Consider the following 72,089-nt stretch of genomic DNA (forward strand, 5'->3'; position numbering starts at 1 on the left):
AACAAAAAATTACTTTCAAATCTTCTTAAATCTATTCAATTAGTCTCTCTCAAATCCACTCAAGTAAAGAAGGTCGAAAAGTTTTGAAACTGATTAAGTAATTGTTTAAAGGTTTAAATCTTTTTTTGTCCATAAGTTATAAGTTGGTGTTGAGTTTAGTCCCCACTTTTAAAAATGTCAACCTTTGGTTTCTAAGTTATAAAAAATGTATCAAATTGGTCCCAGCCGTTAGCGAAATCAATGAAATATGTACCAAGTTAGCGACTGAGACTCATTTGATACATTTTTTATAACTTATGAACCAAAAGTTGACATTTTTAAAAGTAGAGACTAAACTAAACATTAGCTTATAATTTAGGAACCAAAAAGATTTAAACCTTATTTAAACGAAGTATCATTTAAGTAAACATGAGTGAGTTACGTGACAACATTTTGACGTGGAACAGATCAAGCTCTTTTGCAACCCAATTCAGAGATCAGAATCGGCAACCCAGTCAAAGAAAGAAATACAGTGCTGGATTTTAAATTTCTTCAATCAACTTTTATATTTCCTAAACTTTATGCCACGCCAAACCAACAAATTGCTTTTATTTTTCTTTCCTTATTATGCGACTAAACTCTCATTTTCAACAACGCCCACACTCACATTGGTTACAAATTGGGTCACCAAGGTTTTGCTGAAAGTGAAGTGATACACAACAATAACCTTTCGAAAAAAGTTTCTTTAATAAAATTTTAAACAATTTTTTTACAACACATACGTAGTACTTTATGATTTATCTGTTTCAAAAAAATTTTAAAATAAATTTACATATATCAATCAAATGGTGACATATGTTTTATTGTCAAAAATATTGTTAAAATATCATTTTCTAACTTTTCGACGAGTCCCGCGTCATGAGCCAAAAAAACGACACTTGGTGTCTTCGTTTCGTTCACGTAGTTTTGTGTCTATCTAATTCGTAGAATAAGTGTCTCGGTGGAAGACACCTAAACATACATTCACGCGGCTTCGCACAATCTTTCACGCAACGCAACTAAACCAACTTTTGGTCACATTTATGGGTCCTCTAATACTCTCTATCCGAGCCATATCTTTACCCATTATGAGTAGGCTGTTTTCATGTAACTGTCCATGTCTTAATCAAATTTATCAATATGAGCAACGTCAATAAAACTTCATTTCAGTGTCGAATACTCAACTAATCACCCTTATAAGCTTTTTATCCGCTCCAGATCACTAAATTCTCAACTATTATTATACTTGTTTAGATTAATTAAATGTTTAATTGATTTTAATTAATCATTGATTAATTTTTTTTATATATTTGGACGATTAGTTATGAGGTTGGTATTAGTATTTGACGATGGATACATGCTGCGTCACATGCATTGAAAAATTCGATGTCATGTTTTTGGTTACTTTATTTAGAAAAAAGAAGACAGAAGGATGGCATGGGTGCAAGTGAGATCTGGTATTGTGAAATCCCAGTGGATTTACGCGCGCAGCTCAAGTAGCTCACCAGTTCGCTGCTTGCTGTAATGCAAAAAATGTTAGCATTCAACCAAAAACAAAACAAAAATGCTTCAATTTCGGCTTAAAACATGTCATTCATTGTAATAAACTTACAAATTTATCTATTTTAAATAATCGTGTTCATGTTATTAAATATCCTTCTGAGTTATATAGGTTGACAACATTTCCAATTTGTATTCCTCGTCCACAATTATTTATATTAATTTTTCATTTAATATTTTAATTAAATAACTTAATTGTTAGATAAAATTCTTAAATTGAAGTAAGAGGAAACGTGGGTTGTCAATTTTTTTTTTCTATTATTTTACAATTTTGTTATGAAGTATATATTTGTGCATTTTATTATCATACTATTTTTAATTTTAAGTTTATTGAGAAAACATGGTTAGAATTAATTATTGACGTTATTATTATATACAAAATATTATATTTTGTCTTTAAAATGCATCTTAAAAAATTAAAAGAAAAAAGTGATCAATTGAGTTTTTTATCTCGATTGTTAAACGATCTGGATATATTAAAATATGTCATTCAATAGTAAATAAGTAAAACAAAAACTCGTCTTTGAATTTTCTTTTTTTATTTGTACATACACACCTCAAATCCATTGCAGAATATTGTGTAGTCTATAAAGAACAATACATTTTATCACTACCTCAATAAAATATTTAAAATATGTAAAAATAAGAATTAAACATACCAAAGCTAAGAAAAACATAACAAAATATGCGAAAAAAATATACTGATTAGATCCACAGGCATATAACAAAATTTAGAAACATCAACATAAAAAAGAGGAAGAAGCAGTCAAACATAAAAACAGATTTAGGTTTGGCTGGCGACCATTATAAACATGGGTCAAATCATGTGACTTGCGTTATCAACGAAGATCCAATCAATTATTTATTTTCAATGCTTAATTAATTTGATGCCTCAGGTACCATATTACAATATATATATATATATATATATATATATATATATATATATATATTTATTTATTTATTTATTTATTTATTTATTTATTTGTGGGGTTTCTTAACTTATGTGAGATATTTTTTTAATTGGTATATTTTAATAAAGTGTATTAAATTTTAGATTACAAAAATTTTCTGATTATATAAAAATTAACTTTAAATCCAAGGATATTTTAATAATTTTAAATTTTAATTTGAAATAAAATAAATAAAAGGTAATTATTTATTTTTTTCATTGATCCACGTAATTATTACTTTTTAGTTTATTTTTTATTTTAAAAAACAACTATTTTTAAAAAATATACAATAAAAAATAATAAGTTCTAATTACTTTTTTTTAAAATTAAATTTTAAAATTATTAAAATACTCTTTAATTTAAAGTTAAATTTTATTTTAATAGGAACTTTCTTATAATATATAAAATGTATCGACTAAAAAAACCTCTTACATAAATTAATAAAAAAAAAAACACACACACACATATATATATATATATATATATATATATATATATATATATATATATATATATATATATATATATATATATATATATATATATATATATATATATATATATATATATATATATAATAAAATTTAAAAAGAGTTAAGATTTCGGTTGTCAAATAAATAACATGTGGATGTGTCGGTGGTGTACACGAGTTTCTCTCTCCGTTATTGTTTTCTCTTAATATTATTATGTATGTGATTTCTCTGCTGATAAGTACTAATAATATATAATAAGTCAATGTTTAAGGATTCATGATTGATTACTGACGGGAAGTAAGATTTTAACTTCGATGAAAAGAAAAAAAAAATGCTTTTAAATATTTCAAATATTTTAACTTTTAGATCTCTAAATGTTTAAGTATATAAAACAAATGCATATTTCAACCTTTAATTTTTCTAGACAGATAACAGGTATCTGTAGCTTTATATTTTATTTCAGGTGTATATGTTGTACTTTTATCAATTAATAAATTAAAAAGCATGCTATGATAATAACTGATTATTAGGAACTGAAGTTAATGCAATTCCTGAGTAACAAATTATGTTTATTTTTTATCTTAAAAATGAAATTTAATTCTTCAACGTCAAAGAAAAAGTATGGAAATTAAAATAGTTTTACCTATGAGAAAATGATAAAACAAGAAAATATTTATAATTGTTGGAGATGTAAAGTAAAACGGATCTATATGTGCATTTTCAGTTGATGACTAATTTGTAGGGTCATATTAGAATCTTCTTGCTCGGGTAATTTAAATTTTGATGGTTGAAGATACAGAGTATATTATATTATTATCTATATTTTAAATCCATAGAATCCTTGGACAGAGGAAACATGTTTTTGTATATTTTTATCAAACAAACATTTTAATGATAGTATGAAAGTACTGCATTGATGAGAGATGAAATGCAGGAGGACAAACCGTGCATCTAGATCTCAAATCATTATTAAATTTATATTTAGCTAATTTAAAAAAAAAAATCCATTTCCTTTATTTATTTTCTCTTTTTGTTTTTATAGGAAGACAAAATACTTGTTTCTACACATGCCTTGTCTTTACATACATAATATAATACATTTTTCTTTTCTGACCATCCCATACATGTTTTTATATATTTTGTTGGTGAAATGTGAAAACATCGTCCATCTATCTTTTCTAAATGAATAAAAATAGTAGGACATTATGCTTTAAGAAAAATGTTAAGAATTTAAATATAAATCTAAACCTCGCATTTAGAAATGAAAAAATTTAGCATTATATAATTGGAAAGATTTATGAATTTATTGTTTTAAAGTTTTATGTAAAAAGATAACATTAATTCTTATATATTTGAATTTATATTTTATTGGTATTGTATCTTTTTAGTAAAAAAAAATTAACAAGTTAAAGTCACACTTTTAGTTAATACCTTATCTAACTATGATATAGAGCAATTATCTTTTGTGCTATAATTTTTTGGGTTAAATATGTTTTTAGTCCTTTAACTATCACACGATTTTAGTTTTAGTCCCTACTTGAAATTTTGATGGTTTTTAGTCCTCATAGTATTAAAATTGTTATAAATAATCCTTAAAAATAGACAGCGTAAACTTTTATTTGACGTGACTAATGGTCAGCTCACGTCTGATGCTAGTATGAGTTTATTATCTGTCACGTTTTCTTTTCTCCTTCCTTGAGCCGCCATTGTCAGCCACCACAAAAACCACCACACCACTACCTTCAACCATGGCAACCACCACACCGGAAACTTGCACGAAACCCAAATCGAGCAAATCGCGCCACCCTTGTCGTCGCGCCACAACCACCCGAGATCACCGAAAACTTGCAAAGAGACAAACCTAAAAAACGCACAACCACTCGTCGCAGCCACCCAGAAAATCAAAACCAGAGAAAACCTCAAACGCGAACTCAAATCATGCAAAATCAGTTCATCTCCTCGCCGCCACCACGTTCCCTACAATCACCGGACCTACAAATCCAATTTCTGCCATTAACGCACCTCTAAAAACTTGCAACCAGAAACAAAGAAGCAACAAAACCTAAATCGCGATGAACCCTAATTGCGTAAGCAAGCTTCACGCATCATCACAGAATCGCACTCAACCAATGTTCATCTTCAATCGCAAACCTGCGAAGGAGAAAAAGCTTTTGAACAAAACTTGGGGTCTAATTTTTTTTTCTATTGCTTACAGATAACTCCACTACCAGGTGCTTGGCCCCAGAAACCCGGTTCTACACCTTTCCGTTTCTTTGGAGTTCAGGTATTCTATGTTGACCTTATGTGTTCCTTTTGTAATTTAACTTTTTTCACTTCCATATTATAATTCCACTTGCCTTCATCACTAACTAATTTATTTGCAACTGTAGCCTGTCATAGTGGATGAGAATGGTGTTGAAATAGAAGGTGAGTGCAGTGGATATTTGTGTGTTAAAAATTCGTAGCCTAGAGCTTTCAGAATGTTGTTTGGTGACCATGAAAGATATGAAACAACATATTTCAAGCCATTTGCGGGGTACTATTTTAGTGGTGATGGTTGTAGCAGGTTAATGTTTTGGTAGCATTATATTCCAGTTTCCACGATTCTAGTCTAATAATTGCGTAAGCAAGCTTCACGCACCACCAACCACCACCAACCACAAAATCGCACTCAACCAACATTCACCTTTAATCGCAAACCTGCGAAGGAGAAAAAGCTTTATTCCCTCAACCAAATTTATGGAAAAAAAAATCGTGAGTTCTCCATTCAAGCCAGATAAAAAGAAAGAAAACATGACAAATAATAAACTTGTACCTGATATTAGATGTGGGTTAGCTGTTAGCCACGTCAAACAAAAGTTTACGCCGTACATTTTTAAGGATCATTTATAAGAGTTTCAGTACTATGAGGATTAAAAGTCATCAAAATTTTGAATAAGGACTAAAACCAAGATTGCGTGATAGTTAAGAGACTAAAAATATATTTAACCTCAGTTTATTTTAATAGACATACTTTTGTTTGAAAAATAAGGAAGCATTTATTTGTTATCCAGATTGGTTGAGCCGAATTTAATTTTGAGTGAACGGAAGAGAAATTGTTGCATTTTACAAAGACAAAAATTTCCATATAGAGTACTTCACTGAATAAAAAGTTTTTAACCATATTAAATGAAAGTTAGTTATAATAGTTACTCATAAATAAAAATATTGTTTAAATATATATCTTATGTACTCCAATTAATTAAATTTAAAAAGTGTTAATTATAAAATTAGGAACGGAACGTGCAGGATACACGAGAAGGAGAAGACAAAAAATTAGGATTAAATTATAAAACCTATTTGGTTATTCCTGTCATTTCCATATGTCATGGAGGTGCAGATCGAAATTTGGGGGTTCATAAAGAAATCTCCATTTTACTTTGTTAGTCTGATCCAAAGGCCGAGGACCAACAGATTATTTTGGTTTTCTTTAAAAAATAATAATAAATTAAAAAAAATCATATTATTAAATTTAAATCTAAAATTTAGGTATAACTATTTTTAAATAAATATAAATTATAAATACATGTGTTCTTAAAAATAATTTTATTTATTTATTTCAAATATTTTTTTTAATCCATATAGGAGTCAGACGGGGAAAAATTAATTTACTTTAGATTACAATTTTTTTTAGTCTGATCTAATTTGTTTAGAAAATCTTTAATTATTAGGATATTATTGCATGATTTAGTGGCAATTAAGAGAGTAATAGACACGTAGACACGTCTTTTTGGTTTTCATAAAATTAACACCATAAGGTTTTTTAGTTTTTCCACACAAATAAATAAAATAAAAAAAGTACAAATAAAAATGAAGAATGTTACAATTACTATAGAAAAAGATAAAATTATAATTTAAATTTGAAAAGCCAATACAGATATTTATTCTATTTTATGTCTTCATTTAATTACAAGCAGTATTATTTCTTAACCTAAGTCTTCCCACACAATAAAATTAAAGAAAATGTGAACGGATTAACGTATATTATCGCCTTATGTTAAACAAATATGCCAGTAAATATAAGTTGTTGGAAGAATATCTTAAAAATTTATAGAGAAGTAAATAGTGAATTGAAAAAAAAGTATTTAAATTTTTTATTATAGTTAACATATGTTTCTCTTTCAATATTTAATAAAGTGTCTTGTCCATTTTAATTTTTTGGTATATTTGTGGAGAGATAGAAAAATTCTACCTATACATAGAGATTGGGTTGTTTTACTAAATTGTTTGAATTTATTTGTTTTGAATTTACTATACAATGCAAAGTTTGCAATATGTCACATGCAAATAAAAATGGCAAAAAAAATATTTGCGTATGTAGATATCTGTGGATAAAATCTGCGACAGATAGTTGATATATGCAAATATTTACTATTTAAAACCTGTGGATAGTGGATATTTTAATACTCGTTTTTAAACAGGTTGGATACGGATATTATACTATCCATACTCACAAATATCTGCTACTCGCAAAAAATAAAAAATAAAAATTTAAGTTTTATTTTATTAAGTTAAATTTAATTAAAATTAATATTAATTTTATTTTACAAGGTTAAATTTAATTAAAATTGTACTATATGAAATATATCAATCAAAATTAATTGTCATTTATGGACAATTAACATGTATTAATAGTCAGATTACCTTATGCATGCTTTACAAAATATATGGTATTGATTATTGGGTTTCATTGCCTAAAAATATATTGCACTAATAGTTAATCAATGTATAAATATATGATTATCTGACTTAAGAGTCAGAGTGTCTTCTACATATCAACAATCCATCAGAGTGAATGACATTCTTAGGAAGGATTGAAGATCAAAAGAGAATAAAGCAAAGAAAAACATATTTGACTTGAGAGTTCGAGTGTCTTCTACGTGTCAACAACCCATCGGAGTGGATGACATTCTCATGAAGGATTGAAGATCGAAAGAGAACAAAGCAAAGAAAGACGACAGACCCTCAGACCAATTCAACTGAAACAAAAATTAAATTTTAATTTATATTTAATTTAATTTATATTATATTTTATATATTTTTTGTAATTCTATTTAAATTTTATTTTAATAATTTATAAAAATATATTTTTTTTTAAATATTTGCGAGTATCTACGAGTTTTAAAATATCTGCGGATGCTTTTTAAGTAGATATCCGTGCGCGTAACGGATTGAATAAAAAGGTGATTTTTTTTTTGTGAGACCAGGTTACGGGAGACATTATCCATATCCAAACCGACCCGTTCTCATTCCTATATGTAAACATGAATGCGAACTTTGCTGCATTAGGGGCATATAGTCATGGTAATTAACTTTGACATGGGAGAGAAAACAATGACTTAAAAGGAAGTCGGATGGGTAGTTTTAATAATACAACTTTCATAAACTATAAGTGTGATAATAATTTATTTCATAGTTTAATATTTTTATTTCTATATAAGCATAATTATATCTTTTTGTCTCCATTTTAATTAAAAAGTTATAAGTAGGTTTTTATTTTTATTTTTTTCTCAATTAAATCTCAAAATATTAACTCAATATAGTATTCTTATTTAGTATCTTAGAAATGTTAGGTGTAAGTTTATGGCTTTTTCTTTTTTGTTTTTTATTTTGTAATTTTGAAAAATTATATATTTTTTTGTCTATGTGTTAGATCTCGTGATATAACGTATACACTGATAACATTACGTATAATATTGATATCAAGTATCATTATTTTATATTTAATTTATATATTTTGTATATTTAATTTAGTCTTTAGAAGAATGAAATAATATTATCTTCTAAGACCGAATTTATTATTTGTATTATAATAATATTTTTTAAAATTATATTCTAACAATTTTGTTGTGTTATTATTTATTCTTTGTTTTAGGGACTCTTTGACACATTTGTTACATGGATAATTTTACAGACTTTTTTATAAGATTTTTGAGAAAAATAAACATTTTTTTAACTTATACATAATTTAAAAATATTTTTTTAACTAATAAATAATAGAATTATACATATTAACTTAATAAATTTATTTTTTATTTTATTTTTCTTTTTAAAATCATTTCAATAAGTTTTGTCCAAATATACATTTATTAATTTTTGTTTTCATGCATACGTATGATCACGATTATATTATTCCCAAGTCAGTAAAAAAACTAGTTTTTCTTCTAAAATATAATAATTAATTAGATATTTCTCTAACATTTATAATCACTTTGCATAAATATTAATGTTTATTATATTTCTTTGACACAATATACTTTTTTAACATCTAAAACTAATAATTGATATTGAAATATTAATGTTTTCAAAAAGAGAAGATTTATATATATATATATATATATATATATATATATATATATATATATATTTTAAACTTAATAATATAATTAATATTTAAAAATTATTTTTATGATATTTTATACATGTACATATTTATTAAAGTGTACTAGATAGGGGGGTTATTCCCTGTACCTCCCCAATTCTAACCCCCACCCCCCCATTCCATTTTTAAGATTTGTTTTATTAGTTTACTTTTTATATTAATTTTCAGATATTTTAATAATGGAATTTATATGTTTTGATGTATTATTTTTAAATATATTTTTAACGTATAAATGGGAGAGTGAGAGTTGCAGAGAGCGTTTGGAGGAGGAGCGTTTCAAAAGCTTTGGTGGGGGTGGGGGTGGGAATACGAAGGAGAGGAATTTGAGTCTGTGTGTTTTGACTGAGGCAGACTGTAAAAGAGTAGGTTAACTTTAGTAAATAGGTGTAAAACGGTAAAAATAAAAGAAACATAAAGATTAATTTTCTATTTAAAAAAAAATCTAAAAAAATTGGGGGGGTGGGGGTTGGAATTGGGGAGGTGCAGGGAGTAACTCCCACTAGATAGAATTCATGACGAGATCCAGTTTAAGGCCCAATGAGCCCATTTTCTATTCTTCTATCGATCATATATTCGGGCCCAAGTTCCAATTGGCTCTACGCTCTCTGAACAGATTATTTGGTCCAACTTTAACTTGTAGATATTATTATATTGTTAATAAAAAATATAAAAGTATATTACATAGTTTTTTTCCTTCTTTTTGGGTGATCTAACTTATTTAACTTTTCTAAGTTTTATCGTAAGTGCTTGCAAAAATCTTACATTCCTACCGTTGTAAATTCGAAATGCTTCTAAATTTTAAAATGGCATAATTAATTGTATTAAAATAAGATAGATAAGAATTTAACTCATCACCTAATATATTTTGTCACTTCTTACATGGCCATTAGCTTTTTAAATCAGTTATCTCATATATCAAATATTATCATTTCATTTCATAAAGATATAATAAATTTCACTTTTGTCTTCTTTTATTTATCACTACGTTTTTTATTCTATTTAACTATTCATTTTATAAAATTTAATTTTGTATTCCCTTCCTTATTTTCTACCAGAATTTCTTCTATATTTTATATGCATTTTTTTTTTAAATAAAAACATGTTTTGACAAGTTATTCAAAGATATTTTAGTAAAGAAAAATATGAAAGAAAAAATAAAAATGTACTTGAATATAATTTAGAATAATTTATGCATCAATTGAAAATAATTGTTTTAAAAATTATATGAAAGAATTTTTACATATAAAATAATTTTAATATAGGAAGGAATTAATTTTATATTTTTCTTTTTAAAAAATATTTGTAGATAACTTCATGCAAACAAACTTACTTCTATATTTTATATGTTACATTAATTTCTAATTAATTGTGTGAATAAAATAAAGTCTTACATTATAGATAGTGTTTTGAAAAAAAAAAAAACTCTGACTCCATCTATTACATATTGATTGCTTAATAAGTTACTTTGTAATATCCCAAAAATATAATTTTAAACTATATTTAAGAGTTCTTATGTTTATAATATAATAGAACAATTAAAAAAAATAAAGTTAATTTACAGTTATTCCAAAATAATCATAAATTTAAAATTTTAAAGAGAACCTATACAAATACAAATACAAGTACAAACCGAACAGTCATAAAACAATGTATTAAACCGAACAGTACTGCACTAATACAAGATGAATACAAGACTGGACAGTCTTATTCTAACATAAACACTCCTCTTCTTCCAACGCATGCTCCAGAATATCTTCACACTCTGTTCACACCCACAGGGTGATCATTGTAAGGACAAGGATGACTAAACAGAACAACATGACAAGACGGAAATAAGGGTAAGCTAGTGTATTTTAATTAACTATGCAAACATACAATTCAGATAAGCATATAATAAAATCATACATACAGAAATCAACCAAACATGTTATAACCGACCACTTTACATTGATTGTCCGGACTAGTATGAATATGAGTTATGGTCATTCGTGCACTCGTGGGTGGTAACCTAGAAAAACCATCAGTATTACCACAACATGGAAAAACCCTTGAGCTTGCCATACGAGGTTCCCGTTATACCTCACCTTAGGTCAAGGTAATACATACCGCCCAAGCTAGGGCCTCCTGGTATTCCCACCACATGCGCCACCATTCTCTACTTGAGACTCGGTGACTATTAAAATGTCAGGATGAACGCCAATACTAAGCTTCCCCTATTCATACTTTTTACCACAACACCACCAACCACCGAGACATTCCTCCTTGGAATTCTCTTTAATAAATATCACATCATACTTCCACATTTCATCAGAATTATCAAGCCACACTTCATTAACATCATACTTACTCATTCATAATATGTTTAAATAAAATCACACAACTAGTAAAACCACTCCCACCATTGAACAAGACCGAGAAGAAGAGATTACGTAATCTCGGTACAATACCGAAGGGGAGAACACTCCCTATATATGAATATGACTGAATGGTCATTTAAAAAGTAAGACTCATGCATAAGCACAAAACTAACAAGACCGAGAAGAAGAGATTACGTAATCTCGGTACAATACCGAAGGGGAGAACACTCCCTATATATGAATATGACTGAATGGTCATTTAAAAAGTAAGACTCATGCATAAGCACAAAACTAACAAGACCGAGAAGAAGAGATTACGTAATCTCGGTACAATACCGAAGGGGAGAACACTCCCTATATATGAATATGACTGAATGGTCATTTAAAAAGTAAGACTCATGCATAAGCACAGAACTTGAACCTTAGACCAAACACTTCTTGACTTAGATCGAACTCCATGGTTTGGGTCGAACACTATTGGTTTAGGCCAAATAATATTGGCTTAGGTGAACACTATTAGCTTAAACAAAACACTATTGGCTTAGGCCAAACACTCTCATGTCTTAGGTCGAACGCCATTAGAACTGAATACAATTACAAGACTAATTATTACGAAGGGACCGAGTGCTAATACAACACCGAGCACTACTGATACCGAGTGTTGGTCCATGACCGAGCACTTCTAAGGCTGAGTGTCAGTCCATGACCGAGCACTCCTAAGAATGAGTGCTAGTCCATGACCGAGCACTTTTAAGACCGAGTGCTAGTCCATGACCAAGCACTTCTAAGACCGAGTGTTAGTCCATGATCGAGCACTTCTAAGACCGAGTACTATCAAGACAATACATGACCGAGAACTATATTCAATTGAATAATGGAACAAGACCGATCGGTTATTAACTGAGATTCCATAATAGCAGAATTCAGTTAAGATTGAACACCCTAGAAGGCTGAACGATCAATGAAAGACCCTCAGCGAAAACGGCATAATTTTGTAGAATGACTGCAGAATTATGATTAACACCCTATCTTACCAATTTTAGTACATTCCTCAAACTTCCAATCCTCCAAACTTATATCATATACATTCCTACACATGGATTAAGAGAATCTAAGTCTTTCTAACATTATTAAGTGAGTTTCATTCACAGATTTGAGAGTCAATTCTGCAGAATCATGAACTCAACGACCGAGAACCAGATTTGCTAGTATTGGTACAATTCTAAATGTCTTAAGGCTTTTAACAAGTCTCTTAATAACAGACCAAGATTGCTTATACAGACCAACTAATACCGAATACAAATACCCAAATTTCACTATCACACTTCCTTTCAATTTCACTCGGCCACTAACCCAGAATCATGCAGAAACACAATTATCATAAACACAACATAAATATTTCACAGGAAGTACCAAACACCAAATCATTCAATTTCACATACATGTAACATTATCAAACAACGATTTCATACATCAACACCAAGTAATTAAATTAGCTAGCTTCCCTTACCTCTTTGACTGAACTGAACAACGTTTATCTTTTCCAGAAATTGCTTTAACACCAGAAAATCCTAGGAACACCTAAAGTTTTGGTGAAAAGAGTTCAACCAAAGGATTAGAAATGTGATCAGAATTGGGAAAAGAACACTGATGAACACATGCAACCAGAAACTTGGCTTGCATGTGTCTAAAAGTTCAAGAATCTAAGAAGACGAGACTTACCAACTCTAAACGAGATCTTGACCGGTGGAAATTGAAGATCTTAATTCCCAAATTACTTTAGACTGCGGCTGTTTGAGGAAGAGATGAAAGGAGAAGAAGATTTTCTAGAGAGAAGGAGAAGAAAAGAAACTTCAGAAGGTTGGAGAGAATGGAGCATGCAGGGAGAGTGGCTCAAAAATTGAAAACTGAACTTACATACTGCCACTGAAACCTCTCAGCATACACCTATCTCTGTATTTTGAGACATCTGTCGCCACCTTTACACATGTCATTTTCGGGGGTTGAAATACTTCAACCTGATGGGTCGAAAAAATTGTACTATTTAGCTTGATCCACTACGAGTTGGTGCATTACACATGATGGTTCATTTAATTACAAGTTTTTTTTTTCAATTCTAAAAAAATAACAATTTTTTTCTATCAAATCTAAATAAATTTCAATCCAAAATGATGTTAAACTTCATAGACAATTCAAAATAAATAAAAAAAATACAATGCAAAATCATTTTAAACTCCAAATACAATTTAAAAGCAAACATAAAATGCAAAACAAATAAGTATCTAACATTGATCATTTTTATGTCATTTAGTCTTGAATGAATAAACCCGCAATGTTTTTTTCTTTTAAAGCATCTTCTTTATCCATATTCACAATACAATAAAACAAAATGTTAATTATAATATTGAAAGATAAAATAATAATTAGGTGAGTTCGTAAGCCAACCTAACTCACCACATGTTCAACTCGAGTGAATCGAATTCTTAATAAGTTAAAGCTAAAAATTGGTCTATTTCAAAATTTTAACTTTTCTTTTTCAATCCATCCCGTGGATTCCAATCAGTTTTTGCAGTACTAAAAATGTGTAAGTTCTCTTGTAAATGTGAGTATCTAAACTATTTAATACATTATGGAAATACTAAATTATTTATATTTGTGGAAAGTTTTATCTTTTATTAGTTTGTATGCATGCATCTAATCTTTTATAAAATGTAAGAATCAGGTTAATTTCAATTTTCTTTAAAGAAGACATTCAAACAACCAATGGTATTCACCTATATTAACTTTCTGTAATATTAGTCAGTTTTCATCAAACTCGAACCAATTAAACTCATTCTCTCCAATGCTCACTTTTCAGATTCATATAAAGAAGGTATGTAACTAGTTGATGAATGTTTCACTGGAATTTTCCTGTTTGAAAAAAACCTTTAAAAAGTACACATGCTCTTTTGTTTTACTCAAACTATTTTCAACAGATGTTTAACTATGAGACAGTAACCATGCATGCATGTCTGAATCCAACTTTACCTAAAACTATTTTATGGAATACTATTTAGATTTGGTTCACATACAGAACAAGTTAAATAGTAAGCAATGCTGCAATTGAAGTCTCCTATTCATACAGGTAAAAATGACAGGTTATATACATTATTTTCACAGACTATAATTGATCAAAGATGTATCTTTTTAGTCAAATTTCGACTAAAATTAATAATACGTGAATTTGACAGATACTTCACCTTAATTTCACATGTGAAAAAAATCCTGCATAATTCAAACTTTAGTTGCGAAAGCTGAAAAAACAAAGGCAATGTTACAGTTGCGATGACTCTGGCATAGTATCGCTGACTAAGAAATGGCTTGTCAACACCAACTTTGCCTCCAATTCCAACACACTACTACCCATTAGGTTTCCCTTCTTCTTCATCTTCCATATGGATCCAAATTCTCCACCATTTGTTCCATAAAAGGGTGCTGTCACTGTATGATACCACAACGGGAACAACAACTTGCACAAAACCAGGAAAATAATGAACCGTGAGTTTGAAGATAAACGTCGCGTATTTGGGAGATAGGGTATATGTTCTACATTGCCGTTGATAATATAAGATATCTTACTGATAAGGCGAATTCATATCAGAGTATATAAATAAATGTGTTGAAATCAACTAAAAATAAAAGAACTTTATAATACACAAGCAAACGTAAGTCTTACATTAGAAATTGATTAAAATGAACAAACAAATCTAAAAAATTTAACTAAGCATTCAAATATCTTTTTAATCACCATTTGGATAATGATTTTGATTAGATTTTAAACACTCTTTTAACATGTTGTGTATTGGGATAAACTTAAATTTTAGGATAATGAATCTTATTTTATTAGTTTTAGGTCTGGTAATATTTAGTTTAATTTTGATAGATATAAGATAGAGATATGTAGTTTTGATTTTCCATTTATTTAAGAGCAGTATTAAGTATATTTTATTTTGAGTCTATTGATATTTTATTTTCGGTTTTTATTATTTGTATTTGATCCAAGATCCTATTTGCGCCTATTTAAAAGTTGTCAAGGTTTAAAAAAAATAACCACACAAAATTGAAGAGTCCAATTATTTGTGTGGGTCACGTTCTTTTAACAAAGTGATATCATACCTTTATGCTTTGAGTACAAAGAAAAAAAAGGAGAGAGGGGAGGGTCAAACAGTGCTTGAGTTTTTTGTGAGAGAGATGACAAAGGTTGTTAATGGTATAAGTGTGTCACAGTTGACGAGAAAAACCAAGTATGATAATTGATGCCTACAGATGAATGTGTTATTGAGATCCCAAGACATTTGGAATATCATGAAAGACGAGTACGTTGAACCTGATGAGGACGAACATTAGACGGTGGCACATATAATCGTGTTGAAGAAAACATGTGCAATAGATGAGTCAACATTGTATTTTTTCTACATTGCACTAAATGAGTTGGGATTCGAAAAAATGTATAGCGAATGCCGCATCAGCAAAGGAAGCTGAGGAGATATTGTAGGTTGCGTATAAAGGTGACAACCGCATTAGACAAGTCTGAATACAAGCTCTCAGAGGAGAGTTTGAACAATTAAATATGAAACCCAAAAAACATATAACCGAGTACATAACTCGGGCGGAGAAGGTGGTCAACCAATTCGGCAGGAATGGAGAACAAATGCCACATGGCCAGGTTGTGGGAAAAATCTTGAGATCACTCACAAAAGATTTCAAAAGTACCATGTGCACCATTGAAGAATAGAAGGACTTGACAATTCTCATAGTGGATGAACTTGTTGTGTCATTAGAAGCACACGAATAAAGGAGAAGAAGTTGGGATGATCAAGTTAAACCTCTCGATCAAGCACTACAGACACAATTTGACTTGAACAAAACACGAATTACTCAAAGTCGAGGTCTTAGAGGCAGAGGACAAGGAGGTTGAGGACGAGGTGGACGTGGCTGAGGTAATTTTGAGGATGATAGCGAAGAGCAAACCGGTCAACAAAGTTGGCATGACCAAGGACAAGAGAAAGGTCGAAGAGATCGATCAGGAGTTGAGTGCTTTAAGTGTGGCAAGTATGGCTACTATGCAAACGAGTGCAAATGGAGGAAGTGTTACAACTGTGGTAAGGCTGGCCACATTGCAAAGTATTGCAAGGTTTAGACAAAGGAGGAGACAAATCTCCTTACTGAAATGCAAAATAAGAGTGTGGAATCTTATTGATGGCAAAGAGCTCAGATGCAGAGAGTGTGGACATGGAGAGCTTGGTCCCAACAATGGATGAAGTGATCTTGGTAAATGATGCAACAAATGTGGAGAAGGAAAATTTAGAGAAGAAACTAAAAAAAAAAAGATGAAGAAATTCAACGGATAGGGATACTTTTGGATGAAGCTAATTAAATCATGAATAAACAGAGGGTTGAGCTTGAGGAGTTGAAATGGTTGTTGACAAGGAGGAGGAAACTGTCATGTGACTTTATTAGTTTTTATTATTTTTAAAATAAAACTGGTTTATAGAACCAGTCCTTACTGTTCCGCTTTTATTGGTTAGTTAGCATAGAACGTGGTTTTGTTTACCACAAAATATGCAGATACATTTCATTCAGTTTTTCACTCTGTTATTTTCCTGGGCTTATACAAGCCACGCTCAATGCATTAATAAAAACGGAGTGTGTTGTTTCCTTCAAGAGTGAGCATTTTTACTGCATTTAACATCAGGAAATGTTGGAATTGGAGGTAAATTCACGTCCAAGATCCCATCAAGGATATGAACAACCTGACCCATGGTTGGCCGGTGAATCTCATTGTCTGGGATGCACCAGGAAGCAACGGTTGCCATTCGAGTGACCTATCAGAGCTCCAAAAGGGGCCTGATACAGGAGTGAGAGTGTAAGGAGTGGAAACACTGTGAGTGTGAAAGTGCAGACAGTGTTGTGAGAGTGTGAGAAGTGGAAACACTGTGAGTGTGAAAGTGCAGACAGTGAACCAGCCATGTCGTCTGAAAAGTTTGCTCAGCCAGCCATTCCAAAGTTTGATGGCCATTATGATTTTTGGTCCATGACAATGGAGAATTTCCTATGGAGTAAGGAAATGTGGCACCTTATTGAAGAAGGTATTCCAGTCTTTGTACCTGGAACTACATTGACAGAGGCGCAACAGAAGATCATTGAAGAAGCTAAGCTCAAGGACTTGAAAGTCAAGAATTTCTTGTTTCAAGCTATTGACAGAGAAATTCTTGAAACTATTATTAATAAATCAACTTCAAAAGAAATATGGAGCTCCATGCAGACAAAATATCAAGGGTCCACGCGAGTAAAAAGAGCAAACCTTCAAGCACTAAGAAGAGAGTTTGAATTACACACTATGAAAGAAGGAGAATCAGTTGACAACTACATAGGTAGACTTCTCCATGTAGTTACCAAAATGAAATCAAATGGTGAAGAAATGAAAGAGAGCACCATTGTCAGCAAAATACTCAGATCTTTGACATCGAAATTCAACTATGTTGTATGTTCGATAGAAGAGTCAAATGATTTGGATGTTTTAACATTAGATGAACTACACGGCAGTCTTTTGGTGCATGAACAGCGCATGCAAGACTTTCAAATAGAAGAACACATTCTAAAGGTCACACATACAAATGACAGTGGATCTTCTAGGGGCAGGGGCAGCAGAGGTGCATTTAGAGGAGGAGGTCGCAACAGAGCAGGACGTGGAAGAGGTAGACAGTCACTGAATAAATCACTCATTGAGTGCTTTAAATGTCACAGACTGGGTCACTTCCAATATGAGTGTCCAGATTGGGAAAGACGGGCTCATTATGCAGAACTTGATGAAGAAGACGAAGAACTTTTATTAGTGGCATATGAAGAACTTCATCACACCACACATGAGGATGTATGGTTTCTAGATTCTGGCTGCAACAACCATATGACGGGAAGCAAGGAATGGTTTTCTGATTTTGAGGAAGGACTATGTAAAACTGTGAAACTCGGAAATAATACAACAATGAAAGTAGTTGGAAAAGGATGTATCCGAGTAAAAATACATGGTTTTACTCAGGTAATATCAGATGTTTATCTCGTCCCAGAGTTGAAGAATAATTTACTCAGTTTAGGCCAACTTCAAGAGAAGGGTCTATCCATCTTAATCCAGCACGACAACTGTAAGATATTCCATCCAGAGAAGGGTTTGATTATACACTCTAAAATGAAGAGTAATAGAATGTTTTACGTGACAGCATGTGTAGCACCCAAAGAGTCAATGTGTATGCAAACGAATAGCAGTTTCGAACAAGAAACACATCTATGGCACTGTCGTTTTTGTCATCTTAGCTATGGAGGGTTAAACACACTTGCAAGCAAAGAGATGGTCACAGGACTTCCACCACTAAAATTCCAAAACAGAATTTATGAAACATGTCTGATTGGCAAACAGCAAAGGGAGCCAATACCAAAGAAATGCTTATGGAGAGCTTCAAAACAACTTCAGCTCATTCATGCTGACATTTGCGGTCCTATCACACCATCCTCGAATAGCAATAAGAGGTACATATTAACCTTTATTGATGATTTTTCTCGCAAAACTTGGATCTATTTTTTGCAAGAAAAATTTGAGCCTTTGACTATGTTCAAAAGATTCAAAGCAAGTGTTGAAAAGGAAGTCGATATGTGCATCACGTGTCTAAGGACCGATCGAGGAGGTGAATTTACATCAATGGAGTTTGAAGAATTTTGCAAAACTCAAGGAATTTCTAGACAATTAACTGCTGCCTACACGCCTCAGCAAAACGGAGTTGCTGAACGGAAGAACAAGACAATCATGAATGCAGTACGGGCAACACTGAATGGGAAACAAGTTCCTAAAGCGTTTTGGCCTGAAGCAGCTAGATGGTGTGTGAATGTACAAAATAGAAGTCCAACTTCAGCAGTGGAACAGAAAACTCCCGAAGAAGTCTGGTGTGGTGAAAAGTCAAGAGTAGATTATTTTCGAGTCTTTGGTTGTATAGCTCATGCTCACATACCCAATCAAAAGCGAAGCAAGCTCGACGACAAAAGTAAGCGCTGCGTGTTCTTGGGCATTAGTGATGAATCCAAAGCTTACAAATTGTTTGATCCTTTAACAAAGAAAGTCATCATAAGTCGAGATGTCATCTTTGAAGAAGACAAAAGTTGGGACTGGGAAGGATCAAAAGCAAAGTCAAGCACTGATGTTTTGGACTGGGATGAACAGATGTTTGAAGCTAAAAGAGAAGATTCAAGATCTGCACAACAGGAAGGAAATGGGAGTATCATGATCGGAGTATCCTCGAGCGATCCAAATGACAACTCAAATGAAACTAATCTTCCACTAGAAGAGGACGTTGATGAACATGCAACACAAGTCCAAGGGAGGGCAACACGACAGAGAAGAGAACCAGTTTGGATGGCAGATTACACCCATTTTTCTGAAGAAGTTGATCTCATGGCATTAATGTTGGCTGAACATGGAGGTGATCCTCATTCCTACAAGGAAGCTTCTCAAAGTATAAAATGGAGAGAAGCAATGAATGCAGAGATCCAAGCAATTGAGAGAAACAAAACATGGGAACTCACTGATGCTCCAACAGGAATCACACCTATTGGGGTCAAATGGGTTTTTAAAACAAAACTCAATGAACATGGGAATATTGAGAAACACAAGGCTCGGTTGGTAGCAAAAGGGTACTCACAGCAGTATGGCATGGATTACACTGAAGCTTTTGCTCCCGTAGCAAGGCTTGATACCGTGCGAGTACTATTAGCCATAGCAACCCAACATAAATGGGAGGTATTTCAACTAGATGTGAAAAGTGCATTTCTTCATGGTGAGCTCAAAGAAGAAGTGTACATACAACAACCCGAAGGTTTTGTTAAGAAAGGCAAAGAAGATAAAGTATATAGATTGAGAAAGGCATTATATGGTCTTAAACAAGCTCCAAGAGCTTGGTACAACAAAATTGAGGCATACTTTGTCAAAGAACAGTTTGAAAAATGTCCCAGTGAGCACACCTTGTTTACCAAGAAAAGTGGAGACAATATCCTAATAGTTAGTCTTTATGTAGATGATTTGATTTATACTGGAAGTGATAGAAGCATGTGTGAACAATTTAAAGGCTCAATGATGCTGGAGTTTGATATGACAGACTTGGGAAGAATGAGATACTTTCTCGGCATAGAAGTAATTCAGAGTGAAGCTGGTTTCTTTATTTGTCAGCGTAGATATGCTCAAACAATATTGGCACGATTCAACATGGCAGATTGCAATTCAGTAAGAAATCCTATTGTTCCTGGGACAAATCTATCAAAAGATGAGGAAGGCACTAGAGTGGATGTCATGCAGTATAGACAAGCAGTAGGTTGCCTCATGTACTTAACTGTAACTCGCCCAGACTTAATGTTTGGAGTAAGTTTGATCAGCAGGTTTATGGCAGATCCAAAAGAGTCACACTGGTCAGCAATAAAACGACTTCTGCGATATGTAAAAGGGACCACAGAGTATGGGATTTTTTATAAAACAAAAACAAGAAACACGAGTCTTATAGCCTATACGGATAGTAAATACGCAAGGGATCTGGATGATCGTAGAAGCACCTCAGGTCTAGTATTGAAGATTGGATCTGAAGCTATATCATGGGCCTCCAAGAAGCAGCCTATTGTCAGCTTATCCACCACAGAAGCAGAATATATTGCTGCAGCTTCTTGTGCTTGCCAATGTATTTGGATAAGAAGAATTCTAAATTAGCTTGGAACAAAAGAACAAGAAGCAACCAACACAATTATACTTTGTGACAACAGCTCTACCATTCAACTGTCTAAGAACCCAGTCTTTCATGGGAAAAGCAAACACATTGCAGTGAGATTCCATTTTCTCAGAGATCTAGTAAGGGATGAAGTTGTGAAGTTAAGTTATTGCAAATCAGAAGATCAAGTTGCAGACATCATGACAAAGCCANTAAAACTTGACAGGTTTGAGAAGCTTCGAGACATGCTTGGAGTAATGAGAGTCGGTGAAATAAGCTAGCTGCATGTGCATCTAGCTTAAGGGAGGGATTGTCACGTGACTTTATTAGTTTTTATTATTTTTAAAATAAAACTGGTTTATAGAACCAGTCCTTACTGTTCCGCTTTTATTGGTTAGTTAGGATAGAACGTGGTTTTGTTTACCACAAAATATGCAGATACATTTCATTCAGTTTTTCACTCTGTTATTTTCCTGGGCTTATATAAGCCACGCTCAATGCATTAATAAAAACGGAGTGTGTTGTTTCCTTCAAGAGTGAGCATTTTTACTGCATTTAACAGAAACATCTAGTGTTCTTAAACTAGATGAAAACAGGGAAGAGGAAGATGAAAATGCTGAGAAGAACCAGAGTGTGAGAAGCTTAAATACTAAGATAGGAAAATATCTAATGAAAAATTTTGTAAGAGATGAAAAAGTCGATCAATATTGCTAAAAGGTCGGCCAAGATTGTTGAAAAGTCGTCTAAAGTCATAAACGAGTTGGTTGATATTAGTGAGAAGTTAGGGAGAACAAAGAACAAGTCATTCAAATCATTAGAGAGGTCAACCAAGATAAAAGACAGGAAGACCATAAGAAAAAAGAAGAACTCAAATATGATTGAAAGAAGCAATGTTGGTGTAGGATGATACACACGGAAAATCAAATAAATAGTGAAAAAATTAAGTTTATGGAGAAGCTTTGTGAAATTTTAGAAGTTTATTAATAATAGAAATAGGTAGTTTTGATTTTTCATTTATTTATAAAGTATTATTTTATTTTATTAATATAAGATAGACAAATTAAATATATTTTATTTTGTAATATTTTATTTTTAATTTTTATTATTTATATTTGGTCTAAGATTTATTTACATCTATATTGTCTAAGATTTAATAAAAATAACAATAAAAAATTGAAGAATCTAATTATTTAATAAAAATAATAATAAAAAATTGAAGAATCTAATTATTTGTATGTATTAGTTTTCTATAGTAAGTATCATATTGAATCAAATAAATACATTTTCTTACGTGTTTGTACCTGCAAACCGAGCTGGAGATGGATTTCCGCCGTCCTCGACCGTATGACCACCTCGTGCTTTGGTTCACCAAAGACTCTTCAAACTTTGAAAGTATGGGTGAAATTATTACACATAACATAATTTAATTGATCCACGGCCAATAAAACCTTTTATTTTAAGAAACGTACCGAAGGAACACCTTTAAGTATTAGAATATTAGAAATGGAAGATCTATGTTGGATTCCAACGAGCTAGATATTTTTCTTTCTTTTGTAAATTCAATTGTTCGTCTTTGAGAAAAGAATAGTGTTCTTGCACTTGTATATTTAGAGAGGTTTTCTTTTCTTACTTTATCTTTTGCTTTAACAGTGAATTAATATTTTTGTTATTATGATGCCTATTATACATAATAAGATGTTTGGTGTGACACTCAAGTCAACATTCTTACGTTACATGCATGAGTTGTTATGATTGAAAATTTAGTTACCACACGATATTGTAAAATTCACATTGAATTGAATACAGAGTTTATACAATAGACAGGACAGGTCGTGAAGAGTTTTTTCAATTTGCTTTCTTTCTTCTCTTTTGTAATGTTTAACAGCAATAGTATGTCTTATTATTGTATTGAGGGTTGAAAGAAGTATAGATTATTTGACTTCATTAAACAATGAACTAAGCACCTCTTAGTAGAGAATTACAGTTTAAGGTGAATAATTAATAAAGTTATAAAAGTAAAAGGAAGACATTAAAAAAAAAAGTTTGACTCTGCTGAGAACCGACACCCAGATGGTGCCAGAATGAACAGTGTCAATCAATCATACAATAAGCACACATGTAGGATAAGAGAGATTTCAAGCACTATCTATTGAAGTGTTTTCACATAATAATATGTTTATGATATCTAGTCCTTAATACCAAATGGTGTCTTGAGCCTCCTGACCTTTATCTGTGTTTCCATTCTCTAGAGTTCCTTCCATCGTCTGTTTCATCAGAGGAGGAGGGTCCCTCAGTGTTGGCTTCACTTGTTTGGCTGCTTTCTTTAGCCTTAACTTTTCCGTTCTTCTTTTCTTCCTCATCAACACTTTTGAAAGTATTCAAATTCACCATTGAATTGCTGTCTTCATCAGCTTTGTACTTGTACCAAGAGGCCCAGTAAAGGTAGTTAAAAAAATTTAGACAGCTTAGGATTGCTAAAAACCAATAGAACAAGTTAAGGTTGTTTTGATTCAAGTCTAAGCCATGCAACCATCCTTGCTTGCTTGGGGTGACCCTTTTGGTTACAGCATTGATGACATCCACAAAGACTGTGCTTAAGAAGTAACCAAGAGACATAGACAAATATGTGAAAGAAGTTGACAGTGATTTCATTGTTTCAGGTGCTTCCCTGTAGAAGAATTCTAGGAGTCCTACAAGAGTGAACATGTCTGCAATTCCAAATATAGCATATTGGAAAGATAACCAAAACAGACTTATTGGCCTTGAAGGATCCTTTATTCCTTGATCCCTTCTTTTCACTTCTACTATACCAGCTACTGCCATTGAAATGAAAGAAAGTACTAACCCAACACCAACTCTTTGAAGTGGAGTAACCCCAGAAGGGTGCTGAGTGATCTTTCGTGCGAATGGCACAAACAAGAATTCATACATGGGAATTAGGATGCACATGAAAAGCAGGGGGATCACTGGAATTGATGGAGCTGGCACAGTAAAAGAACCAAGTTTCAGATTCATCATATTCCCCTGCTGAACTGAGAATGTTTGAAGCTGTGCTAAACAAGTGTTCATTATAATGGTGCTTGCTAATATTGGTAACATTCTTGTCAGGATCTTTACTTCTTCTACTTGCGTCACTGAACACACCTTCCATGCTTGTGGCTCAATGTTTTGTTCAAGAATGCTTGCCCTATCTAGAAACCTGATTCACCATTAAAACAAATATAAAGAAAAAACGTTGTCATCAATCAATTATTGACATGCATGGGGAGTTAGCCATTTAAAAGCAATAAAAAAAGAAAAAGAAGGTTGAAATGAAATCATTGAGAAGGAAATTGCTTTTCATTTTATCAGAGAAGTACTGGGAACTAAGCCAACAGGAAAAACAAAAGAGGTTGATTGCAGATAGTACTGTAGTTTTAAAACTTTTTCACCGAGTTATTGTTGTCAGGAACTTATTTATTTTGTGCGATGTTTACAAGTGGTTCAGATATATTTTCCGTGACCTATTGATCATTCTCTGTATAGCTGCAGCTCCAAGCGTGCAGCAGTGATAGTAGTAGGTAGGCCCAGAGTCCTTGGCACTACCTGCTACGTCGTACATGAAAAGAATCTCAACACGCCAATGTGCTGGACCATGTATTAGTTAATTGTCTCATCGCTCACAGAACATCATTAGGATGTATTACATTACATTACTTTGCAAGCTGTTAACCATGAATTTTGACCATGTACACAAGGAGTTACCTCATTTGGTTGGTATGTGCAATCCTTTCTAATTTAGCACTTTCATAGACCTCATAAAGTTCTTCATGTGACTCTGGCAGTGGTAGCTTCCGGTTTTTGAAAGCCACGAAAATAACCTGCAGCGAAAAAAACAGGTTGGTATGGTGCTTATTGCATATATAGTTTGATTTTGCAGGTTCGGATAAACTTTCTGACAAAACACTCACAGAAGAAGATAATAGAAAGATAAAATAAATTATAAAAGTTGTTGTATAATTGAACTGAAAAATGATTTTTAACTTACTTGAGTAATCCTCAAAATGGGGCTTTGACCAGGAGTTTTGACGCGGTAGAATGGCTTGCCAAGAGCAAGAGCGAGAAAGCCAATGGAGGAAGCAAGTGTTGCTATGGTAAAGCCCCAGTGCCAAGCCTTTTGGGTGCTAACCCAAACAACCCCAGTGACCCCTATAATTGATCCCAAGGTTGAACTGAGCAAAAGCCAATTGAAGAAGCTTGCAAGAGCCTTTGCTTCTCTTGGACTCTTTTCATCAAATTGGTCAGCACCAAATGCAGTCAAGGAACCTCTCACTCCTCCCATGCCCAAAGCCAATAAATACAATGACGTGTAAAACATGACAGCTATGCCACCTTTGACACAGCTCGACTTGCCACAAGAATCTGGGTGTAAATGGTCCAGACCAGCTTGAACTGTGAGCATTACCAAAGCCTGTGGGAAATGACAAACACCAGAAAGAAATAAACTTTATTGTTTTCGAACCACCTTTGTCTCATTGGACACACCATTGGGATTTGAAATTTTCACATAATAACATACTTTAGAGATAATAATATTATTATATTTACCAAAACTTCGAGTGATCCGAAAAACAAACATGTGGTTAGTCTGTTGAAGTATGTGTCCGAGATGAAACCACCAACTAGAGAGAGCAAGAAAGTTGAGCCCAAAAAGGTTGTCAGGGTGTTGGCAGAGTTGGAGAGATCAAAGTGCATCACCCCATAAAAGTATAGAACCAAGCTCGCCATGTTTGCTACAAAACCCATGTTGTCCAATGCTACCAACACTGCATGAACAAGGAAGAAAAAGATGATGATGATGATGATGGTTTGCAAGCTAAGCTTCAGAACATTGAGAAAAACCAAAACCACCGGAGTCTGTGCTTACCAAAGATAAACATGGAAGCCCTGAATCCACCCTTTACCTCTTTGTCTCCCTGCATGAGAAAATCTGAAACTCATCAACAAGAACCCTGAGAAGTAGGTGAGGTAGAAATGAGGTGTTGAATGACTAGTCTTACTTACCATTCTTGAGTTTCAATTCAAAAAATGGAGGTGGTGAACATATAACTGAAAAAGGAAGGTTTTTTGGAAAAAGGTTCAGTTCAGACAAGGATATGTGGTAAAGAGAGAAGTTTAGTTCAATGCCTTAAAACTGTTTGCTTCTGATGTCCTCCATGCTATTTATCATGCTCTCTCTGTTCGCTTTCTCTCTTTCTTTTTCTCTTGGACTCTGTGATTTGCGCACCAGTTTCAAATAAACAAACAAACAAATTACTGCTTCAATTATTATTATTTGAAACAGATGGCCCAGAGATTTATAGGTTTTAATTTCAGGCTGATAATAAAGCTTAATCATGGATGCTAATTCAATCAATGATGTTAATCAGGGCCATCATGTGTGCCCCACAACAAATTCTGGAAAATATGTTATTCTCATTTTTAATTTTCACTATTTATTTTTATCTTCTTTTAAATCAGTTTTTTTATTTTTATACTTTCTAAAATAATACGTTTCCAATTAACACTGGATTTAATGAATTTAGTAACGATAATAAATTCAAATTAATAACAATGGTCAATTGCAATTTTTAACTAATACTAGTCCAATTATTAAACTATTACTTTTATACAAAAGTAATAAAATCATCATTTCGCTATCAATGATTTAATTTATTAAATTTTAATTCAGTATTAATATCTTACATTAAAATTACTTTTATACTTATATTAACTGTAAATGCTATTTTTTTAAAAAATTATTTTAATGTTTACCATTCAAACAACTATTAATTGCTATAACATTTTTTTATCATATTAAAAAGTTAAATTAAATTTTAATAATCTTTAATTGTTTGTTTCTCGTTATGAAAAAATAAACAGGCAAGAAATACAAGCTCATTTTCTAAAGCTGCAATATACAAAAAATGAAAAAAAAAATGCAATTTTCTCTTATGTGCAAAGAAAGTAAGAGAAGTGTGTAAAAATAAAAATAAAACATTAATATAAGTAAATAGTTAAAATAATGAAAAAATAATTTAAACTATAATAATTTATTTGAGTGTATTTTCATTATGAATTATAATTTTTTATCTATTAAAATATTTTTTTTCTCTCATCTCATCAAACTATTCATAAATTTTTGTTTTATTTTTTATTATTTTCTCTTAATCTAAATTATTACACTTTCTCTTGTATTTTTGCTCGAATCTATTCATTTACAGATTCATTTAAATTAAAATAACTTTAGAATGATTTTTAATACTATTTATATACTATTATGTTGTATTAAGACATTTGACCTGTTTTACATATTTATTCATTGAAACATATTTAATTTTTAAAATTTATATTTACATATTTATAGAAAAAAAAATTGCATATAAAATCAACTCATGGGGAGCCGATTCCAACACCATCAATTTAATGGATTGGTTTGATATCGATGGACAGGGAAATGGTATATTAGGATGAATAAATTGAAAATAGTGTATTTAAAGAATATTTTCTTAAATTGAGATAACATATTATATTTGAACTATTTTTCCCTCAATGTATATGATAATTTTTAAATGGATAAAAACGCCTACTATACTTCATCTCCTTTCGTAGACTGTTATGTTCTTTACAGCTGAATCCTGCATATATCACATGCTTTCCCTCTTAATTATATGTCCTCTGGATAATCTTCATAAGGAATAATTAATCATCATTATTAAGTGCTTGTATAACCCTAGACCAGATTTTTAATTTTTTATGATGCTGGGTAGGGGAATGAATGGGATTGAAACTTGTCCTTGGTTTGGCACTAGACAACATTGTCAGAAGGAAAAGGATCCAATACTATCCCTGCTATGGGAAAAACCACAGTTACCCCTACAATTTATGAGAGGAACAATTCGAGATGCCCATTTCTTCAAAATCGACCTTCCATCCTTCAGTGACAAGTGGAACTCGATCATTTTATTTGGGTCACAAAAAATATAGAAAAAACAACATTTTTATGAGAAGAAAGTTGAATGCTTCTTTTTCAAAAATGATGTTAAACAAAAGAAAAATTGCAGGTCGAAGCCGGCCAGATCCCTCGAATTCAAGATACATGCAAAAAAATCCATTTTCCTAAGTCAAATACTGAAACCAAGGTTCACATGATACAGCTCATATGCTGTCCTTCATGTCCCAGGAAGCTCCATTGTTAGGCAAAAGTTCACGAACCTCAGTTTACCTCTCATAGAAACTCAGTTTCGCCTTTCGCTTTGGTGTTTAGTCTAGTTCCAATCACAAAACTCGCTTCTCCTTTGAACTGTCTCTTTCAAAAATAGCAATCTTACTTCTACTATCTCAATCATACTAAACCTTTTTCTGTTTGAAAATCGTTTTCAATTAGAAAGCGCTTTCTTTAATTTTGGTATGTTCCACCATGTTCGATTGGTGAGTTTACTTAGTCCCACCAAATTCCTGAGAAAACAAGGACACCAGAGACCAGTATCAAAGAATTTCCAACTCATGCTGTTGTCCTTTGAGTAGAATGTCAAAACATTCCGTGTGATAAATGTCCCTCATCGTAGAAGTCAATAAGCTGTAGTTGGATTTGGATTGTATATTAATGATTGAAACACTAGATTATTGGTTAAGATACATCTTAAGAATTGAAAATTAAGAACTGCATCTAAACTGCCAGCAAATTCTGAGGGTAGACTTCAAAACTAATAAAGATGGTTGCTCATATCCCACTCCTTAAAAGCGTAGGTAGGACTAGGATCAGATGTAGTCAGAAACAAATTCTCTTTGGTTGAATATATATAGATTTAGTTGAGTTTGAAATTTAAACTTTGATGGAAGATAAAAGTAACATGTTATTGCCGTGGTGGGCGCCAATCAATAGCCACTGGTCCAGTGCTGGGAGAAGTTGGCAATGCAGTTGAAAATTTTGGACCAAACCTATCAATTTTTAGTCTGTATGACAAACACTTTTGCGTGTGTGGCATTCTATGAATGAATATAATAATAGTTTCATAAAGGCTATATAGATGCTTCTGCATCTCATCAAAGACACAGTGTTATGGTCCTGAGTTCATAAATGCTCTTTTTCATAAAGCTTGATTTGTTAACCCCACCCTCCATGCTTTGTGCTTGTCAATGACACACCCCTTCTATCACTTTTTTCTCACAATGGTCCATGACTTTTCCAAAGTGATTGAGCATGTGTTCTCTCAAGTTACACACATCTTCTGTTCTCTTTTTCTTCTACGACTTCCTACTTCTAGACACATACACCGTGTTCCAGTAGTTTTCAACCTTGGCAGTTCCACTATTGTTGTTTCTTGTTGCCCACGACACGCTGCTGCTGCTGCTCTCTCATCATGCTGTGAGTTCGTGCCAGAATCTGTCGCTTCTGAGTCTGCCTACGTATGCGTGTGAGCATCGTTCAATTCAATAGTTGTTTAACAAAACTTCCAAAACGCGACACTGTTAACATTCACAAGAAACGGAACTTCATCAACCAATCTTTAAATTTTTTTATGTTCTGTAGTCACGTTGAAAAAAGAAATTAACCCAAAAAAATAAGAAGGTTGAAGTATAACAGTATAGTAGCTGGCATTGGCGTGTAGTGTGTAGTTTAAGTGCATCATGTGTCACTTCAAATTGATGATTATTTAGTTCGTGTTGTGGAAGTGAAGAGACTTGACCTTTGTGGCATTGGTGTTATTGTAAAGTATAAAATGATGGTGGCGCCTAAGTCTATAACATGCATATGGTTTCTGTCTATGAAACTCCTTCATAATTATTGTCAAGAAACAAAACCTAGGGAAGAAGGTTGGGGCTGGTAACACGTGGAGTCTACTTTTGAAAGAAGAATGATTTTTCTTTTCCGTTTCAGCATTATATTTTTTTAAAAATTTTAAAAAATAATCGAATCATATGTAAAAAGATCATTGTCATTTTATTTTTCACGATACTACAGATTTATTAATAAAGAGGCGGAGAAATCGATTCATTATTCCATTTTAATTCCAATCGATTCAAGAACAAGAAAAAACACTAATGTTAGCTTCCAGTATCTCGATTGAAATATCAATCCATGATATTTTTTGTAAAAATAATATTTTTGCTTATTTCAATGATCTCAATACCGAACACAGAGGTCGGATATTACTAAATATAGGACTAGAAAATTTATAACATATAACTATAAAATTGTGTTAAAATTTTAATCTTCTTTTTTCTCTCTAAATAATAATAAAAAAATTGGTTATAAAAAACAGAGAATGTTAAAATCGTGTGATAGATAACACATTTATATTATTCCTGAAAAACGTATTGACAATAAAAAGAAAAGACTCGAATACTAGGTTCAAAGGTGAGACCATATACTTTTAAAAGATTCTACCGCGTGGAAAACATCGGATATCTGTCTTTAATGAATGAGATTAAATTAACAAAGTATCCCAAACATTTGGATTCCATAAAGAATGACCCAAACCAATATTGGTAAAAAAACTAACAAAAGTGAAGCGTGATGATTGATTAAATCTTCCCTGGAGGGGCGCAATGATCAACAACATCCACTGCCTCCATTAACATAAATGCATATATGGAAGGAGAAATCGATCTTATATTAAATAACTATGGAAGGAAAATTCAAACTTATTCATACGTGTCAAAATTATAATTGTTTAATCAGAAAAAAAAAATGTATTAGAGATTGTTTAATAAGAGAGAAGAGTAACAGCAACGAGTCAATAGGTTGATAAAAAAGTCTAAACAAGTGAAGCAATATAAATATATAAATAAATATGAATAGAAAGAGGAAAAGTCTAAATTAATTACGGGAATTTAATTAGATTATCCGATGTTAAAGAATTAATAATAAGATGAGAATTTATATCTAACTTAATTTTTCTGTTCACATTCTTAGAGTTTTAAGTTGAATCACAATTTTTATCCAAATCCTAAGTTATAAAATAACTCTTAATTATAATTAAAAATATGAAACTGTGATTTGTTTAGTTAGCCCAAAAAAAAATAGAGTGAAGAAAAAATAATAACAATCAAATAACTAAGTAAATATGAAAAAAAAAATCAATTCACTACAAAAAAAATATTAAATTATTCACAAAATTTTATCCAAATATTTTAAATTTTAATTACAGATAAAAATATCTATCGATAATGAATTTGTCAATAAATTATAACTTTTTTTACAAACAAATATATTTGTCAACGATAAATTCGTCGAATAATAGGCAAAATTATAATGTTTATTACTAACAAAAACTTTTGTTGGTAAAATTTATTGGTGATTTAATTTTTTTAAAAGTTATCACTTAATTTCTCAATAATATTTAAAACAAAAATTGTTGCTAAATATGTTGTTAGTTCAATTTTTTTTAATATCCATAACTAAATATTTTAGTAATTGTATTTTTTAAAAATTTGTTGGTAAAATAGATGTTAATCCTCTGAAAAAAATTGATAAAATATTTGTTATAAATTAATTAAAAATGAGTAAGAAAAATAAAAGAAGGAGGAGAGGATGTGGTAACCATGGAATCTAGTGTGATGTTTATGAGTTCTTTTTACACGATTTAGTTTAGAATTATCTTCAGAATGTAAAGAACTAAAAAATAACATTTTAGAAGTAGTAGTAGTTTAAAATTAGTTAGACCTGACTATTTTAATATTAAAATGTTTTAATATAAATAGTTTCGTTATGAAAAAAAATCATTTAAAACATATCGTCTCTCTAAAAACAACTTTTCTAAAGTTTTGTGACTTCTCTTTAAGAGTTTTCATCCTCTATTCATCTTATTGAAGAACTGAGATTGTGTGATTGATCTTTCCAGCAAACTTTTTTATTTGAATCTATCAATTTCTCCATTTGAGTAAGTTAAGTTTTCAACCCTTTTTCCTTAGTCTTTTTTTTTTTTTGTATCGATTGCATGTGGGTTCTACTTAGCTTGCATGAATATTTTGAGTCATTAGTTTGAGTCCTTGTTGATTAGTGATTCTAATTGTGTACCTTGACCATGTTTTTGTTGTTCGTATGAGCAGACAAAGCTTCTTGTGTATTTGGAGTTGTTTTAACCTTTCTATAGCATTTTGGTCATCTGGCAGGTAAGGGAAATTAAACACCTTGTTTTTATGTTTTAAATGTTATGAGAATATGAAATTACATGCCTGGCTTGTCTGAAAATGATGGTTGAATGGTTGAATAATTTGATGCAGTGAATTGGTTTTATGTGGTTTAAAATTGTATAATTGGTGTTAAGTTAAGGGATTGAGAATCTGACAATTTGAGCAAATTTTTATTCATTCTGACACCTAAATTTGTTTTTGAACTGTTAACTGACTCGAGAATACCAATTTTGCTATTTGAATAGGTATTTGGTTCCCCAATTCGTAGTTTTGAAATGTATAGTTTTCTGACACTAAGCACTACTTTCATCGTTAAGCAGCCTAAACGTGAATGGTTTGGCGTTAAGCAGTGGCTCTGTACCGTTGAGCGCTAGTTACCACCACAGGTGAAAATGTGAGAGCGTTGGCATTGAGGACCAAAAACTAGTGCTGAGTACTCCTTATTGCGATGAATTTTGTGTTGAACGTTAGTCTGAGTGTCACTACTGTTTTTTGTGATTTTCTAATTTGGCTCAGAATGGTTTTACACTATTTTCTATAAGTACATAACATGGATTATGATGCTTTGTTGGTTAATAACATAATTGTGAACATGTATAGAGTTTGTTCATGTATGAAATTGTGATGATAAAGAGTTTGTTTTTGTTTATGAATACGATATATATGTTTGACATAATTCCATGAATCTAGTTGAGAGATTTTATGGCAGCGTTCAATAGTGCTATGTATTGATTTAGGTATTCCAAAATGGGAGTTATATTAACACTCTAATAATCATTCAATCTCAAGTAGAGAATAATGAGGTATCTAGTGGGAAAAACAAGAGGTCTTAGTTTATGGACACTAGTTTAGTCCTAGACACCAAAAGGACTAACCTTGTAGGTGGTAGGGTGATAACCCTTTTGTTTATGACCCTTTTATAGCTTTCAAGCGTATATATTTATTAAATTTTTTATGTATGTCATTTTTAAGTTATATAATACACAAAAATTGAATAAAAAGCCTAAGTAAATTATATATATATATAAAGACTTTTCATGGGCTGTTTGGACAGTTAGACAGAATGGGCTGAGAGGCCCAGTACAGAAAAATATCAATTGCTGAAGGAAGGAGTGCGCGGGAAACAGTTTGTTCTCTCTCTCTCTTTCTTTTTCTTCCTCTTCTTCTGTCACACAACACTCTTTCATTTGATTTTTCTGCAAATTTCTGTTTTCATTGGTAGACAACTCAAATGGGTATTAAGGTAGTCACTTTTTCATCATCCTATGTCTCTGTTTTCCTTTCAATTTATGATAGTTAATATTAATTTTGTTAATGCCGATTGTTTTTTAGGGTTTAACTAAGCTTTTGTCGGACAATGCTCCAAAGTCCATGAAGGAGAACAAATTCGAGAGCTACTTTGGTCGCAAGATTGCTGTTGACGCCAGCATGAGCATTTACCAGTTCCTTGTAAGTTCTTTCCTCCTCAACACTTACCTAGTTTCAACTGCCATATTGATGCATTATAATCATGTCTTGGATTTTGGTACAGATTGTCGTTGGAAGAAGCGGAACCGAAATGCTCACTAATGAAGCCGGGGAAGTTACCAGGTATATGCAGTAATAACTTCATATGTTTTCAATTAGACAAGGATAATTGTGATTCGGGGTTTTGGATTCAGTTTCTTCCTTTTGATGATAAATGTGGTTCGCTTTGTGTGATGATGGTGTTGGTTATGTGTCTTGTAGTCATTTGCAAGGGATGTTTTCGCGGACAATTAGACTTCTAGAAGCTGGGATGAAGCCAGTGTACATATCTATGCATTTTAACTTTCTCAAGCTTTTCTTTTCTTGTAACCCTCCGAGGATGATTTTTTTTTTTTTTTGTTTTTTTGCTTTTGTATAGACTGTTTGCTGAATTTTTCTAGTGCTGGCGTGCAGATATGTTTTTGATGGGAAGCCACCAGATTTGAAGAAACAAGAGCTGGCAAAACGGTATTTTTAGTGGATATTTTGTTATTTTTAGAGAGTTATGGTTTTTGTTAGGTGGGGTTTTTATATACTACAGAATTGTAAGTTATAGAAAGTTCCTCAATAATGCTTTTCACACTGAAATTCTGCTAGTTATTCGAAGAGGGCAGATGCTACTGAGGATTTATCAGAAGCCTTAGAGGTATATGTGCAGTTTGTTGTTGTCTTTTCTCTTGGGATCCTTTTGTGACAGTAATTTTTCTTCTCTTAAATCAATATATTCTCATCTGTGGACTGGTTCTTCTTGTCATTTAGAGTGCCAATAAAGAAGACATTGAGAAATTCAGTAAACGGACGGTGAAGGTGGGCCTTTTGTTTCTTATTGGCTTTTATTTGAAAGGTTTTGCACGTCGTAGATAGATAAAGAAGCATGGATGTTGGTACATGGTATTGATGCTATCTCCGTATTCTCGTAGGTGACAAAGCAGCATAATGATGACTGCAAAAGACTTTTAAGACTTATGGGCGTTCCCGTTGTTGAGGTGACATTGCATCACTAAAGTATTCATTGTTCTGTGCATTTTTCCCATCTGATCAAATTTTTGGGTTCTACAGGCACCCTCAGAAGCAGAGGCTCAATGTGCTGCACTTTGCAAAGCTGGAAAGGCAAGCTCACACCTGTTGTGTATCACGTGATTTTTGAACTGGTTTCTTGAAATCTAAAGGGATAATGATATTACTAATGCTTTTAAAACAATAAAGAGACTTTTTGGAAACAAAAAGATTGAATACTGATTAAAATTTTTACCACTTTTTCTTATAAAATCCATTTAAATTTCAGTTATGTTCTTGCTTTCGTGCCTTTTTCTTTGGATAACCATGCCTTCAGATAATTTTATCAACTCATTCCTTCAAACTAATTGGTAGCATTTCCTTTAATATAAACTTTCTATAGAATTTATACTGAACGATTTATACATTATAGGTTTATGCTGTGGCTTCTGAAGACATGGATTCATTAACCTTTGGTGCTCCTAAATTTCTTCGCCATTTAATGGATCCAAGCTCAAAAAAAATTCCAGTGATGGAATTTGAAATTGCAAAGGTCTTTTTAGCTTTCAAGATACTTTGTTTTTTTACTTTCTGACATGCTCACGTTGGCATTTCTTTGGTTTCAGATTTTAGAGGGGCTAAATCTGACCATGGACCAATTTATTGACGTATGCATTCTTTCTGGATGTGATTATTGTGACAGTATTCGAGGTATATTTCAACCCATATTTATTTGTATGATGCCTGGTCTAAGCTTGGTTTTATGATGTTTGAATCAGCTCTACATGCAATGTATATGATATAATTGGTAATGATATGTGCCACAGGAATTGGGGGACAGACAGCTTTGAAACTCATACGTGAACATGGCTCGATTGAAAATATGCTGGAAAACATAAACAAAGAGAGGTTTTTTTTCTTTCTATTGAAAATTACCATCTTTTGCTTATGCAATTTAGTTAGTGTTAGTCGCATGACATAACCTTGTGGAATAAGGTTTACTTGTTTCTCTGTTGTGACAACCAATCTAAAATACTCTTTTTGAATGCTAGGTTCATGATATTTAATTATGATATTGCCTTTTCATCCTTGGAAGTACTTATACAGAGTGCATTGGTTCAGGTACCAAATACCAGATAATTGGCCATATCAGGAGGCCCGACAGCTTTTTAAAGAACCAATGGTCTTAACTGATGAAAAGGAACTTGATATTAAGTGGACTTCTCCAGATGAAGAAGTAAGATATTCCGTTTTAGAACTTCAATATCATTTCAAGTGTATATGAACTCTCATACCGAAATACACTATATCGGTTTGTCTATCTATCTATATATTGTGTTCTTTGGCAATATAATTAAGTTGTATTGTGTTGCCTTACAGGGGTTAATGACATTTCTGGTAAATGAGAATGGCTTCAATAGTGATAGAGTGACTAAGGTATGTAGAGCTCTATATAGTATTATTTTGGATTGCTTTAGTACGATTTCAATTGCCTCTTCAGGAAAATTCAAATGATTTATATATGAATGTAGGCAATAGAAAAGATTAAAGCAGCAAAGAACAAATCATCACAAGGCCGGTAGGTGATTCTTAAGTCTTTGGACATTAATGTTAAACCTTTCTCGTTTCTTCTTGCACCTAACTCCTTATTTTTCTTTGGAAATAAAAGATTGGAATCATTTTTTAAACCCACAGCAAATCCATCAGTACCGATTAAACGCAAGGTATGTATTCATTATGTTATGTCTATCATCTACCAAGATGTGGCCATCCATAATTATTTAAATTTTGCAGAAAACTTGCAAGTTCTTCACCATAACTTTTACGATCAGAATTTTGGTTGGCTCTGATTCGTTAATCTATTTTTCTCCCTAATTTATCTGGCTGAAACTAAATGATGAACTATTGTTTCTTTGCATTATATTCATCATCTTAAGGTTTAATATGGATGATGAAAAAACTCTCCCATTCCATGAAAATGTATCATAAACATAATTTGTGCGAAGAATAGAGTATTAGTTTTTGGAAGTTGAAAGTACAGAGGCCATGTTCGTGTGTCAAATCTGTCACTTTGTTTTCTTGTGAATGAATATCTGCTAAAAAATGTGATGAGAAGCAAAATGTTTATCATATCATCTTCACCCTAAAGTGGATTTGGAGCTCTTCAGCCCCCTTGTTCACGTATGTTTTTCACTGGTAATAAGTCAAAATCATAGAAAAAAACCAAAAGCAGGAATTCTTTCCCCATATTTACTAGAAATCTTAAAATCGACATGCTAGATAATTTTGGCTACAATTAATGACAGGAAATCAAATGCATGCTTAGATCTTTCAAACCAGCAATTGAGCATAAGATGTTCTCTCTGCAAAGTTGTAACTGGTCAAGGCCCATGGGTTTTGGCAACTTGAGCTTGCCAATGTATAATCTGGGTTCCAAGCTCCATACCTTTGTCTAGAGGTGTCTGATTTGGTGCCTGAAGCTGAATATCCCTGGTGAACCTCCAAAGTCATTCTGTGCTTATGCATATCTATCTTTCAGTCCAACATATAAGTGTTAACATGATTACAGTCAGAATGATAAATTATAGCTTTTTACAATGTGTTCTGATATTATAGTGATTCTTCCACAAATTTTGCTTGAGTAGTTTTGAAAACTATGTCAAGCCTTCTCACGATGCTCGAACATGTTTTATTACCAGTATGTAGTTCTCTTACCTTTGATTTGTTGTCTGTGGCTTCACTTTTAAGTCCTTTTGCATGAGGGCTTGTGGATCTTGTCAAATTACTATTATAAACTTGTTTAGGAAGAAAAGTGATAGGGACTGCATAGCTTGTTTTACCTTATTTGAATGTCCGTTATTCTGTGTCATTGTTTAGGAGATATTTCATCTTTTTCTTTTTTGCTGTTTTTTACTATTCTCTCTTTTATGTTTTATTAACTTATTGATTATAAAAGGGCCACCCATTGTATATATTATTAGCTTCTGCCCTAATTGCTATATTTTTATAAAGCCCGACATGAACATTAAAGTTGGATTGGCACAGTAAAAATCAATAGACATTGTACTTGTGGTTGAGTTGGTTATGTGAAATGCTGATTAACATTTTAGGTTGGCTACTTGGCAAAACCCGAGTAATGGGTTGGTCCCCTTCCTTTACACCCTTGATCTGCTTTAGAAGCACCATCTCTAAAAATATATGCCTATAGAAACTGAACAAAACAGAATATTTCTTCCCTGTTAAATAAAGCATTCAATGAAAAATACTGGGAGCAGTCAAATCACCACCCTCGAACAAATTAATGTTTTGCTTTGGAAGGTCCATGCTTTGACAACCTTTTTTGGACAGGAAACACCATCGAATAATGCTAAAGAAACTAACAAAAAGGCCAAGGGTGCTGGTGGTAGGAAGAAGAAATAATTTGCTGTGTCTTGACAAGGTTAGAGTTCTGAATGTCATTCAACTTTTTTCATCGCCTATTTTACTGTCCCTTTTGCGTGCTTTGTGACCGTGCCTCTATATTTTCCTGGTATGTTGCAGTTAGCCTGAAGGAGGATCAATGCGGTACTTCATTTTACAGAGATACTCTCAATCCTCCATTCATAGATGTAATTAACCAGTTTCCTTTCCTGCTGCATTCCATGACTATTTCACTTAATTTTGTCAATTCTGGATATTTGCACGCACCCAGTTGTAGTTACTAGTTACTATATAATTATGTTTATTTTATGAGATGGGTATTTAACTGTATCTACCTTCAATATGTACAAGACTTCATCCAACTGTGGCGCAACTTTTTCAAACATATCTAATGCAATACTGTCAAAATATGGTTGAAACTTAAACATCACTTGGGGCTGGGTATCCAAAACGATGAAGTAGGTAAAAAAGTCGTGGATGAATAATGATGCCACTGTAGCAAAACAATAATTGAGAAAGATGTACTGGGCTTGATCCCAAAATAAGTTAAGTCTTGCTTTAGATACTTTATTTTTATTGCTGACAAATTGGTTTAGATTGCGATTGGCAATTAGTGCAATAACGTAATTGATAAGTCCTTACTTTTCCTATACTGTAGACAACAGATGGAAATATTGTCCAAAAATTATTTATCGAGTTCTACATTTTACATTTTCTGTTACTAAAAAGAGATTAATAGGAATGCTAAGTCATTGAGCAACAATTCCCAATAATCGAGTGTGCCCCTTCGCTCTGTCAACTCTTTCGTTATTATGATTTTTCTTTACTTTTTCTCTGATGAGACATTACTGCCTTTTGAATGTGAAACTGCAGCTAATTTCTAATGAGCTAATGTCCGCGAACGAGTTACTAGGTTGGTATTAATGACAACTAAATCACTAGTTATTTTCCTTTGCAATTAGTATACGAGGTTACTGTCCTGTCATTGCTCTCATTTAATAAACGCATAACGAAAATGCTCTGTTCATCACCATTTAGAGTTTTAACATGTTAGTCAACTTCATGTGCTGAGACGTGTGTGTGCATTTTGGATAAGCTTTTGGTAAGTAATAAAACGAATGGATTGCCAATTTATTAAAAATCTAGTTATATGGATATTGTCTATGTATTAAATTTCAAGGAATGGCAACATCCTCATGAGAACGAAATATGAACTAATGATGCAGAATAAGACAAGAAGTAGTCTCTAACATAGAGTTTAATGTCACGCTCTCAATTAAGAACGTGTCTTTACATTTGTACCACTTATTATTAATAACTTCACCAGGGAACCATTATTTTCTCACATAAGTAATAAATTTGTTATTTGTATTTCCTAATACATTTATAGATAAAATCAATAAACACATTTGAACCTGAAAAGAGTTTACAAATAACCAAAAGCAGGGCCTGAGTATCTGGCGTGTGGGGGCCTTTGTATTTGTTTGCCTTTGGGTTTTGGGTGATCCAATTCGATAAGTTTTCTTTAAGTTTAAGAAAGAACAGGATGTCCCAAAATATGAAGAAATAAATACACATTCTAAGCCTAAGCTTGGATATCTGTCATGCTATAAATATAAGTGTTCATCATCCCAACACTTTCCATTTCCATTTTCCTAACCTTCAAAATTATATTATGGCTAACCACACTATGAAGCTGCTCAACTTGCTTCTTCTCTTAGCCACCACCGTCTCATCAGATCCTGACCTTCTTCAAGACCTCTGTGTTGCTGACCTTGCCTCAGGTACTCCTCCTTTTACACCATTCTATTCATCTTTTACTTTCTCATTCTATTCCTTTAACATTTTATCTGAAAATTTGATTTTTCCCAGCAATTTTACTTCCTATTCAGTTTTACTGACAAAAAAACCCGGTTTGTAAATAAATTTCCAATTTTTTTAAACTTGCAATTAAAAAAATGTCTCGTTCTCCTTTTTTCGGATACCAGAAGTTTTTTCCTCTTTGAATGATTAAATTTAATCCTTTCTCTTCACTCTTGAATTCTTTTTTTCTTTGCTTCGTTTGATTTTCTTTAAACCACGCCTAACTCAACATCACTTACCTACTACTTTAATTTTGCTTTCTCCTGACTCCAGTGTTTAATCATTTTAACTCAAACACATATAGTATTCCCACTCACATCATTAACTTTTATTTGTCTCTTTCCTCTGTTTCTCAACACATCACACGTCAATACTTCCTTTGTTTTTATTCTTTCTAAAAACAACCTTAACCTTGTCCATGATAGCAACATTTTCCAGCATGTTGTCAAAATTTATGTCTAAGTATGATTGTACTATTAATTAAAGAGTGGTTGTGATTGTGACTAAAAAAACAGGTGTGAAAGTGAACGGATTCAGCTGCAAAGAAGCGTCTAAGGTAAATGCTTCAGATTTCTTCTCCAACATATTAGGAAAAGCAGGATCCACCAACAACACCTTTGGGTCAATAGTGACAGGAGCCAATGTTGAGAAAGTCCCAGGATTGAACACACTTGGTGTGTCTCTGTCAAGAATTGACTATGCCCCAAATGGCATAAACCCTCCTCACACTCACCCTCGTGCCACTGAGATTGTCTTTGTGCTTGAAGGCCAACTAGACGTAGGCTTCATAACCACTTCCAATGTCCTCATATCAAAGACCATTAGCAAGGGTGACATATTTGTCTTTCCAAAAGGCTTACTTCACTTCCAACAGAACAATGCTAACGTCCCTGCTGCTGTCATTTCAGCCTTCAACAGCCAACTTCCAGGAACACAGTCCATTGCTACAACCTTGTTTTCTGCCACACCTTCACTTCCCGACCATGTCTTGACCAAGACCTTCCAGGTTGGTACCGGAGTCGTTCAGAAAATCAAGTCCAGGCTTGCACCTAAGAAGTAAAAACTGCTACATTGGTTCGGCTATCTTGTATCTTATTCATTCTTTCTGAAAAATTCAAAACCATTATCGTATAATGTGAAGATAAATTGAAACTGCTTATTCTATAAAGATGATCGAGATAGCTAATAGTTTCTCTTTCTCCATTTTCTTTATCATCTCTAATTTTAATCTTTTGTTACCTTACATTTCGTGGTTGGAACAACTCATAAATTTGTTTAATAGTTTAAATTTGAAAGATATTGCATTTCCGGTTATTAGTGTATAACATAATCTTCTATCTAAAACCTCAAAGTAACAGGTCTATGACTTCTTACGTTTAAATTGTTCCTTTGCTTTAAGCTTTTCTTTCTCCTTTTTCTTTTTCTTTACCTTTACTTATCCATCAGTTAATACGTAACCATATAATAGATAAATGGATACCACAAGAACTGGCCGAGTCTAATGACACCACAGATCATGTTATCCAATGCCACAAACCAAATCTTAAATTAGGCTTTCAATTTCTACAGATAGACTATTTTAATATGTAGAATTTTAGAAATCTTTTATCATTTGTAAAAAGGTTTATTTTAGTATAGGTAATGGTAAAAATTAAAAAAATAAAAAAACTTACTTTACGATGTTAGAGTGATGGAATTTTCAAAATTTCAGAAAAGAAATCATCTAATATTTTAATCTTTATAATCTTGATGAGTGAACCTGCATCCATGAGAGTAAACAAAAAGTCGACTGTTAATCAAGTTAATCTATTTTGTTCCAATTTTTCGGTTTAAATCATTGCCATTTCTGTGGATATATTTAATTCGATTATAGTCCTCCAGAAATTTATGATTTACTTTAGTCGTTGGAAATTTAGTTGTTTTGATAAATCGTTATTACTACTTAGAAGAATGGAAATAGTTATGCTATGATTTTAATCATAAAAATCAATAAAAAAATTATCATACCTAAATATAAATTTAACTATATTTGTAAATTATAAAAAATGATTAAAAATACTTTATCAGGAAATTTTTGGTTGAAAGCCCCATGATTATAGCACAACCATCTTTCATTATTGCGCCTCTTATAACAATAAAGTGGTTTTGGAGTAAAATTCACGGCATTTATACTAATTCCTCAAGTTACGATTCTAGTATTTCAGATTTTAAAATAATTTCTTCTTTCAATTTCTAATTTGTTTATTATGCACTACGCTAAATGAAATTATTTTCTTCTCATATTTTATTAAATTAAACAAAAATTAACAGTGACAACTAAATAACATCAGAAGTGATAAAGGCTACAGCAAACATAATACAGCAATTTGTCACAAAAGAGTAGAAGCATTTTCATAAAGGCTACGGCAATTTGTCACAAGAGAAACAAAGATTTTATCAAATAAATTGCTAGTCAAAATCCACTTACAATTGTTTGCTTACAAACATAATACAGTGCGCTAGTAAACATAATAGTTCCACAAAGTTGTTTTCCCCATTACCAACAATGCTGAGTGTGAAAGTGGATTATGTGCCAAACAGTTTTAAGGTCAAAAATATCACTTGGAACCTGTCTGCTGCCTGCCATCAGGAATTGCATAAAGCACAATGGGTTGTGAGGGGCGAATGAAGGGTACATCACACCTGAAATATCCCTTTCTCTCAAGCTGCAATACATCTCCACGCTGAAGATTTCGCATGTTGGAGTCTCCATACGCTAAAGTCTCCTTTTTGGTACATGGGTTAAGCACGTCAATGAAATCCTCCCCCTCTTCAAGCTGCAGTCAAACAGTAACATGAAATATTCTGTAGGAAATATTGGATACAACTTTTATTGTTTTCATTTTTTCTATACAAACTTAGGAAAACCAAACAACACCTATATTTTTTCTTAATTTATATTTCCTAAATTTTTAGTGATAGAAACAAATGGGCTGAAACAACCTGATGAACACATACCTTTTTCTTTGTAATTAGGTAATCAAACTCCACCAATGTTAGGCTAACTAGTTCATCTATCTCGGGAAGCCAAGTGAGTTTCAATTTGGTGGTCTTCACAGATCCTTCAAGATGCAAAACACCACTCAACCCTGCGATATTTCCATCTTGGTCCTTCTCTATTTCCTTCACTATGGCGTTTCCCCAATCCATCAGTGTTACCTCCTCACCTGCTGATATAGACTCTGCATCAACATGGTCAATCCAGATCCTTTTAGTATAAGTTGTAGCTTTATCTCCTGCAGCTTCATATTTCTTGTGTCGAGGTATGATGCGGACAAATGGTTTCTCAGGACCATCAGTGAGAGTCAACAACACACGTTTGTCTGCAATGACAGCAGTGTGTCTAGGACAGACAGGATCGATAATCTTCTTATTAATAGTCCAGAGCTTGTCCCATTCCATGAGATTGAGATTTTTTGATGCACCCTGCATAGTATCAGAGAAGAGTCATCAATATTCTTACGCATATGACCAATATAAGATTGCACACATAAAAAGGACAGCAATTGATAAACACATTCTACTCATCATTTCTACTTTGAAAGAGAATTTTTTCTTTATTTAGTAAATGAAAGCAAGAACTTCTACTTACTTGCTCAACAATAAACTGTATCAGTGCTTCAATTTTCAAACCTCTTCTCACAATTCCTTGCACAGTAGGAAATCGTGCATCATCCCATCCATCAACTTTCCCATTTTGTACAAACCATAGAAGCTTTCGTTTGCTGAGGAGAGTATAAACCATATTCAACCGGCTGAATTCATAGATAAGAACTTTTCTAAGACCCATGTCCTCTTGAATTCGGTAATACTGAGCATTGCGGTCATGGTATTCACTTGATCGCAGGGCATGTGTGATTCCTTCTCTAGCATCAACATATGGACAAGCAAAATCATAAGTTGGATACACTTTATACTTGGATCCAATTCTATGATGAGGCATTGGATTGCAGCGATAATAAACAGGATCTCGAAGTGATTTGTTTGGGTCCTGCATATCCAACTTGCCCCGGATACAACACTGCAAGCCCCTCTCTGTTCCGGCAATCATTTCCTTCCACAATTTTAAGTTCTCCTCTACACTATTATTCCTGCATTTGGATTCAATGCCATCCATTCTTTCCTTTTGCATTTGTTCACGTGGAGTGTCATCAACATATGCTTTACCCTGGCGAATTAAATTTTCAGCCATTTCCATCAACTCAGGGAAGTAATCTGACGTGTACGTAATTTCTTCATATTTAATACCCAAAGTATCAATATCTTTCAACAGGTTGTCCACAAATTCATTACTTTCTTTAGCAGGATTGGTATCATCAAAACGCACAATAACCTGGCCCTGGTATCTCTCAGCAAAATATTTGTTTAACAGAGCTGCTTTTGAGTGTCCAATATGAAGATAGCCACTTGGTTCGGGCGCAAATCGCAAGCGGACTTTTCCAACTTCAGCATCTGGAAGATCTATTTCTGCTGAAGGTTTGCTTCCTCCTTTCTGGTTCTCAGATACAGCCCCATTCACATTCTTCGCTCTATCAGTGATTACGGACTGGTCTTTTGACTTGTTTGCTGTTGGCTCTCCCAATCCTTTTTTGCCAACATATGCGGAAGTGACTTCATTCAAGGCAGTACCATGTTCTGTCACTATTGAATTGAACCATCGTACAAGATTTGTATATTTCTTTGATTTCCTTAGACTTTCCCATCTCTTTCCAGAACCTGCAAATAATAGCAAAAATAAAATCTATCTGAATACTGGGTCATAACCTATAGGCTGCCAAGCTAACATGATAAAAATAGAGAAATGGAAGAGATGTATTTTGGCTACACACTGCCACAGCATTATCTAAAATTATTGGCCATAATATAGTTCCTGATTTCAAAAGAACAGCCACATACTAAACCTAGTAGATCCTGATGGTTTGTTGGCATGGATACAGCATAGTAATAACCTCAAAGTGCAATCATAAACACCATGATTTTCGCTTCCATAGGCAGTTTGTGTAAAAGATAGACGTCATTAAAAATCTTTACCTGCAAGGCCAGCCCAGATTGCTATGTCTGCAATTGACAACGAATAACCAACCAAAAATGTACGCTTCTCCAAGTACTCGTCTATATATTTGCATGCATTCTCAAAAGCAGGGCCTGATGAGAGGATAGGAGCATACTCCAGCCATTCATCAATCTGAAAAAGAAAAAGGGAAATGAAGAAATAAGATGATTGTGAGTTCATAACTAGAAGTAAAAGGATTCGCACAAAAGAACTATATGAAAAACAATTCAAGAGAAAAGCAACAGTGTAGTTGTCATGAAACATCTTCAGGGACTCCATGCACTATTTTATTAAGTTACACAAAGAAAATCACCTGGCTAGATTCAAATGCATTTTGTCCATAGAAATTGGGAAGACTGGCAACCCGCCCAATATAACGTAGAAGAGCAAAAGTTCCTTGCAACTTTAGCCTGCAAAGTATATGCACTCGTCAACTACTAATAGATAGTACACAAGGGTGCACTGCTTGTAGGAGAATAGGTGTTAATATCTAGCCATCACATAAACCCTTGTGTTTTCTCTCTTCAATTTAGAGATATTATTAGTACAATACGCACAGGAACCAAATTGAACATTGCCACAATCAATGTAAAACGCTAATCACACGGAAATGAAAGTCATATTAAACTTAAAACCCACATCACACTACATCATAAGCGTACTAAATGATTACCATGGCTCCAAAATTGTCGATTCTACACAAAGTGGGGGCTTAAAAATTAAATTTGAAAAAAAAATTGCCAATCTTCTAGGATTGAAAACGAAATTCAACGCACACAAAAAATACAACGCTTCGGATTCTTTAAATTGAAGCATTTAACCAGTGCAGCTAGTTGTTATTCCGAGAAATAAACATAGTGGGTGTGAAATGTTGAAGACTCCGGATAAATGAACTTTGGGGAGGCGAAAAGTTGAAGAATTTGCAGAAATAAACAAACAGACTGGAGATCGGAAATGTACCCATCGGAGAAGAGAAATGTAGGGGCAGAGTCGGGAGAGAGAGAGGTATCAATCGAGGGAGATATTCCGGCGAGCCTGGCAGCGACGATTACCGGTAACGGCGGAGAAGAAGCAGCGAAAGCAAAGGTTTTGATGTCCATGCTACGCTAGATTAACACTAAATAGACACTACACAGAACTTTGTTGGTTGCTCCTTAATAGGTTCGACTAGGTTAAGGTCTGGATTTTATGTTCACTCTTCACTTCTCCACGTTCCAATTTTGACTTTTTTTTTGTTATTTTTTTCCAACTTGGAGTTTTTGAAGCCGAGCCCATTGAAAAATTGGCCCATTGAAAAAGTTTCATCTCGAGTAAACGCAACATTTCCATTACAGCACCTAGTTTTGGCGATTCTAGTCAAAATATTACAAATTTTCAATGCACCACTGGCCAAACCTTACCTGCTTTCCTTATTATTATTATTATTATTTTTTTTTTGAGTTTTACTGCAAAATATTTAATGCTAAAAAATTGGGGAAAATTTTGAATGATAAGGAAATTAAAGAAATTTAAACAAATAAAAATATTGCCCTATGTTTAGATCACAAGACTAAAATATTTTTATTATAAGATCCCTTAACAACTGTCCTTTTTTCATAAAATTTAAAACCATGCAATTTATTAGTTTATTCTTGTTGCAAGTTCAAGTGAATTTATTTTATGTCCAAAATATTTGAACTGTTTTTTTCCAGTTGTACTGTTGTACAATGTACTCGCTAGATAAAAGAAACAAGACTTAAGAGATAAATAAAACTGTGTTCACAAATATACACATGAGTAAAAAGTAAAGTTAAAAAGCAGGATAGGTTTTAACGTTGTATTCTGCAACAAATGATTCATGTCGATTGCTGTTTTTGCTGAAGGAATAAAGAAAGAAAAACTGGACTGAGAATAGATCAAGAAATGAGAATAAGATTAATAATACATTATCTACAACGTACACGTTACAAGAAGTAGTTAAAGAAACGTGAAACAAATAAAGCGTTACAATGGATGCAATTAATTTCTAGCTCCGTCCTCTTTATGATGTACAAAACAGATTGTGTTGCATCATCTTATTCTTTTCCAAAACTTTAAGCTTTCAAATTATGGGCTGCAGCAAGTTCAGCAGAGAGGATAAAAGCTGATTTGCCTGCTTCCCTTAGATAGCGAACATCTCCATTCATGAGCTTCAGCAGCTTTCTGCTGATCAGTAGGCTCATACCCTCCTCTGATTCTAGTCCATTATTTCCAAACATCTGGTTCAGTAATGCTTCTGGCACCCCACTCCCACCATGTGTTATGCTACATAAATACCATAAGTAAACATTAATTAGCTCTTTATGTGCTAATGCAAACTAAGTTAAGCTGTAAATCATGCATTAGTACATGTCGTACTATTTTCTCCTGCCATTTAAATCACATAAATGCACAGTACTTGAGTACAAATAGCATAAATCAAATTATTAAGCATAGAACAGTTACCTGAGCTCTAACTTAACAAGATGGACCGATTTCCCTAACTGTTCTTTGGTTAGAGAGCCTGCTACAGCAACCTGGCCTCCAGTTGGTGTGAAATTGATGGAAATAAGTAAGAAGTCAGCCAAGACCTGCTGAAGCCTTAGACTATCACCGTATAAAGTTTCCATTACGATTTGTTCTGCAACATCATTGACTATTCGGATACTCTTTCCATTACTTTTCGTCATGACTTGGCTAAGGGAGGCAATCATTACTTCATGCAGAGTAAATTCAGCCATCTCAAGATCCAAGTAACTGTTAAACATAAGGGATAGAAGGTTTATAAAACTGTTAACGAAAGATGCTAAGACAAATAAATGAGGGAAACTGTCTATTTTTTGATAATTTTTCACACACAAATTAATCTAGCACTACAATGAATAGTAAGCATCCATCTTTGACTATGCCTTCTCTAAAAAAAAGCGTATAATTGAATATTCTATACAGGTAACACCATAAAAGAACATGACAAAACTGCATAACGAGAACTATGAGATTAACAAAACATGATAACAAACACCCAACATCAGTTGTGTTATAATAGTACATTTTTTTGGAGTTTATTTGCACGAATGAGGTTAACTTTGTAGTCTTGAGAGTTTCAGTGAGGTTTCAAATTGGAACTTCTTTGCTTTCATAGGAGCTCCACCTAATAAACTCTTCACAACACATAAATCTATATAAGGGAAAAATATAACAATATTCAGATATCATACCCGTCTAAGATGCTGTCAAGATCTGAGTCATCAAGAATTTTGCTAAGTTGCCGCTGGCACTGAGCACTAGTATGCAGAAATTGTTTCTGTTCTGTTCCCAATTCAGTACCCTCCAACATTTTCCGGGAAAATATAATCCCACATAAAGGATTCCTGATCTGCCTTTTCATGTAAGTTAATGCATTCAATCTCTTCAAGGCCGTTTTCTCAGATAGACGCTGAATATGCAATGCTTGCTGGAGTTCCGGGCTAGCTAGCTGTAAGAAGCAGAAGACCCCAGTAACTAGGCCCTCTACGTCCAACTTCTTACTCACAGAAAGTAGGCACTCTACATACTTGCCATTCCGAGCGAAGAAACCGAAAGCAACTTTCTCTGTTTCTGAGCCAGTCATGGCTTTATTAAGTACAATGCCAAAATTAACAAAAGCTTCTTGATTCTTTAGTCGACAACAAGACATTTGGGTGCCAAAAACCTCTCCCAAAAGCATTTTATCCATTACCTCCTCTCGCTTCCATCCAGTTAACTTTGACATAGCTGGATTCCACTCACAACACCAGCCAAATTCATCTGTGCCAAATATAGGGGGGATTAATGGATTGGGGTTCTGTACAATTGCCTTGTAATCACCTTCAATACGGGTGAATTTGTCCATTACATTCTTCTGAGCAGTTATATCATGAGCCACAAAGCAAACACCAACAACATTGTCTCGAAGATCCCTGCTTGCACAAGCGTTTACTACTAGACTAATAGGACCAGAGTCCATCTTGGACCCGAACGTTTTGATCTCAAATTGAACATTCTTCTCTTCTTCACCTAATTAACAGAACAAAGCAACAATTTAAAAATATGCAAAGAAGGTTAAAATAATCTAATCCCATTGTATGGGAGAAATTGCACCAAATCCTCCCACCGAGCCCCAAAAAATATAAAATGAACACAAATCCTAGGGTGTTCCATTTCTTCTCAAGAAACTGTCAACAAGACACATTTCTTCTGAGAATTCTCAATCAATGCAACATTCATGGGTGGCTTTAGGAAACATAATAGACAAAAGACACAAACTAACTCGTCTTTTAAGCTTCTGCTTATTGGCAGGGCTTGAAAAATAAAGAAAAGAAGTGTATATGAAAGCATAAGATGGATAAAGAACATACCTTGTAGTGCCAAGTCAAGCATCTTTTTGACTCTATCAGTTGAAGAATCCTCGACAAGTGTGAGTAAATGCTTTCCGATAGCTTCACCAACTGGAAGGCCTGTCAACTCAGCAACTTTTATGTTCCACCCGTTTACCAGCCCATCGACATCAACTGCCAAAATAGGCACTGTTGCTGTTTCAATCAACCTAACCATCTCGCTTGTAACTGCTTCCAGTTCCTGCATCCCTTCGATCTTCAGATCACTTAGTTTTGTATTAATTGCATTTGTCTGTAAATCTGTACCCTCAGTATCTCTGAATGCATTTCTCAGTATTAACTGTAAGGAATGAATGGCATCCATTTCATAGTCCTTCCACGGCAAGCTCCTTGCCTTCACGACTTGAAGGAAAGCCTTGAATGACGATCTTGGATGCATCCTCCTACCGTCATCTTTTTCTCCAGCTTCATGCTTTGCACCACCCCATCGGATTTCTGCAGCAGTGTGTGACCGAAACCAAAATACCACGTCTTTCGAAGTAATTCTGACAGCTGCCATTCCACACACAACATCACCCAGAGAAAGAGCCGATGGGAAGCCTGCATCAGACAAGCTATCCGTACTCAAGCCAGTGGAATCCATATGGTACTCGGACAGCCACAAAGCTATCTCTCTTACCTGGGATTCACTTGGTGTCACTCCTAATCTCCATAACTTGTTCTTATATAAGAGTGCTGCTCCATCACATTTCACTAGATCCATTATATTAGGGCTCTGTGATACAATGCCAAGGGGTGCATCTCGCATCAGCATATCACACAAGAGTGTCTGTGTGCGCAGGATATTCTTCTCAATAATCTGATATTCTAACTCTATTTCTTTGTTCACATGGATGGCAAATACTTGAGCCAGAAATTCACAAGCATACCTAAGAGGAAAGGGAACGAACCTGGGAGTAGTGTTATGGCAAACTACCAAACCCCAAAGTCTCTTCCTTTTTTGTGGCTGAACAGCATCAGTATCACCATCTTCTTCGTTGTCATTGACTACAACTGCCATGACCAGGGAGGCAATTGAATCCATGTTTGCCATGTATTGAGCATGACAACTATGGGGAGCCCTCAAGGTGGAACCACATAAAGTCAAATCAAATGGGAGTTTTTCATCTTGCAGAACTTTAACGTGTTTTGCATGACAATCAACTATCACACGGACCTTGTTCTTCATAAATAAAAAGCGTGAAGCCTGGGGAATATCTGTGGCTGGATAATGCAAACCCAAATATGGCTCAAGGCCTGGCTTTGTTATCTCAGCAATCACCTCCCCATGGTCATCATCGTGAAATTTATAAGCCATCACCCTGTCATAGCCTGTGAGCTCAAAAACTTCTTGAACCATTGTATCACATAATCTGTCCATGCTTCCACTAGGCAAAGATTGCAACCGGGTAATTGCTTTGGCAGCAAGCTTGTAAGACTGCAAGGCACCAGCTGCAGTCATGGGAACTTCATAAGGCTTGACTGGCTCAAAGTCAATGATCAAGCTGCCAGTAACACGATGAATAATCGCATAAAAGGGCTTCCCAGAGGTCTTGCAATGAACAAGGATCGGGTTAAGAAGTGAAACCTCCCCAAATCCCAGAGCCTTTTGCAATGCAGAAGCACTAGGTGCTGTGAACAAAGTTTTTATGTCAGTGCCAATGCCAAGGGCAGGGTGGTCACCAACACTGGGGACAGCATGACTAACCATGGTCAGCATTTCAGGAGCGTTCTCACTGTATGCAATGACCTTACATGTTTTGTCATCTAAAGCCAACAAGCATCCAAAAGGCTGAATCATCTTTCCTCTCTGTATGTGATGGAGGTAAGCTGTCGTAACTTTATCAGACCTTGGTTGATTGACTCCATCAGCTGTACCAGAGACTCGCACCGAACTGGAGTAATCAAAGGAACTACCAGACTCCTCAAAAGTTGCATGAAGCTTTGCATCTACAGTTGTCTGGGCAAGAACCCTAGCACTATGTCTTGATCTCCCTGAATTGCTGGACGATTGGCTGGGCCTCGAGGAAGACATTTTCACTCCAAACTGCACTGCAAATGTAAATACAGTAAGAGTAAGTTAAATGGAATCATATAACAACCTCAGAAGACAACTTAAATCTAATATGGATTTACTCCAATGCCAATCTCTCTGCTCTTGCTCATGTAACAATTCAACAAGAGAAGAACAAATTTGCAAAACCTTTTCAATATGACAAAGTCTCCAAAGCTTATCGTACCACTAATAACTTATTCTATTACCCAATCACAGAATACCAACAATCCCCACTCCTCTCGTGAATAGATACACATCATTATTGTTCATCTCATCTCTAGAGCCTATGCAAATTATGAACAATAACAACAACCCAATCATCCAACTCCACATGCTTACAGATAGAATAAAACTGGGCACTATTATTCTTAATTGTCAAGAAAATTGATCACGCTGTACGTCAGTACAGAGAACAACTAAGAGCCGACAAAACAATTCCAGTAAAAAAATAACATATTAAGCTGAAAAAACAGACACCCATGACAGACTTTAAAAAGAACAAAGTCAATAGGATAACATATATGGGGGAAGAAAAGACGGGATGACACATAGAAGGAGGAAGAAGGGGAAAGGTAAAAATAAAATCAGGATAATAGAGAGCGGAAGAAAAGGTAAGCGTGGAAGGAAACGAACCTCGAAAGGGAAAGAGTGAGAAGAAGTAAAGGAAGGAAGCAATGAAGATATAACGGAAGTTAAGGGTTAAAATAAAGAAAAAAGGTGTGGGCAACAACACCCATGTCTCCCCTTCCTCTTCCTGGAACTCAACTCCCTCTTCGAACTCACCACAACTGTGACCAGGGACCGCCATGCCATAAAGATATCATTTTTATAGTACCCACTTCCACAACCATGTGAATGTGAATGTGGGAGTTACTGGGGAACGAACTCAGACTGAAATAAATAATAAAAGAAACACTAAACAAAATCATCATTATTCGTTCAACAGTTAAATGCTTCCCATATTTATGAGTGGCCAATAAACAAAGATGAACATCTATTATTTTAGAATAACACTATCAATTTTCCCCTTCTTGTGTTAAAAGGGATAAAACCAGGTGAGTGGGCATAATATTTAAACACTGTAAGAAAGTATATGAACAGTAAGTAAGTAGGTTAGAGTTGCAAACAGAGATTGATAGTTTACCTAAAACAATAAAAAATTTACAGTAAGGAGATTAATAAAAGAAGATTTGAGCATTGAGTTGTGAGAAAAAAGAATTAGATTTGGTTTTACAGGAGACAAAAGTTTAGATTGTGTGTGAGAAAGTGTAGATTTATTAATGATATAAAAAGTAAGGAAAATGTGCAAGTGGGCTTGGCATTGTTATTGGTTCACTAAAACAGACAATAAGGACAGTTGTGGATCATGGATGGGAGGTTTTACTACGCCTGTTGCCCCCTGCTTTCACTTCATCACTTCCTTTCAACACTCACCTTCCATTTCGGAGACCCATCTTACAACTATTTTCATATTTCATATGTTAAATCTGATTCAATATTTTTTAACTGTTATGGGGAGATGCAGTCCAAGTATATGTAATAATGTGAGTGAATGAATGAGCAAATGAAAAGGAGTGCGTAGAGTGAAGGAAAGAATGGTTATTTTTTTATTAATATTTGTGGGGTAATTGGGTGTGATTGGATAGCCGTCCCATACCTTGGGTTTGGAGATGAGAAGAGAATAATAATAGTAAGAACAAGAAAGTGAGTTATGGGTGTCACGTGCAGTCCTCAAAGCTGTGTCATGCTGCAGCTTCTGTGAGAGTGTGTGTAAGACTATAAAGTAAGAAAGACGAAATGAAAAAAGAAAAAAGAATAGATTGAATTCCATGCTATATTCTGGGTTTAACTGGGTGTGGATCATCACAACCATAACTGACGTAAACCAACAAATGAGCCCATGCCGTGTAGCGCTGTAATCTTGCACTGTAGGGTCTGCAAACATTTTTCAGAATCTACTCATTTTCCTACCCTTTAAGGTTTCTTCTTATTTTATTCCTTTTCTTTATAATTATACTATTTTTATTAAATAATTTATTTTCTTCATAAAACAACAAACTGCATGTTCCCAACGGAACGTCCTCGATCTATTTCTTTGACTGATAATGATACTTAGACAACATTTTTTTTGATAATATTTGAACATCATCTATGTTTCATTGTGTGATTGATCCAAAATTATTTCACAATCAATAATAATATTCATAAACATTATCATAACTAATCATACAATAATAAGAAGATGATGTTCAAATGTTATAAAAAAAAGTTATTTAAATATCATTATTCTTCTTTCAGAAAGTAAAATTAATATGTTGATTCAATGAACACATGTTTGAAGGATTGCCATTTATTTTAGGCAACAATCATGGCCTTTGGCCTTCGTCCTGTTGTCTTTAATTATTAGGAGATGATGCTTTGTACATTTAGGATCATTTTTTGTGCGTGGTAAAAACAGATATGTGTTGTTGAGTCAAAGTATAAAAAGAAAAAGTCATTTTTATCTCTAATTTTTTAAAATAAAATAAAATTAAAATATCTATGATGATGGATGTGTGATTTTGGAAATGTAGAAAATAAATTATAACACACGTAATTGTTCGAAAAAATTGAGGTTAAAGAAAAAGTTTAACTTTTTAGTTGTACTTGAATCCTATGAATTTTTGTGTTGGCATGCCAAAGTGGAAATGTTACAAGAAAGGCAACAACAACGCATAACTCTTACCCTTGCATCCCTTTCAAACATTCCAATGGTTTCAATATTTTGATTTTGTGGGACAACAGCAAATTGAACAACCAAACCTTTTATTTTTAGAAAGTCCAACATGATGTTATATAAGTCTGCCAAAAAATCACTAGGTAAATGCATTTTCCTAACTTTATTACTCTTTCTATTTATCATTCCATTCACTAACTTAATATCAAAGTCTCTTTTTGCAAATATATTTTATTTCCACCTCATATTGAACTCTTTCCATTGTTTTCATCATCTGCAATGTTGGGTATATCAAGGAGGAGGTGTTAAAAACAGTGATCCACACAAATAATTTTACTTTTCAATCTATTGTGGATGATTTTTATTAAACATTGACAATGCAAATCTAGCCTTGAACCAAATACAAATAATAAAAACTGACAATAAAATATCAACTCACTTAAAAATAAAATCTACTTATTCTATCATAAAATAATATTCTACCTATATAAACAGAAAATCATAACTATCTATTCTTATTTTATCTCATTCAAATCAAGCTAAATATTACTAGACCCAAAACTAATAAAATAAGATTTAAACAATAAAACTCCAAAATTCAAGTTTATCCCAACATGCAATTGGAGAAGTTCAAATTAGGGTTCATTATATTTTCGTACTACATTTGAAACTAAAATGTTTATTGTGCTGTTTAGATATGATACGATTAAATGAAACAAAAATTCGTTTTCCCATATTTGAAAAAAAAAAAATACGAAGGTAAAGCTGAGTGAAATAAGTAATAGCAGTTTTTATTTCATTTCCATTTTGTCAATTGTTCTTCATCTATTCCAACATAGTTGAGGTAGATAATTAATTAAATTCGAACATTGTTTAAATATTTTTCTCTCAAAAATTAATCAATTCAATCTGCAGTCAACCAGATAAATTGGAGGGCTTTAGATTTTTAAACGCTATTCACTGAACAAGTTACCCAGTTACATACATTTTTTTTTTATGTTCTTCCCATGTTTTTAATCACCTTTTGTGTGTTATTCCATTAATTTCATTTAAGTTAAAAAAAAATGGTTCAGTATAGTTATCATAAGACATTAGCTTATTAAGAAAAATATCATAAAGACTTTTTCAAGATTTATTTTCGCTTAATTTCTTGTTTGTATTATTCTTTTTTTTTTCAAACAGACTATAAATATTAAAAGTATATTCTTTTTAATTTACTATATTCATTTTTTTTGTTGTATATACATTAAATAGATGATAAATAAAAATATATATATTAATGTTGCATCAATTGATTTAAGTTTTACTTTTACTTGTTTATAAATTAATTTTTTATTTTAATTTTATCTTATCAAGTGGCATCAACTAATTGAAATGTATTTCAATTTGATTAATATTATTAATATGACATTTTTTCAAAAAAAGAAGATAAATTACTATTAGAATCAATTGTTAGTCTTGATGACCCCTCAGATAAGTATGTTTCTCTATGATAAGGTGAAGTCTTGACAGACGATTAGTGATAGACAATCAAACAAATCATGAAAAGTGAAGAACAAAACATATTTAGTGATATAACTATGGGTTGTGAAAGAGAACAAGAAATACTCAGTATAAATTATAGTCCTTTGTTTGAGGAGAGCTGGTTAAAATACAAACAAAAGTCCTACATCTAATAAAAGCGAGAAATGGATATAAGTTTATATACATAAAATACTTTCATTGATAAGAAACCTTTTAGAATGATATCAAAAATAAATTCGTAAAAATTCAGTCCAAAACGGATAAAATCATAAAAATCTGTGTGTTGATCATCTTACAAAATAATTAAATAATACATAAAAGAAATTCTTGCCGTGAGGTGAGAAACAAAAGTATACTATTTTTAAGAGGCTAATTTATATGTATTATCAGTGCAAATTATATCATAATATTGTTTCTAGCCAACTTGATTACATCATATTACACTTTTATAAGTTATTATTGTAAATTTTGATAAACGTATTATCCTATATAGTAATTGAATAATAAATGATAATGTATATTGCCAGATTTCTAACTTATTAGACTAAATAATAATAACTTTAGGCACGTGGACTAATATGATTTAATATCAAGTTAATTATACTTTTTCTTTCGATAGTAGAAGGTGCTCATTAGCGATTTATTATTTGTTTAACAATATTGCATGGAGATAATTAGAAAAATTATCACGCTTTTACTCTCAAACTTTTCAGCGTTAAATTATCTTTATCTCTTTTCTGTTTTAAAAATCCATAAACTATTTAAAGAAACAATTTAAAAAAAGTCTGGCTTCAGGCTCATTAATATTTTCTATATTTCTTTCTTCAAATTATCAAACTTAAATATCAGAGTTAAGTAACATAACATATTAAAAGAAATAACAAATAACACACCCATATATAGAACTTTTTTTTTGTTGAATATTCAATTGAATACAATTGTTGGAAAAGAATCATAAATGGAAAATAAAATTAGAGTAGCTAATATAAATTGGTAGAGCTAATAGTATATTAAGCAGGTCAAATTTGTTGTGTGTAATGAATAATTGAGTTTGGTTAGTACAATTATTAATTATAAATTATAGTTTTATTTATTTATTGTATTAAATATAGATGTGTGGCTGGGAGAATAAAACGTTTCCTAGAGTTCAACCTCTTGTGTTTTTTGTTTTTGTTTTTCCTTTCGTCCACCTAACGCAACGTGTGGTCATCCTTTGTTTACAAAAGCATACATTTCTATCCACAAAGCCATGTAGGGTAGAATTTCCCCACTTTGACTAAAAAAATACTTCACTTTTATGGAAATAAAACAACCAACCAAATTTATAATTAAATTCGGAAAACTAAAGTACTCATAACTTGGTTTTTTAACACATTTCTTTATGTATATTTTTTATAATGTTACAAAGCTAAGAGGTAAACTTATTGGGTAGAAACTAAGACTTACAAAAGATACATAATTTTTAATCAACAATACAAAATACGTATTAAAATGTAGTTAACATTTTTCATATATTAACAAATTCTAGAATTAAGTCATTCATTAATGATTAAGCGCTTTCTTTTTCCTTCTAATAATTAATGCACCCGTGTGTAAATAAATTGAGTTTATTATGTAAGACTATTTTTCCTTTGTTCTGAAATTTTTTAAAGATGTTACTCCATTCAAAGAAAATTGTTCGCTCTAAAAGTAAAAGTGGTTATTAAATCTTGACATAATGATAAGGGTGATTTGTAACATTTTATTTTAATATCATACAATTATTAAAAAGATCTCACATATCACGTATTATTTAAGAAAATATATAAATAAGTCTATTATAGTTATTTCATAAAATAATTATAAAATCCAATATATACATATACAAGATCTTATAATATTAAGATATTACATAAAGTCAGAAGCATAGTGTTTTACACAACTGAATAAGACAAGAAATCTAATTGTTTAACTCTCAAGATAGACAAACAGAAAAGAAATGATAAATTAATGTACCAAAAATAATTATATAACAATTTTATACAAATAAGAATATAACATAATAAAATAAGTTAATTTTAAGACTTGTAATCATTCATTTTAGACTTGACCATATGAATACATGTATTTATATCAGATTCTAGAGATCCAACACCTATGAGTGGTAGAACAACTTGCCTACCAATGCTACCACACACCAAGGTTAATCCGTTAAACATCTATGACCAAGAAACAACCATTAGACTAAGGACATCCCGTTACTTTTCACGGCATACCCCACCATTCTCTACTTGAGACTAAATGATTATTAAAAATGTCAGGATAACTCTCAATATGAGTCCCTATATCAATACATACACTATACATAACCAATATAAGAACTTCTTCTTGAAATTCTTCTCATACCATATGTTAATCCGCATTCACAATCATATCATAGTCCATAAGCATTCTCAATTTCAAATAAACACATATTTATATTGTTGAAACCACTTCAAACAAGAAAGGGTTCATTAAACACAAAAAACTGCATAAACTCATCATCATTATCATATCATACTCAAATAAACATTTTACACACTCACAGTCATGTTATTAACTAATCATGGTTTAATTATTTACATAATCACATACATTAAGTACATCATAGGAGGTATAGGTAAACTTAGTTAAAATTCTGATATTTTCTTTTAACCACTAGACTTGCTCACTCAACGAATACATTCTTGCTCAGCCACAAAATTTGTTTGCTCAACTAAAAGTGCCTGACAGCACACTCGCTCAACGAGAATTCACTAGAACTTATAGACTTAAAATTCCCCTAAAAGTCCCCCAACAAGTATATTCTTTCCCAACGACTATCAAGTTAGTGAAGTCTCTGACTTTTACTTCGTCCAACGAGAGCAAGTTTTCCTATTGAGTCTACATAATTTTGTAAAACTAGATTATGCAAATTATGTTATTCCAACCCTGCAAAAGCAGTTTAACACTAACCACAAATGCTCAAAACAACCAAACATCATATTATACATAATTCAGTGACTGAAATCACCTCAAATGACATCTCAATATACAACATATCTTTAATTCAACGTACAATCACACAAATCAATTATTATACAAACATGCAATCAAATATTAAAAGTTGTCTATCAGTTAAAATCAAGGTAATTAGCTTTTATTGCCTTTTAAAGAATCAAACTACTCTAAGAGTGTTAAGACAATTCTAATGACTCTAGGAACTCTATCTGCTTCTTTAAGCCACAAGAATATGATCAAGACAAACTGTTTGTACCACTGATCAAAAGCGAGTCTTATAGAAGACTCAGATGACACATGCAAAGAACCACAATCCACATGCATAGAAAGAACGAAATAGACCAAAGAAAAGAATAGAAACCAACTTACTCTATTTGAAAATCTGATCGGGTGGACTTGAAAATCTTGCCTCAAGATCACTCAGACGATCTCTCATATTCAAACAAGTGAACAAGGAGTGAGAACTTATAGAAAAACAAGTGAAAAAATTCTATAAAAGTGATTTCTAAAAGGATTGTGTGTTTTAAAATTGTGAAATTTCGTTCATAACAAAACTATTTATATTAAAACTTTTTAATTTTAAAATATTCGAGTCTCACTATTTTTAAACCACTACCACTTCTAAAATATTATTTTATTATGAGTTTTTACATTATTTTAGTCAAATTATTTTTTAATGAGAACTATAAATTTTTATTTTTAAAATAAAAAAGTGAATAATATTATAATAAAACTAAAACAAAAATGAAAATAATTTTGGGAGATAAAAAAATACATTTAAGCTAATAAAGATCAATGAATAATTTGATTCTCCAAATAATGATGTCATCTACTTCTAGTTCGTGTTAAATTACAATTTTAAAAGGTTATTTTAATGTAAAGAAATCAATCTTGTGAATTTTAAAAATTTGGTGGAAAATGACATGTCATATAAAATGATTTATGATTAAAATTTCGTAATTGTAAATTTAAAATTTTGAAATAATTTATGAATTCATAAAATTTGAAAAAAAAAATCCCTGAATATTCACAAAAATATTTAAGTTATAAGACGAAAATATAAAAGTTAAGGTTTGGCTAAAAAAATGTAAAACTAATGTATTTTTTCATTGCTAATTAATTATAGTTTTTTGTTTTTCTACAATGTCTTCCATGCATTGAAATCTTGTTTTTTGGTCTAGGGTTAATTGTGAGTTTAATATTATGGTTTTATTATGTGATAATTCTGAAGGTAAAAATTGGTTTATTAGATTAATTAAAAAGTAATGAAAAATAATGGTAATTAAAATATTTATTAAATAATTAATATTAGTATAAATGCTTTTATCGTGTTTCACTAAGAGGAAAAATGGTTTGTGGCAAAAATATAAAGGGTGTAATGTAACGTTTTATTTAAAAGTTACATTAATTTTTTTTTTCAAAATTTAATTATCTTTTCTATTTTCATATGGAGTTTAGAATATAAGCATATATACATTTATGCACATGGTCATGTTGCTATAAAACACATTATTTTTCCTTCCCTAACAGTACTCAGCCAATCATTGTTGAGATACTCCACGTGAAACATCACAATTGAAAAAACATGGTACCGTAAGCTAGTATTATTTACAAAGTATAATACATTTTTAATTCATGCAAACACGCTTTTTTATAAATTCATTTATTAATCAAATTACTTCATCATTCTTAATCAATCAAAATAAAGTCAAATTTTGATTAGCTTTTAGGTTTGAGATTTTTGCTTATTCATATTCTTTTTTTCAAATTTACAAGAATTCTATATAAACTAAGGTTATTCTGTTTTTTCAAGATGATACACATGAAATACATACATATAATATACAAGTTTTTCAGCTTTTACTCTTTGTTTGGGCTCTCCTAGTTTCAACGTTCTTTCGACTAGTCGTTATCGTTGCTATCACCATGAAGGCTTCATTAGCTTTAGTCCTTTTCGCCATCTTCGCTCGCGACTATTCTTTTATGGTTCTTTTCAGATACCACTTATAATATGATATTAGAGCAGGTTTGTTGCTTGCTCTGTCTCTATTGTGCCTACAACTCTTTCAATCCTTGTGCCTAACCCATCTGTCTTTCATTCCTGGAATTATGGAGCACATGGACCAACCCATAAACCCTTCCAGCCCCTTCTACCTACACCTTGGGGAGAATTCATGCCTCACCCTCATTTCTCAAGTTCTAAATGAAACCAACTATGCCTCTTGGAGCAGAAACATGAGAAGAGTCATTCTCTCCAAGAACAAGATAAAATTCATAGATAGGGAATCAAGAAACCCTAAAGAGTTGACTCCCTATTTGATTCTTGGGAGAGGTGTAACATGATGGTTCTATCTTGGATTATCAATACTCTTTCATCACAATTTGTAGAAAGTGTCATTTATATGAAAGATGCTAAAGAACTATGAGAATAACTGAAAGAAAGGTTTTCAAAAGGTGATTACTTCAAAATTTCTGACTTGCTTCAAGACATTCACTCCATCAAACAGGGAAAAAGAAGTGTAAGTCAATTCTTTATTGATTTGAAGATCCTATGAGAAGAATTGAAGTCTCTTAGACTTCTACCTGTAATGTTCCTAGCACTTGTGACTTATCTAAGATTTCTCACAAATACAGAGAAGTGGAACATGTTGTTTGTTTCTTAAAGGGTCTAAATGATTGTTACAATACTGTAAGAACACAAATCTTATTAATGGAACCTCTTCCAAGTATCAATCGTGTCTTCTCCTCATGCAACAAGAAAGGCAAGAAAAACAAGATTCTAGCCTCACTGATTAGAATACTGAAACCAAAGTTCTGGCTAACACAACTTATAAACAAAACCAGTGGAAAACTGAACAGAATTGGAAGCCTCATGGACGTGGCTCTGGATCTCGTGGCCAAGGAAGAGGGAGAGGAAGAAATCCCAACTATGGGAAACAATGCTCTTATTGTCATAAGATGAACCACATTATGGATGAATGCTACTCTAAGCATGATTACCCACCATGGTACAAGAAGAGTGACAACAACAATAAAGAAAAAGGGGGACAAAATGAATGGAACTCTGTCAATGCTTGCTTTGCCTCTGCAGAGACACATTCCACCCAACAAACAAACATTAACTCTACCTTCAACTTTTTCACTCCAAAACAAATGCAACAATTGATAGAAAAATTTGATAATCCTTCCCATGGCATCAGTCAAATGCAAAAATGTACATTTTCTTAGATTATAGACACAAGGGCCACTGATCATGTGATCCATGACAAAAAACACTTTGTCACCCTCCATAAGATCAAACATATATTTGTTAAATTACCAAATAATTCCATTGTCATTTCCCATCATGCAAGAACCATATAATTTTTGAAAGATTTCATTATCTTTGATGTTTTATACATTCCTGTTTTTTCTTTCAACTTAATATTTGTCCAAAGTTTAACTAGGGATATAAACTGCACCCTAACTTTTTCTTCTAAGATGTGTCAAATACAGGACAACTCTACATTGAGGATGATTGGATGTACTAATCTCTACAAGGGCCTCTATTACTTGCAATCATTTCTTATTTTTGAACGAGATTTTATACCCAAGTCTGTTTTCTCTTATGAACATGTAAATATAAACTTGTAGCATTATATACTAGACCACCCTGGACACAAAATTATAGAAGAGATATGCAAAAATTTTCCTTATGTACAAACATTTTCTAATAATGCTTGTGATATGTGTCATTATGCCAAATAACACAAATTGCCCTTTCCTAAAAGTAATTTTCTATCTACTAATTGTTTTGAAATTATACACTGTGATATATGGGGACCTACCTCCACCCCTTCTGTTCATGGACATAAATACTTTCTCACTGTAGTTGATGATTATAGTCGACACACTTGGGCTTTTCTAATGCATAATAAATGTCAGGCTAGAGATTTATTGTAGAATTTTTATTGTAAAGATAAAACTCAGTTTGACAAAATCATTAAAATCATTAGAAGTGACAATGGACCTGAGTTTAATTGTCCTAATTTGTATGATTCTCATGGTATTTAACACCAGAGAATTTGTGTTGAAACTCCTCAACAAAACTCTGTTATGGAGCGTAAACACCAACACATATTCAACATAACTCGTAGCTTACTCTTTCAATCTAACATTTCCAATGCAATTGGTCTTATGTTGTCTCCCATGCCATATACTTGATAAATAGGTTTCCTTCTCCTGTCCTTAATGAAAGAACTCCCTATGATGTGTTATATGATTCCCCTCTGACTTATCTCAACTTAAAAGTCTTTGGTTGCTTATGCTTTGCTATGATGTGTTATAATTGTATGAATATAGTTATTTCTAGGAGAAATAACTATATTGTATAGTGTACTATAGTACATTGGTATAGGGTGTTCCAACATTAGGTCATCTTGATTCTATTAAATTCTCATACTTACATAGTTAATGAGGTTTAAGTGGTGAGAGTCAAATGAAGTTTTTTGTTAGTGAAATTGGTATTAACTATTATTGTAACTCAGAAGACTGAAAGGAACCAGTCTTATTGTAGTGAATTTTGGCATAAGGACTTTGGTGTTGAGATAAGAAAAATGTTATTTATGATTGAATTTATGCAAAGAAAATTTTATGATAGGTGTTAGACTTTTTACAAGAATACTAATACTAGTAGTTTTAATTATGACAAATTTTGAATGAAGACTTGAATGATAAATATTAGAGTTGTTAAAATGGGTCACAACCCGTGAGCCAATCCGGCTCACCACGGGTTCGGACAGGGTTGGGTTTGAAAAAATTGAATTTTTTTTATAAGGGTCAAATTTCAACCTGGCTCATTTAAACCCGGCTCATGCGGGTTGAACCTGTGGTGGGTCAGGTTGGCCCGCCAACCCACCTAACTAATTTTATTTTTTTAATTTATTATTTTATTTATGAAACCTTAAAATATAAAATACTCTCTTCACTCACTGTGTATACCAAAAAAGTAATCTCTGCTCTCATAAATCACTCTCACGGAACTTGATCTCATTTACGGTGTTGTCACTCTCACTTCTTCACTGAAATTCTTCAAGGACCAGGGTTTTTTGTGTTTGTTTTTGGATGACATTTGGATTATATTATATTTTTTATTATTATTTTGAATTGTCTTCAGTTTAACATCATTTTTTGGGAGTGAAATTTGTTTAAATTTGAATATAGAAAGTTTGTAATTTTTTTTATTAAAAAAAACTAATTAAATGGGCTAGTGAGCCAACCCGTTTACCCGTCAACCCGTGGTGAGTCGAGCCGGGTTTAGATTTTTTTGGCTCGCTAATAAATGAGTCAGGTTGGGTTAGCTCACTAAGTGACCAACCCGTGGTAGGCCGGGCCGAGTCGAGCTGGGTTACCCGTTTTGATAGCTCTAATAAATATAGGAACTCAAAACGGAATTATATCATATTAAATGCACAATATCTTTTTTATAATTAAATTTACTCTTCGATTTTATTTTTTTTGAGTTTTGGTTAATGCAATAATTATATAAATATATTATATATGAGTTAGATAGACATGTAACTGATAATGAAAAAGTAATAATAAAAATGTGCAATTTGAATATTATATTATGAATATTAGTGTTGTCAAAACGGATGATTCGGTCCGATCTGGTCCGGCCCGACCCATTACGGGTTGGTCACTTAGTGAGTTAGCTCAACTCGACTCATTTATTAGTGAGTCAGAAAAATTCGAATTTGATTCGACCCATCACGGGTTGGTGGATTAAACGCGTTGGCTCACTAGCTCACTAGTTCACTTAATTACAATTTTTTAAATAAAAAAATACAAACTTTTTGTAATTCAAATCTAAATAAATGTCACTCCGAAAATGATGTTAAACTCAAGACAATTCAAAATAATAAAAAAACGTACAATACAATCCACGTATAATGAGTCAAATGGTATTTTTTAGGGTTTCATAAGATAATAAATTAATAAAATAAAATTAGGTAGGTTGGTGAGCCAACACGGCTCATCCGAGACTCACCATGGGTTCAACCTGGATAAGTTGGGTTTAAATGAGATGGTTGAAAATTGATTTGCATAAAAATAATGTATTTTTTTTTAAATCTAACCCGACTCAAACTCGTGGTAAGTCGAATTATCCAGCGAATTGTAATCCATTTTGAGAATTATGTAAACATATGTGTTTTAAACTAAAGCGGGTGAAATATAAAATGAAATTGTTTGTAATACATTTATTGTTATTTTAGATTGTTGAATTGTCTCCGTTATTAAAAGTTAGAATTGTTGAACTGATGAGCTCATTCAATGTTACACAATCAACATCAAAGTTCGTGAAAATGGTAAGAATAAGTTTTTTATGCAATGTAGTTGCATGTGTCATCAATGGTGGCATCTCTCTCTACCAGAGTGAAAAAAAGTGTTTGATGACCTAAAAGTGAGTAACAAAGAAAAGAATAAAACAACAACAAATACTTACCCTATCTATAGCTAATCAAAGGTGAGTGGATTAAGTTCTCATGAGAAAATAAGAAAGATGAAATAATATTGAACTGAAGAGAGTTTTGCTCAACCTGAAAATAGAGAAGAATTTTGGGAAGTGGTTGCAAGGATTTCTGGTTTAGTTTTATAGAAAAGAACCAAGTTTTACATATTCAAATTCAACATAAATTTAAAATAATTAGTTTGAAATTTTGTAGGTTCAAATCCAACATATTCAAATTCAACATAAATTTAAAATAATTAGTTTGAAATTTTGTAGGTTCAAATCCAAATTGGATTTTAAATCTAAATAGTTATTTTTTTTTCAAAAAAAATATTATGAATATTTATAAATTAATTTTATAACAATTTTTAAACTAATGTTTTTTCTTCTGAAATTAGATTTATATCTAAGATAGTTTAAAATTATTATATATTTTCTAAGAATAGCTTTTTAGAATGATTTAAGTCATGTCACCTTTAAATAAAAAAAATAATTTAAGAGTTTAGTTGAAACACGATTAAGATATGGATTTGAGTCAAAATGGAATCTAAATTTAATTCAAGCCTATCGAATTAAATTCAAATTAATATTTTATTGTAAAAAAACAAGTTAAATTATATAAATATCTATTTTTATTGGTATCTATTTTGTATTTTTATGTTGCTAATAATTATGAAATTAATATTTTTTATCTCTATAATTAATAGTTGATAATGTATATGATGGTAGGAAGGAAATGTTCACCAGCAAAAAATTGTATTTTAATACGACTTCGGTTTTCATAAAAACGTGGTGGTATTTTTGTAATAATAGTAAAATTATATGTTTCAATTCTTTGGAAACCAAAGTAAAAATGGTCTATTGTCTCAGTTATAAGAGCAACCGAATATAATAATTTACAAAATTCACCTACTTTTCTTCAAGTCAAACTTTTCATGTGATGACTTATATGGAAGAGACTTAGTGCCTCAGTTGAGAGATGATCCGAGGCATAAAAACTTGCGTAATTTCAATGTTCCTCAAGTCTTTTCCATTTCTTTGTCTCGCGCGAGAGGGTTTTAGGGGAAAAACATTATGCCGTCTTACTCTTATGTCGCTGCGGAGAGGATAGAGGCGCACAACTCTTGGTCATGGATGGCAACTTAAGAAGTTCGCGATTGAAGCTCATGGTTGTGTTTGCGAGGAAGAAAATAACTCGTTCACATCAATGGAGGTAGGCACCATGAAAAGGATTTGCGATTTTTGAGTTTGGTTTCTGTGCTTTCAGGTTCTCGGTGAAGAATATGAATGATGGAGAGAACATTATTTCTATGATTCTATGTGCTGGTTTGGGTGGAGAAGATTGAATCAAGGAGGTGCAATTTGCTTTTTGGTTGCGTCAATTGAGGAGGACGAACTCGCGAATTACAACGGTGTTATTCTGGGTTCTTTTATGGTTGTCCAGTTGTAGAGTGGAAAGGGAAAGCGTTCTAGGTTCTATCAAATTGGGTTTCTGAAATTGGGAAATCTTGGGTCTCTGTTTTGATCTTGGGTTAGGATTTTGTGCTTCTCTGCAGGCTAGGGCTCGAATTGGAGCTATTGTTTCTCGATTTGGAGAGTAAGCAATGAAGAGCGTCTTAAAAAGCCAAAATCAAGGGCGTTGAAGATGTACAACAATCTAAAGAAAGTGAAGCAACTCATCTCTCTAGGGGGAAGCTGAGTACTTTTCTCAGCTCTCTGTTGGGGAACGCGAAGAAAAGGAGCCCTAGCTAGAGAGTTTTTGAAAGAGTATCACCGAAGTAAAAAAAGGAGCAACTTGATTAATTTTAGGGATTTTCCCAATGTGGTGGAAGATGAAGAAGAAGACGATGACAATAATGATAATGATAGTGCAACGAGTTATTCAAGTTTGGATTTTTTGAGCTCGATCACCTTTCAATGATGGGAAACAATAAGTATCGTGAGGAGCTTCCTATTTACGAGACTACACATGTCAATACCAATCGCGCCATTACTGATGGCCTCATATAATGTAGTTTCTGTCCATTACAATCCTAGTTTCATAATAAACTACACAGATTACATATATATTACAATCATTTTGTTTTCTTCGTTCACCATCATAACTCAAAATCAATGTATCATCATCTTCATGACTGTTTGTCTATGAAAGACGAATTTTGTAATTTGAAGTAGTTATAAACAATAAAACTTGTGAATTAATTTTGTAATTTGGGGTTCGTCTCTTGAATTGAGGGTTCCTTTTTCTTTCTATGGTTGCTCGAGTGATGTGAAGGAGGATGCGAATGGAGGTGGGCGTGTAAAGACTGTTGGTGTCCCATGTATCGCTTCGGTTCAGTACGAACTGATGCTTAAAGTATGAAAAAAAACACGTTACTGTCTCGGTTTTTAAACCGAGGCATAATCGTACTCTCTTTTGCTTTGGTTCATAACCGAGGCAAAAAAGAATACTCTTTTTTATCTCACTTGTATATGTTTGGGTTGGAGAACTGTTTTCTTTAAGAAAAATATCTGTTATCGTTTCTCTTACTGTACTGATGGTTTCTCTAAGAAGTTTTATAACGCATATTTCCGAATATTTTTGTATGTCTAGACAATTATTTCAAAGTTGAAAAATAATTTTAGACTATTATATATAAATTAGGCATAATTTTTATTTCATAAATAAGATTTTAAAATGTTGAGTTAAAATAAATTCACTTATAAGTGAAAATTTAGATATAGAAACTCATAAATCTTTATGGATTTCACATTTGATATTTTCAATGTAAGAAAATATATTTGAAATCTTAATACAACAAAAAGATAATATTAATTTAAAGCATTAAAGTAAATACAAACTTCACCTACTCTGTCACATTGTTAAGGTTGAATCAACCCTATATTTTAGTATATTAATAGATATTTTAGTTTCGGATGGAAATTTGCTATATGGAGGAGGCTTTAAGGAAAAACCCTAAATCAACTTTAATGTTTAACTAATTTAATATATAAAATAAAGAATATATATATATATATATATATGAATGGTGGATTTTGAAAACTGCAGAATTTGTGAATAGAGAGCATCGGTGTCTGTTTGTCTACCACCAGTGTACTTAGCTCAATATCTTACCAACATTTCAAGCACACTCAAAAGTACATATACTTTATTTTTTCATATATATATATATAACGTTCTCATTATATTTTTCTGGAGTAGCTAATTTTTAACAGGGTTAATTTTAAAAAATTAAAATCAAATTTAAAAAAATAATTAAAAAATATTTTTTTAAAAAAATTAAAACCAAAATCACTATAGGAATTAAATCTTTTCACTAAAAACAAATAAATACTCACTGCCACGTAATTTCCAAATCTGGATTTTAATTTTTTAAAATTTTTTATTAAATAAATTATTTAATTTTCTAAATAATTTCAGAATTAAAAAAAAAGTCAAATATGATAATAGCTTCTGCTGATGTTTGTGATTCCATAAATTTCAGATACAATTATGTCAAATACTTGGTTTCTGAATCGGGAATGTGAAAATGGCCTATGCAGATTAATAGACATGAAATATGGGTTGGTTTGATGAAAACGACGTTTAAGAGTAAGTACTATTACTGTTAAGGATCAGAGTAGTATAATATATTAAGAAAAATATTATTAATGTAAAAATTATGTGTATAATTAGTATGATTGTTTCACAAAAGTATATTAAAAAAATAAAATAGTATTGTATTATTTATTACACATTTACTCAGCAGTACTTATGTCAACGTATTTAATATTGACAAATTTAATTAATTTAACTTTAGATTATTATTTGTTGAGGATTGAATTCTCCAATAAATATTGGACCCAGTTTAAATAATTGTTTGAAGAAGCATGAGAAAATTACATAAACAACTTTTATTTATTTAACAAATCTTGGAGAAACTTTAATCTTATATTTGAATAGAGAATTTAAAAAAAATTGAATAAATTGGAATTTCAGTTGATTCTACTTCAAATATTTTATTTTGAAAAAATAGTTCCTGTTTTTAAAATTTTAATTTTTTATTTAGATAGAATATGTTGATTAGTAAGAAATATAAAATCTATTATGATTATTTCATAACTCAAAAACATAAGTTTGGTGCTTTCACGTTCATGATTATTGAAATTATATTTTAGTTAAAATTTACTAAAGACTTTTCAACTTAGATTTAAATTATATAATATAGTGAAAATATATGAGCAGTATTTTCACTTTTTTTTAATGATAATAAAAAATTGATAAAATTATCATTGTTATTATGAAATTAAATATATTTTTTTTAAAAAAAAATTGATCCGAGATTTAGATCTAAATAATTAAATAATCAAATTATTATTATTTTATTTTTTTATTTTTATTCAATGTAAAATTTAAATTTATGCTTAGATTCATTAAATTTATTGTTTATTTTTATTCAATGTGAAGTTTAGAATTATACTTAAATTCGTATCACTAACATCATAAGTCCAAGTAAACTAATAGTTAGGGTTTAATCCTATAATTAGAAATGCTAATGCACAAAATTCTTAGAAAACAATGATAACTTATCATTTTTATTTTTAATGGTTAATTGGATAATAATAACATTTTTAAGAATAATATAAATCATTAAAAGGTGTTGTATCTTGAAAGAACAAAATGATGCATTTATTCTGGAAGAAATAAAGGGCTTCGTGTATAACGAATTATCCACTAAAGCGATGTGGGACATTTCTGTAGTGGTTAATGGGGGCAAACTTCTACACAGAATGTGGAACAATAATTAAACAACACTGTATACCATCTTATCTCAATAAAAGAGAATTTTAAGGCAGATTACCATTCAAATTTCCTCTTTGATCGCGCTGTTCAATTTTCAAACACAAATGTTAAACCAACTTGATGAAAAAAACCACAACAGAATTGACACTGACAGGCAACACTTTTTGCTTTAGGGAACTTCATTTTGAAAATCTGTAGTTGGACTTGGAACACAAAAGTGTAATTAATTATTAGCACCTACTCAAAAGACAATGAATGAAATCTAAACATAACCCCTTGCATGATTTCTATTCAATGCCAGTTTGGTTGGCAGAAAAACTATAATCTATATAAGCTCATTATGATTAAAACATCGTTGTAAAGGAATTAGCATTATTGCATTTGTAGGCAGTCTCAACTTTTTGTGGCCCCTTTCAACAGCTGCAAGCTTTCCAACTAATCTGATTGATTATTCGCGGAAATTTCCTTCATCATTATCATATACATACACTTACAACTCCTGCTAGAATTATATAATTAGAGAAGAGTTAGCACAAAGTATGAGAAACAACTGAGAGATGTCATAAGGTGAGTCAAGGCGTGATCAAGAGGAATAGTTTTGTTAATGTTTGATGTGTAAGAGGGTATGTGAATTGGTTAAGATTGAAATTGGAAGAAAAAATGAGGAGGGCGTGTAGGAAAATATGGCGATCAGTGCCATGCACAAGCAGGAAAAGCTTGCGAACTGAGTCTAGGAAGGATATGGAGGAGATTCTGAGGGCTAAGCTTTCAACTATTAAGGAAGAGCCTGAATTGTGTGAGGAGAGTTTGACATCACCGATGCATGTGCTTATGGCAAAGAAGAAAGGGAAGAAGTCAGTACGTTGTTTAGCAGCCCATGTCAAACTGAAACACTCTTATGTTCTATTCATTACAGGGTTTGCCTCAAAAGGCACCTTTGCTGGTTAGCTTCAATGCTAATCTTAATCTTCTCACTCTGTTCCAATAACAACATATATATAAGTCCTCTTCTTCGCTAAGTCCAGAATGCAAGGTGCCAATATTTCAGTTTATGATGTGATTTTTTGTACTATTTTTAACTCTTTTATGTGTGATGTATGTACAGTTAATTTCCTTCACATAATGTAAAATTACTGAATTTTAAATTTCTATTTCATTTTATTCTAGGAAAACATCATTAGAAAGTTAAAAATGTTTGACTAGTGGATGGAAACAGGGTCACTGCCAAGCATAATAATGCAGAGCAAAAATGTTGATTATGCCAAAAGGAATAAGAAGAAAATGTCACTTCTTTATCAAAAGGGATGACACTTCTACAAGGACATTGTTATGAATCACTTTGATTGGTTAAAAATAGGTTTAATTATATATTTTAGTCTCTAAAATTTGAGATTTCTAAATTAGTCCTTTAACACAATTTAATGAACCAAAGATATTTTTAAACCTTAAATCTTCAAATTTTATTTCATTACGCCACTACTAAATACTTAGTTTCTTCAAGCTCATTGAGGAGTCTTGA

The 72,089-nt window shown here is 32.3% G+C and overlaps 5 protein-coding genes across 9 annotated transcripts; 2 read left to right on the forward strand and 3 right to left on the reverse strand.

Annotated features, from left to right (window-relative positions):
• Nucleotides 1-23,587: 23,587 nt before the first annotated feature.
• On the reverse strand, nucleotides 23,588-26,876 carry LOC106769878 (protein NRT1/ PTR FAMILY 4.5). Its single transcript, XM_014655664.2, has 6 exons — nucleotides 26,602-26,876; nucleotides 26,465-26,513; nucleotides 26,146-26,363; nucleotides 25,586-26,008; nucleotides 25,303-25,418; nucleotides 23,588-24,757 (listed from the first exon to the last, which is right to left on the reverse strand). Exons 1-6 carry the CDS (start codon nucleotides 26,602-26,604, stop codon nucleotides 23,785-23,787), a joined length of 1,782 nt encoding a protein of 593 aa, XP_014511150.1. The 5' UTR covers nucleotides 26,605-26,876; the 3' UTR covers nucleotides 23,588-23,784.
• A 6,946-nt stretch (nucleotides 26,877-33,822) lies between these two features.
• On the forward strand, nucleotides 33,823-39,062 carry LOC106769664 (flap endonuclease 1). Of its 2 annotated transcripts, XR_002669188.1 has the most exons (19): nucleotides 33,823-33,958; nucleotides 34,048-34,164; nucleotides 34,247-34,305; nucleotides 34,444-34,503; nucleotides 34,636-34,689; nucleotides 34,819-34,867; nucleotides 34,981-35,028; nucleotides 35,142-35,207; nucleotides 35,281-35,331; nucleotides 35,651-35,770; nucleotides 35,844-35,928; nucleotides 36,045-36,126; nucleotides 36,340-36,454; nucleotides 36,598-36,654; nucleotides 36,750-36,796; nucleotides 36,887-36,941; nucleotides 37,524-37,710; nucleotides 38,566-38,656; nucleotides 38,758-39,062. XR_002669188.1 is itself a non-coding variant. In XM_014655379.2 (18 exons), exons 1-17 carry the CDS (start codon nucleotides 33,947-33,949, stop codon nucleotides 38,635-38,637), a joined length of 1,149 nt encoding a protein of 382 aa, XP_014510865.1. In that variant the 5' UTR covers nucleotides 33,823-33,946; the 3' UTR covers nucleotides 38,638-38,656; nucleotides 38,758-39,062. The 2 variants fall into 2 exon arrangements, 1 of the variants encoding a protein (XP_014510865.1); XM_014655379.2 differs by lacking the exon at nucleotides 37,524-37,710.
• A 533-nt stretch (nucleotides 39,063-39,595) lies between these two features.
• Nucleotides 39,596-41,688, forward strand: LOC106771060 (rhicadhesin receptor). The gene is made up of 2 exons (XM_014656954.2): nucleotides 39,596-40,421; nucleotides 41,016-41,688. Exons 1-2 carry the CDS (start codon nucleotides 40,313-40,315, stop codon nucleotides 41,558-41,560), a joined length of 654 nt encoding a protein of 217 aa, XP_014512440.1. The 5' UTR covers nucleotides 39,596-40,312; the 3' UTR covers nucleotides 41,561-41,688.
• A 1,183-nt stretch (nucleotides 41,689-42,871) lies between these two features.
• LOC106772540 (glutamate--tRNA ligase, cytoplasmic) lies at nucleotides 42,872-46,809 on the reverse strand. The gene is made up of 6 exons (XM_014659000.2): nucleotides 46,553-46,809; nucleotides 45,906-46,002; nucleotides 45,571-45,724; nucleotides 44,132-45,255; nucleotides 43,498-43,965; nucleotides 42,872-43,316 (listed from the first exon to the last, which is right to left on the reverse strand). The coding sequence occupies exons 1-6, from the start codon at nucleotides 46,690-46,692 to the stop codon at nucleotides 43,098-43,100; spliced, it is 2,202 nt and encodes a 733-aa protein (XP_014514486.1). The 5' UTR covers nucleotides 46,693-46,809; the 3' UTR covers nucleotides 42,872-43,097.
• Nucleotides 46,810-47,483: 674 nt separating this feature from the next.
• On the reverse strand, nucleotides 47,484-53,296 carry LOC106771983 (phytochrome A). Of its 4 annotated transcripts, none has more exons than XM_014658077.2 (5): nucleotides 53,184-53,296; nucleotides 49,966-52,035; nucleotides 48,808-49,624; nucleotides 48,056-48,346; nucleotides 47,484-47,875 (listed from the first exon to the last, which is right to left on the reverse strand). In XM_014658077.2, the coding sequence occupies exons 2-5, from the start codon at nucleotides 52,016-52,018 to the stop codon at nucleotides 47,665-47,667; spliced, it is 3,372 nt and encodes a 1,123-aa protein (XP_014513563.1). In that variant the 5' UTR covers nucleotides 52,019-52,035; nucleotides 53,184-53,296; the 3' UTR covers nucleotides 47,484-47,664. The 4 variants fall into 4 exon arrangements, with proteins under 4 accessions (XP_014513563.1, XP_014513561.1, XP_014513562.1 ...); XM_014658075.2 differs by lacking the exon at nucleotides 53,184-53,296 and adding an exon at nucleotides 52,673-52,991; XM_014658076.2 differs by lacking the exon at nucleotides 53,184-53,296 and adding an exon at nucleotides 52,673-52,806 and having other exon boundaries at nucleotides 49,966-52,030.
• Nucleotides 53,297-72,089: the final 18,793 nt, after the last annotated feature.

The sequence above is a fragment of the Vigna radiata genome, chromosome 8 (assembly GCF_000741045.1).
Source record: "Vigna radiata var. radiata cultivar VC1973A chromosome 8, Vradiata_ver6, whole genome shotgun sequence".
Taxonomy (NCBI): domain Eukaryota; kingdom Viridiplantae; phylum Streptophyta; class Magnoliopsida; order Fabales; family Fabaceae; genus Vigna; species Vigna radiata.

What these genes read in the sequence shown, in the direction of transcription:
- LOC106771060 (XM_014656954.2), top strand. Translation starts at nt 40,313, where the DNA reads ATGGCTAACCACACTATGAAGCTGCTCAACTTGCTTCTTCTCTTAGCC. An exon ending in TGTTGCTGACCTTGCCTCAG is followed by an intron (nt 40,422 to 41,015) that starts GTACTCCTCCTT and finishes CTAAAAAAACAG; the next exon opens with GTGTGAAAGTGAACGGATTC.
- LOC106769878 (XM_014655664.2), bottom strand. An exon ending in GGCTTCCATGTTTATCTTTG is followed by an intron (nt 26,364 to 26,464) that starts GTAAGCACAGAC and finishes TTGTTCATGCAG; the next exon opens with TGTTGGTAGCATTGGACAAC. An exon ending in TCGGATCACTCGAAGTTTTG is followed by an intron (nt 26,009 to 26,145) that starts GTAAATATAATA and finishes CATTTCCCACAG; the next exon opens with GCTTTGGTAATGCTCACAGT.
- LOC106769664 (XM_014655379.2), top strand. An exon ending in ATTTATCAGAAGCCTTAGAG is followed by an intron (nt 34,868 to 34,980) that starts GTATATGTGCAG and finishes CTTGTCATTTAG; the next exon opens with AGTGCCAATAAAGAAGACAT. An exon ending in GGACTTCTCCAGATGAAGAA is followed by an intron (nt 36,455 to 36,597) that starts GTAAGATATTCC and finishes GTTGCCTTACAG; the next exon opens with GGGTTAATGACATTTCTGGT.
- LOC106772540 (XM_014659000.2), bottom strand. Translation starts at nt 46,692, where the DNA reads ATGGACATCAAAACCTTTGCTTTCGCTGCTTCTTCTCCGCCGTTACCG. An exon ending in AATCTGGGCTGGCCTTGCAG is followed by an intron (nt 45,256 to 45,570) that starts GTAAAGATTTTT and finishes TATTATTTGCAG; the next exon opens with GTTCTGGAAAGAGATGGGAA. An exon ending in ACCTAATTACAAAGAAAAAG is followed by an intron (nt 43,317 to 43,497) that starts GTATGTGTTCAT and finishes GTTTGACTGCAG; the next exon opens with CTTGAAGAGGGGGAGGATTT.
- LOC106771983 (XM_014658075.2), bottom strand. Translation starts at nt 52,847, where the DNA reads ATGGCGGTCCCTGGTCACAGTTGTGGTGAGTTCGAAGAGGGAGTTGAG. An exon ending in GCTTGACTTGGCACTACAAG is followed by an intron (nt 49,625 to 49,965) that starts GTATGTTCTTTA and finishes TCTGTTAATTAG; the next exon opens with GTGAAGAAGAGAAGAATGTT. An exon ending in CTTGACAGCATCTTAGACGG is followed by an intron (nt 48,347 to 48,807) that starts GTATGATATCTG and finishes TATGTTTAACAG; the next exon opens with TTACTTGGATCTTGAGATGG.